Source organism: Pipistrellus kuhlii, unplaced genomic scaffold (assembly GCF_014108245.1).
Source record: "Pipistrellus kuhlii isolate mPipKuh1 unplaced genomic scaffold, mPipKuh1.p scaffold_m20_p_1, whole genome shotgun sequence".
NCBI lineage: Eukaryota > Metazoa > Chordata > Mammalia > Chiroptera > Vespertilionidae > Pipistrellus > Pipistrellus kuhlii.
The window spans coordinates 49367554-49438988 of record NW_023425404.1 but is presented as its reverse complement, the minus strand read 5'-3'; the positions used below and the strand labels follow the sequence as shown (position 1 = coordinate 49438988).

Sequence of the window (71435 nt, the reverse complement as noted above, 5' to 3'; positions counted from 1 at the left end):
GGTAAACTTGTGTTTTAGCTGGAAAAGGGGAGGTAAATTTGATAGTAACTTAGCTGTATATGAATGTGAATTTTATTTATTGTAAGATTTAGAAGTATAACTTTACACATTGCTAATGGAAAAGGAACTTTCTTCTGTGTGTGTGTGTGTGTGTGTGTCTCCGTCTCCGTCTCCGTGTCTCCTCTATCCCTTTTTAAATTTATTTCTTGTTAAAGCAGATTTTTTTCAATAATCATAGTAATTGAAACTGTTTCCTTGAGGAAGGGATTTCCTTGGTTATAATGAAGTTAAAATGACCTTTAGAAGTTCCCTTCCTCCCTTCTGAATCTTCCCCAGATAGAAGTTGATGTCAATAAATTAATAATCCCTAATAGATCATTTTTCTTGTGTTTTATTCTTTTCTTATTAATACTTATTTTCTGTTTTTAAAACTGTTCCATGGAAAGAGAGCCACTTACAGCTCCTTAGGCCATATGCCACTAGAATTCAAAGGGACCAATAAAGTATTCTCATCAGATTTCATAATGCATGAATTGTTGTATAGTGTCTTATAGGTGTTTATCCAACCTCAGCTAAATACTTGCAGATACAGGGAACTCATTGCTTTGGAAAAATCACATTAGTGTTGAACTACTCTGATTATTCAGTTCAACACATAATTTTGCGTGCTTAGTGTGTAAGGCCACGGCCTGGCTGCTTTTAGGTATTTATCTGTATCCAAGATTTATATACTTGAAGCATAGGTTGCCATATTTCTGCCTCTGGAAAGAAAATTAAAAAGTAAAGTAAATCTCCCTCTTTAAGGATGAGAACCGAGGCGCTTTCATAGCCACATATCTCCATATGTTTGTCATATGCTTCTGTCTTTTGAAGTCATCTATTTAAATATAAACATTCGCTGATGCACAGGTGTCCTCAGATACCAGGTAGATGTTTTCTGCTATGAAGATTTTTCATGCAGAGGTGTTCCTTCATGGTTGGCCACCCCTTCCTCATGGGTACAAGTAGCCCTTGGATTAATCATTTGTTTCTGGGTTATTGAGAAGGTAGTCTGGATAGAAGGTATAAGCATCCCAGTTTATACCTTGATTATTGAGAAGGTAGTCTGGATAGAAGATATAAGCATTCCAATTCCAAGAAAAATATATCGCTATTTAAGAACAAATTTGTAATTTAAAAAAATACATTGAATAATTAACAACTTGTTAACATTATTCCTTGTTGTGTTTCTTCAGGTAGAATTTGAAGAAATTTTTAATCGAAACGTCATGATTGTTGCGGCAACAAATAGACCTGATGTGTTAGATGATGCCTTGTTACGGCCTGGAAGGTTAGATAAGATGATTTATATTCCACCTCCAGATGAAAAGGTAATCATTGTACACACTTGCTCTGTGGGAACATTCTTTTTTTTTATTATTATTAATTTATTTATTGATTATGGTCTCACATAATTGTCCTTATCCCCCTATTCCCATCCCAAACCCCTCCCTACATATGTGCCCAACCCCTTGTTGACCATGGCCACTAGTTAGGCCCATATGCATGCACACAAGTCCTTTGGTTGATCTGTGGGAACATTCTTAACACATCAGTATCTGAATCCTGAGATTGACAGAACTGAATCCCAAACAGGATGTGGGTGTACATGGTATGTGTTGTACACTGGATTCTGCATTCTTCCTGCCTGGTAGCCCCTCATAAATTGTCCTTTCAATCTGCTTTTTTTTGTGGGGGCTGGGGGGGGGGTGGAATTCCGGTGCTATTTTCAGAGAAATATAAACCTAAAAGTAAGGTAGTTACTTCGGTGAGTTTGGTGAGTCTACTTACCATTATTTTGCACCTAGAAAGGAGGAACCCTAAAGTGTTACAAGGATTTTGGAGCTTATATGGGTCAGCATCATTGTTTTACAGTGGAGAAATCAGATTTTGAGATTACATAGTGTATCCACTGCCAAAGAATGAGTGAGTTCTTAACATCCAAGGCTACTGGCAGGGAGTGGTGAAAGACACGGAGAAGGAATTTTTTTCCTTCCTTGGGCCTTTATCAAGTTTTGAAGGGATGAAAAAGTTAAAAAAAAAATGTTTGAAGTCTTATGTTTATAAATTGTGTCTGACAGGTCATGTGTTTACTTTTAAACATATCTGATGGCACTGCTTATACCCAAAAGAGAGATTCATCACGCCTCTTAAAGAGATATGCCTATGGTTGGCTATTTTAAAAATCTATAAAAATACTAAAATTTTATCATATTATTTTTACCATTGTCATATGAGCCATCGATAAGTTAATCGTTTTTACCTCTTCAGAAGTGATTCTTATTGTTTGATTCATACACACACACACACACAAACACACACACACGGTGTGTATGTATAAATAAGGAAACTATAACTTGAAATGTCTTAATATAGTATCTTTCAAACATAAATGTTATAAGTTTACAAGCATATTATATTTTGTTCCAGGGCAGGCTTTCTATTTTGAAAGTCTGTACAAAAAACATGCCAGTGGGGCCTGATGTTTCTTTAGAAAACTTAGCAGCAGAAACCTGTTTTTTCTCTGGAGCTGATCTTGGAAACCTCTGCAAAGAAGTAAGTTAATTAGTGAAGAAATCTATGGTTCAGAACATGTCTTCCTTTATTCAGGTGTTCATTCACTCAGTATTTACTAAAAAACGTCTCTGTGGCAGGCACTGGGCAAGGTGAAACAGACAGATGCAGCCCCTTTCCTTATAGAACTTATGGACTGAGGAGGAGTAAGCAGAGGCAAACTATAATTTTAATTGGCAATTGAAAATATGTAGTGAGTTGGGGGAATTTAGGATGCCATGGAAACATCTAGGAAGAACACTAACCCAGATTGGGTGTCATAGAAGGCTTTCTGAGAGAGGGTATGTGTAAACTGAAATTGGGAGGATGATGAGGGAGTAGCAGGCTAAGGAGGGAAGGGCAGAGGGAATAAAATATGCAGATGATCAGAGATCAGTAATGACATTAAAGAGGTGGACAGTGGCTGGATCACTCAGGTCCTTATAAGCCACATTAAGGCATTTAGACTTTATTTTGAGGGCAAAAGAAGCCATTGTCCAGTGTTCCCTTTCCATGAATATTGTTGTTAATGTTTTAATATTTTAATTTTATTGTTCAACTACAGTTTGCATTTGATATTACTAGTATTTTGTATTAGTTCCAGGTTAGACAATTATACTTTACAAAGTGGTCTTTTCAATATTTCCAGGGCACACCTGGCACCATACATAGTTATTATAATATCATTAACTATATTTTTTGTGCTGTACTTTACATCCTATGACTAATTTGTAACTCTCAATTTGTACTGCTCAATCCCTTCACCTTTTCACCCAGTCCCCCAAAGCCCCTCCCCTCTGGCAACCCTCAGTATGTTCTCTGTATCTGTGAGTCTATTTCAATTTTGTTCATTTATTTTGTTCTTTAGTCTGCATATAAGTGAAATCATATGGTATTTAATCTTTCTCTGCCTGATTTACTTCACTTAATATAATACCCTCTAGGTCCATCCATGTTGTCACAAATAGTAGGATTCTTTTTTATGATTGAGTAATATTCCGCTCTATATGTACACTGCAGCTTTTTATCTACTTGTTTTCTAGATGGGCACTTGGATTGTTCCTTACCTTGGCTATCTGTATCTATAAAAGGCTAATATGCTGTGTCCGACTGGTCGCTGTGACACGCATTGACCACCAGGGGCAGATGATCAGTGCAGGAGCTGTCGTGACACCTGCATTGGCCACTTACAGAGAAATGGCACTGTGGACCCACAAAGCAACCCTCAGCTTCCCCAAAGTGGGACATAGGCCACCACCCTAGAGCCTTCCCACCAAATTGCAGCCTACATTGCCAAGACCCCATGGCGCAAAATGGGCCCACAGCCCCGCCCGGAAACAATGGCTGTGGGTGCTGGGTAATGACATCATGTAACAATGCCTGCCTTCCTCTCCCTAGCTATTAGCCTCCTTGCAATTTCTTCAGCCCAGGAACATGACTTGCTTTACAGCCAGGTGGAAACATTTTACAGTTTTAACCAAATGTCTGTGAAGTGTTTTCCCATGCCTAATGGCATTTGATCCTCACAGAAGTCTTGGAGTAGGTAGATAGGAGAATCCTATTTTCTTTTCACTAGCCAGAAAACAGAGATTTAGAAAGTTTAAAAACTTAACCCGACTGAAAAGAAGAAATGGTGGAACTTGAAGATCACTTCAGGTTTCTCATGGCGCAGAATATAATCAAACACTGTTGTAGTTAAATATTTTACCCTTAGTTCTCCCTGTGTGATCTACAATAATAATCTGCTTCATGTTCATATTTACTGCTGACAATTACCTGAAAGAGAAGTTGGGATGCCTCACTAGGCTGGAAAAAGTTTAGCTAAATCAGAAAGCAAATGTAATTAAACAAGTTTATTCTATATTTATAAAAGGCTGAGTTGACTCGTGCATGCACGATATATAGAAAGCTCATGCTGGCACCAATCACTGTGTGTTTCGATCTGTCATTGTTGATTGTGAATTTGGATGACACTTCTGTTATAGAGAAAAGGCAAATAGCAACATTAAAATATTTCTTCTAATTAATTTCCTTTCATTGTGCACAAATTCGCGCATCGGCCACTAGTTATAAATAACGTTACAAGGGACATAGGGGTGCATATATTCTTTCCATAAACTTCTATAGAAGATGCACAGACCATAAGGATACAGTTCATTGAATTAACATAAAGTGAACACACTTGTATATCCACCAGTATTATTAAGAAATAATATTACCCACTTCCCAGAAACCTTTCGTGGGCCACCCCACTCTCTATCTCTAAGGAAATCACTCCTGAACATTTAGGTTAATGCTATTTTGCTATTGTTGCTATGAACAATCTTGAACATGTCTATTGGTATATATGTGTGTGTATGTGTGTTTCATGTATATATATATCTACAAAGAGGATTGTTGGGCCATGAAGTATGTATTTATCTGTTCCTTTATGGTTAGTGCTGTGTCCTGTTTAGAAACACCTAGTCTGAGGTCAGGAGGGTAGTCTTTCATCTTTATGTATATGGACTCATAATGTATATGTTATTCTGCAACTTTTTTTCTTTTCTTCTTCTTTAAGGCCAGAGTTTAATGTAGAAGAAAAGTTCTAAGAGGACTTTCAATCATTAACTTTTTAGTTTAAGGTTCTTATTGTCATGAATACAGGAATTCTATGAAATACGACAGATTTTTGCATTTAGACTTTATATATTTTAAAACAAAAACGAAGCAAATCATCTCTTATTGTCTCTCATAGGCTGCCTTGCTGGCTCTGCAAGAAGATGGACTAGATGCAACCACAGTGAAACAGGAGCACTTTCTAAAATCACTTAAGACTGTAAAACCATCCTTAACTCACAAGGATTTGACTTTATATAAAAACTTATTTCAGAAACAAGGATTTTCTAACTTAGAGGATATTTAAAAATTACATACCTGCTCAAGGATTAATTGAAATGTGAACTTGCACTATAGTTTGCATCTTCACTTTTAGGGTTTGTATATATGGTATTTCCTGTAAATAAAAAAACCAAACTATCTTTTGCTAGATAAGCTAAGATTCATCTTAGTTCTAAAAGGTATATTAAAATACCATAATTTGGAAAGAAAGTATATGTATTGTGTTGATTTTGTAGTGGGGTGGTTGTTTTTGTTTGTGTTTAGGTTGATTGCTTTTTTAACTTTATTTTGAAATAATTTCATACAGAAAAGTTGTAAGAATAGCACAAACAACTCATATTCTTAATCCATATTCACCATTTTTTAACATTTTGCTATATGCTGAACAGACATATCTCATTTTTATTGCACCTCACTTCATTATGCTCCCAAGATGATGCATTATTTACAAGTTGAAGGCAAGACCCTCCACCAGGAAAAAGATTTACAATTCGTTTTATTAAGATATTGCAGTGGTCTGGAACCGAATCTGAAGTGTATCTGAGGTATGCCTGTATTTAAGAATACATATTATACCTAATACCCCTTCACCCCCTTAATAACTCAGTGCATATTTCTTATAAATAAAGTCTTTTCTTATATGACCACAGTGCATTTATCAAATTCAGGAAATTGAACATTGATACTATATATTAATCTATTGACCCATGACTTTCCTCCATTGTGCCAAGTAGCCATTTTTTCCCATTAAAGGATCCAGTCTAGGACCTATACTCCACTTAGTCATCCTCTCTCTTTACTCTTTTTTTCATACACACACACACACACACACACACACACACATACACACACACACACACACACTCACACACACACACATACACACACACACACACACACTCACACACACATACACACACACATACTCACACACACACTCACACACACACACACTCACACACACACACACACACACACATATTATTGATTTCAGAGATGAAGGGAAAGGGACAGAGAGACATCAATGATGAGAGAGAATCAGTGATGGGCTACATCCTCCACACCCCTACTGCGGATGGAGCCTGCAGCCCAGGTGCCATGACCAGGAATCAAACCAGCAACCTCCTGGTTCATAAGTAGATGCTCAACCATTGAGCCATGTCCGCTGGGCTGTTTCTTTACTCTTTACTCTTTAGCCTCTCTTAATCTGAAACAGTTCCTCAGTCTTTCTTGACCTTGGAGGAGTTTTTCGAAGAGTACAAATTATTTTATAGAACAGTGCTTCCTGATCTGTATTTGTCTGATATGGCACCATGATAGATTTAGGCTCCGCCTTACCAGTGAGCAGTATGTAAGTGCTGTGTCCTCAGAGATCACGTTAATTTTGACTGCTTTTTTATGGAATTGTTCATTTTCTCCACTGTATAGCTATTGTGTTTTCTTTTAAAAATATTTTTAAGGAGGTAAATAACATATACATCTTTATTTTCCATTATTATGAAAGCAGTTAGAATGCTAGAAAATACAGATGCACACACTTGGTATTTAACCTTCTAGTTCCTTATGCGTGCATAGATAAGACATGGTTTACTATGTAACTTGTTTTTCTCATCTAACAGTATCAGGTAAGCATCTCACTGAGCCTTTCTTCACAAGTATATGCAAATGAGACAGACATGGCACTGATAGGGCAGCTGGGAGCATGGGTCTCAGGCAAGTCATGCAGGAAATTACAAACAACCAAAAGGAGATAAGGGTCTGATCAGAGCGAAGTGCATGAAATATATGAAGTCATAAATGTTAAGTTGGAAAATTTTCTACTTTTGACTGAAGCCAGGACACACTGACTAAGATAAACGTCACTATTTGGGGAATAATTATTTATAGGTATATAATTCATCTAAGTTATTCTAACAACATGACCCCTCACTTTAGAGTAGTAGGGGGGGAAATAGCTAGGAAACTTGGAATTCTGACAGCTTTCAATCATATTCTCCATCAGTATTGGTTTTATAGGACAAGGCAGCCTTGAGCCTTCGCATCCCTGGCTGAGCACCCTGGCTGGAATCCCTCCTCAGGCTCTGGCTGGAGGCTCCTTGTTTTTTTCTTCCTAGGAAAGGTTTCTAGTTGTCACTCTGGAAGTCTAGTTCCCATACTTTGGTTCGAAGCTGAATCTTGATGTGAAAACGTTTCATCAGAACTTTGGAAGCCCCTGAGGACAAAAGCCATGTGTTTTCTCATTAAAATACTTAAGCCGAAACCTGTAGACTGAAAGGTCTCAGGTTCAATTCCAGTCAAGGGCATGTACCTTGGTTGCGGGCACATCCCCAGTAAGAGGTGTGCAGGAGGCAGCTGGTTGATGTTTCTAACTCTATCCCTCTCCCTTCCTCCTGTAAAAAGGTCAATAAAATATATATTTTAAAAAATCTATTACCTATTAAAAAATAAAATAAATGATAATGTCAGATCAAGGATTTCTTTGACTCTGTTTTCCCCCCAAGTTTAATGGGGTAATATTGGTTAGTAACATAAATTTCAAGTGTACACCTTTATAAAACATCTGTATTGTGTGCTCACCACAGAAGTCCAGTCTCCTGCCACCATATATTTACCCTCTTCATCCTCCCCACCTCACTTTCCCATTGGTTACCACCACCCATCTGTTGGCTTTGACTCTTTTAATCTGATGTGAGAGTGGCTCTGGACAGCTTCCAAAAGTTGTTCTTAATTGGTGAGAAAATTAAAATACTTGTTTCTAAGCACCTGGGAAGTATCATTAGCTTTCGCTGTGCATTGAGCAAAAACTCCTTTCTGAGCCACATTAATAGCCTCAGGAAAAGGTACACCCCCAGACCTGCCAAAATTGAGCAAATCCAATATTTGCTAAACCTGGTAATTAGGTATGCACTGATGGGTAGGCAGAATTAATTTTAACAAGAAGTATTTAATAAAGAATATTTTTCTTACAAAGCCTGAGCTGGGCTGACTACAACCTAATTCCTGGCATGTGGGAACCAAGCAGTCACAGTTCCACGTCCCTGAAAGCCTGAGTTGCAGCAGCCGGAGTAGGTACTAGAAGTTTCTGGTGGGGAGGGGAAGCTCCCCTGAGGGGATGACGGGCTTTGGGCAGCCACAGAGGATGAAGTGTCCTGAGTGGGTTCCTTTGGGGTTTGAAAGGTGGGAGCTGTACCTGCTAGTGTCATCCAGGGGAAGACCAAATCCCGTACTGACCTTGCCTCTCCCACAAGTTCATGCATCTGGGCATTCACTGAAGGGGGAAATGTGGCTTTCTGGGTGTAATTCTAATTTAGCTGCCTCTGGCTCTGCAGCTCCTCTTCCGGACCCCTTTTTAGAGCGCCGGTTTTCTCCCAGGCCCTGGCCAGCAGCGGTCCCCTGGTTCTCCGTTCCACCCGCTGGGCGCCCGGAGCGCCAACACCCAGCCAAGGCGGGCGCGGACGGCGGGTAACGATCGCGACGAACGGCAGGGGGCGCCCGCGCCCGCATTCGGCCGCGCAGGGTCTGCGCGCGCGGCGTCCTGCAGGGGGCGCCCTCGCGCCGGGCGCCGAGTGGGGAAAGCGAGTCAGGTCCCGCACGTCCCCGACCCGCCCCGTGACCAGGACGCCGCGCGCGGCCCTTCCGGGCGGCCGTGGTCAGCTTATAAGGAGCGCGGCCGCCGGGAGGTCATTGGCCGTCAGCATCCTCCGCGCGCCCCGCCGCCCCGCCCGCAGGTGAGCCCCCGGCGGAGGCGCTGCCCCGGCGAGTCCGTTGGGTCCGTTGGCGCCCGCAGTTTGGTCCCAGGGGCTGAAATTTGATCAACATCTTGGATTTTTTATTTTCTTTCTTTACTTACTCTAGATTTGGCATTCTACACCGCGGTCATCATGAGCTTTTTCCGAATCCTGATGAAAAAGAAGGAAGTGAGTATTTAAAGCAACTGAAAAATCTTGACTGAAATGTTTGATTTCTAAAGACGAAGCGTCGGGATTTACCCTGAACTTAATTCATTCAATGTTCTCTGTTAGCTCATTCCTTTGGCGCTGATCATGACGGTGGCAGCGAGCGGGGCGTCATCCTTTGCTTTGTATTCCCTGAACCAAAAGACCGATGTGATGTAAGTAGACATCATTCATAGAAACGTTTTTAGAAATGTTAGGATGGCCTTCCGTTTATGAAATGTATGATATCAGTCCCCCCGCAAAACAGTCCTGCGGAGAAGGTGGTCAGGGCTGGAAAGCATCCTGGTATCAGAAGACTTTAAATTATGGTATTTATAAAACTAGTTTGTTCCTTAATTCTAAGTGTCCTTTTATCCACTGGCATGCCCACTTCTCCTGCAGCAAAGTTTGATTTTTTTAAAACTTAAGTTTTGACATTTAAATGGTCTTTTGGGATATCAAAGTTAGGTCATTTTAAATGAAATTTTAAAAATGTCCAGTTTACTAAAAACAATAAAATAAAATTTCAGCGTACTAGAAAGATCTCTCCTAACGCAGTAAAGTTTGTAGACTTAGTTGTTTGCAATGGCCCTAATCTCAGCTGAGGACATAATAAGGTAAAACACCATGCGACCTGGAATATGAGGAAGAGAGAAACTTGAAGCTGAGCTCGTAGGGCGAGAAAGGGCGGCTCTGGAAGAGGGACTGGGAGCCCGCAGTTCTCCGCCTGCAGAGGTCAAACCCAGCCCTTCGGTTGGTCCTGGGGGCAAGGACATGTGTGCGTCCTCTTAGCCCGACGTCCACCCCTAGTGCTATTCTGCTTGGGAGAGCTTTCTCCAATCGAGCCCAGTAAATGCCATCCAGACCACCTGACCTGCAGACAATCCCTCATGTCTGAGCCAAACTGCGAAGCCCCTCTAAGGGATCTCCCATCAAGTGCAGTGAACATATGAAAGCCTTAGCATGCAACCTGGATCCGTCCCTAGCATGTGTATAGACCCGATATCAGAGTTGTTTAAATTCACCTACGTTAACATTTAATGAGCTGTCTTTTGTGTGTAGCATTGATCGAAAGAGAAATCCAGAACCTTGGGAAGCTGTGGATCCCACTGTGCCTAGAAAGGTATTGCTGAATTAAAAGTGATTTACGTTTAGTCAAGCCTTAGCATCATTGTCAGCAAAATAGATTTATACCTTTCTTTTAGGGTGCCATTTGGTGTGTGTAGTGTTAAAGAGAGTGTTACAGAGTTGTAGAGATCTAGTTCAGACCCTTGCTCATGATTCACAGGCAATTTTATTTTTAAATATATATATATTTCAGAAAGCAGAAGGGAGAGGGAGATAGGAACATCAATGATTACCCTTCACACCCCCTACTATGGGGGGAGCCCACAATCCAGGCATAGTCCCTGACTGGGAATCAAACCATAACCTCCTGGTTTATGGGTCGCCGCTCAACCACTGAGTCACACCAGCTGAGCTCCACAGGTGATTTAGACAACTTGGCCTCTCTGAGGCTCTCAATCTACAATATAAAATGGGTACAATAACAGGGTTAAGAGAGTTAAAGAAGATAAAATATAGGGAGTCCTTTAGCACCATGCCTGGCCTCAAATATTAATATCTCATTTTTCCCATTATTTATCTACAGTTAATATAAGGTCTATTATAGCTCATTACAGGAGTCCTGAAAATAGAAGTTGCATTTTAAGCAAAAGGAGCTAATATTCACCTTTTTGAGACTATTGCAAATGCTTTTTACATTTTAAATATTTTGGAAATGAGAAACATTTAGTCTGTTAGATTGAAACTATTTCAGTCTGTTGGGAAAGCTATTTTATTTTTAAACAAAACTTTCAAATAACTCAGTTTGACCTGGTGAGGACAGTTAGGATCTTTTAAAACTACCGACATCGCCTCAGTCCTGAGGTAATAGAAAAAGTGAGGGTAAATGAGAATCTCTGAATGTGAGTCCTTTAACTTAGTAATTACAGTGAGGAAACTGCCACACCCTGTGCTGGGAGCATTACATCCACACACAGGGAGCAGATTACTCCGCACACTCATAAAACCATGGGGGATTTAAAAATCTAGATCCCAAATGGAAGGGGCCGGAGGGATAAGACCTTTCTCTCTGATCCTGTAACACTCAGGAACCCAAGGGCTTTTGGTGGTTTAGTGTGATAGAAACCAGCCCATGTTACTGTTTTGTCTATGCTTTAGAGATGGGAAAAGGAGGTGATTGTTTGGCTACAAATGCTAAGATGATGCTTTTTCTAAAGAGGAGTGTGGACAAATCCCAAAGGAGGGTGTAGGATGAAGGACAGAACCTAACAAAATGCTTTATTTTGCTTTTTTTATTTAAGCTTATAACAATCAACCAACAATGGAAACCCATTGAAGAGTTGCAGAAGGTCCGAAGGGCAACCCGATGACCAGTCCTGCCTCCCTCTGCCATAGAGTGCTCCGTGAATCTAGCAGAAACACTTACGCACAAGTGAGATTATGAATCCAGCGTGCAGACATGCTTCTGCTACGTTTCTAGGGCTTGCCTACATTTTTGGGCTCTGAATAAGGAATTATAAAGTTGGTGCAGCAATAACCACAGTCTAAAAAAATAAATTTCTTGTTGTAAATTTGAATTTTGAAATATTTATGTTTATGATGCTTGAATGTTTTAACATGTATAAAGATTCATAAATTTTATTATCTATAATAAAATACCATTTGTATAAGATTTCTTAAAGGTTAAATACCTATTTAAATAGAGAGAAAAAGTCTTATGGGAGAAAGAAACATTTTAAAGCATAAATTCATATTTAATTAATATGCAGCACACATTTCTGTGTAAACTTTTATTCATCCATTAGAAATTTATTACACACCTGCTGTTAGCTGGGCACCTTTTAGATACAGGTGAGATAAGGCAATGAACAAAACCAAATACTGAACGGAGATGAATAGAAGATGGTGACTAGAGTGAGGGACAGTGAGGAAGAGATGGGGTGTGAGACACACACAAAGACTCTCCTGGGATTCTGCGGGGGAGTGGTAATGGGGGGTGTGCTGGGACTGGCCCTGGGGTGACCCTGTAAGTGTGGGAGGAGGGTGCACAGCACCCTGCAGAGCCTGGGGCCCCTTTACTCCGGCCAGTAGTGACTTAGAGACCAAAGGAGCCATCAAACCCAGCGTGCCCTTGTTCCCCTTTGAGTGTTCCATAAAATTGCTTTATGTTAACTTTTTAGAAATACAATTAAGATATAATTCACATACCATAGTATTCATCCATCTAAAGTCACAATTCAGTGTTCTTTAATATATTCACAAAGTTTTACCCCCACCTCCACCATTTAATTCCAGAATATTTTTATCACCCCCAGAAGAACCCTCTGCTCATTAGCAACAATTCCCTATTCCTGACCCCTCCGTCCCTAGCCCAGGCAAACACTAATACACTCTCTATTCCCATCTTTTTATGTGAATGGAATTACACATTAGGTGGCCTTTGTGTCTGGTTTCTTTAACTGAGCATAATACTTTCATCTGTGTTGTGTCGTGTATCAGTATTTAATTCCTTTCTAAGACTGTTTATCAGTTGATAGATAAACAACTGTTTATCAGTTTATGGACATTGGTTTTTTGCTTTTTGGTTGTTATAAATAATGCTGCTGTGAATAGCCATGTACAAGATTTTGTGTAGCCATGTTTTCTGTTTTTGTTTGTTTGTTTTTTATTTTTTTATTTGTTTTTGTAGCCATATATTTTCAATTCTCTTGGGTACATTAGACTATAATAAAATAGATTCATTAATTATTTTTTAACATTTTTGTTGATTTCAGAGAGGAAGGAAGAGGGAGAGAGAGATGGAAACATCAATGATGAGAGAGAACCATTGATTGGCTGCCTTCTGTATGCCTGCTCCTGGGGATCGATTCCATAATCCAGCATGTATCCTGACTGGGAATTAAACCATGTTCTCAATGCTCAGCCACTGAGCTACATCTGCTGAGCAATCATTAACTATATTAAATAAAGATGATAAATTATTTTTTTCTTAACTTCCCTTTGAATATAATAGAAATTTAAGAGAAGGGCTAAATTTTTATCAACTTCACAGCAAAATTAACTAGCTCTTGTTAGAGACTTGGCAATTCTGAAAGGACTAAAGCAAAACTACTTCCATCAACCCTTCTTGCTTTCTTATCACTGAAAACTTTCCCAGATGAAAATCTCCAATGATTGATCTCAAGGAATTACAATTACCAATTAGGAAGCACACTTTTATTTGCTTAAGCTTCTCAAGTGTGATATGATACCATTTAGGCAAATAAAAACCAACAGTTGTGATGGTTGGTCAACTAGAAGAGCAAATTTGTGAGGGATGACTGTGCCTTTCAGATTTCAAAAGATTTACTTTAATTTTGGTTGTGTTCTTAGCATTTTCCCTGAATGTCTTATTTGGAAAAATTTTCAAATATGCAGAATTGAACAATTGATACAAAGAATACTCTCTCTCTCTTTCTCTCTCTCTCTTTTTATCAGTTAACATTTTCCCACATTTTATGTATCTCTGTATATTATGCTCTTTTATTTGCTTATTTTTAATTGATTTCAGAGAGGGAAAAGGAGAGAAAGAGAAACATCAATGATGAGAGAGAATCATTGATAGGCTGCCTCTTGCATGCCCCCTACTGGGGATTGAGCTTGCAATCCAGGCATGTACCCTTGACTCGAATTGCACCTGGGACCCTTCAGTCCGCAGGCCAACACTCCATCCACTGAGCCAAACCCACTAGGGCTATATTATGTTCTTTAAAAATGAATTATTTGAAAGTAAGTTACAGACATCATAAACTGCAGGGGTCCTCAAACTTTTTAAAGTGGGGGCCAGATCACAGTCCCTCAGAGAGCTGGAGGGCCGGACTATATGAACTATTGTACTAATTCCTACTGTAACACCTCGGCTGCGCTCACTGCCCAAAAAACCTGGTGGGCCTGATCAGACTCCTCTGCGGGCCGCATGTTGCCCACGGGCCGTAGTTTGAAGACGCCTGTAAGCTTTTTATGTCTAAAAGAAAGGACATCTTGGCTGACTAATGCCATTATCATTTCTAAGAAACTGAACACTATTTCAATAATATCACCTAACCTATAACCCATTTCCGTTTTCTCGAATTGCAATGTCTTTTGTGACTGTACTCTTCAGTCTGTAATCCAACTCGGGGTTCAGTTGCCTCATTTGGTTGTTAGGTGGTTGTACTGAATACGCACGCAATAAACACATGGTCACAAAAATGACTTCAAAGAATCTTGTGTTGAACTGCTCTCTTCCGAGTTTCATCTGGATAAGATTCTCTTGGATTGTGGACTTTGAACTTTACAAATTTTCATGTAATTTAAATAAGTACAATTATTGAGCATTCACTATGGGGCAGGCCTTGTGCTGGCCTCGAGGATCTGGCATAGGAAAGGGAGACACCTACAAGCAAAGCTATGCAGTGACCGTGAAGCAAAGATAGAAGTGAGCACAGGGCGGAAAGGGAAGCTTCTCGAGAAAGATGGACCCTCAGGACCAGCAAGTCTAGTTTCTTGGAAAGGCAATAATTAGAAGTCAGCAAGGCAATGGTGAGCAAGACACTGGCAGAAGGAGAAGATGAAAAAAGGATGCATTTGAGAGCAACTGATGAGAAGACTTCCAGGCTTCCTGGATCTGTCTGGGGGAAGTCCAACATGACTCCGAGATTTCTCACCTGATTCGTTGGGCAGGTGGTGGTGCCAAGACAAAGAATACAGGAGGAAGAAGGAACGGAATGCTTAGGGAAGGGTGGACCAGGAAGAAAATGAACGAGACTCTGGAATAGTTATGTCAGAGAGCTCAGCGAGCTATCTAGGCAAATTACTTCTGGAGAACTGCAGAGGTGTGAGCTGCAGGTGGTTTGAGTGGTGGTGAAGCCAAGGGCATACAAGAGATCGCCGACGGAGGGAGAGAGCATCTGAAGTGAAGTCTGAACAGAGAGGAGCGTCGTCAGAGGAAGAGGATCTGGGCCCTGATGGGAGTCGAGAGAGACGGTTAGGGAAGGAGCCCAGAGAGGAAGGGCTCTTCCCTGTCAGTGGACTGTTCGTTCGCAATTAAACCCATTCAGCTCGATGGCTTTGAGCCTTGGGCAGACATCTCTAAGTCTCTCTCACGTAAGATGAGAAGTAAGCTTTCTGAATAAAAAAAAGTTAAAATCATATTACATATCACTAAAAACTGGAGTGAGGTCTACTTACTTATTCATCACACTTTAGTTGAGAATGAAATTACAGGCTCTGAAATCAGACCTCTGTCACCCATGCTCTTTCTACCTAGGTTGCTTTGGACAAGGCTCAGATTCCTCACCTGTAAAATTGATTTAGTCTGGCCCCAGCTGGTTTGGTTCAGTGGATAGAGCGTTGGCCTGCGAACTGAAGGGTTCCAGGTTCAATTCCAGTCAAGGGCATATGCCCAGTTGTGTGCTCAATCCCCAGTAGGGGGCGTGCAGGAGGCAGCCAATCAGATTCTCTCTTATCATTGATGTTTCTATCTCTCCCTCTCCCTCTTCCTTACTCTCTGAAATAAATAAAAATATATTTTAAAAAATTAAAATTGGGTTAGTTTGTACCTGCATGGGTGAGTTGTGAAGACTACCCTATATAATAAAAGCCCAGCGACTGAACGGCCGAACGACCAGAACAACCAGGCAACCAGTCACTATGAAGCACACTGACCACCAGGGGCAAATGCTCAACGCAGGAGTCAGTGCACTCCCACAGAGGGAGCACTGCTCGGCTGACCGGGATGAGCAGCTGCTCCTGTGCAAACCCCGAGCCCATGGGCAGGAACCTGGGCCGCGACCATTGTCTCCTTGCCCCAGGCTCCTTCTCACTCCCTGCCATCTCCTCCAGATGCCCGCAGGCCACACAACACCGCCGCCAGGCTCACAGAGCTGACCCTGGAGGCTGGGAGGCAGGTTCATGGCCACCGTGAGACTGAGGCCCACTCCGCTGCCTCTCAGTGCAATTATCCCTGGGACCGGCCTCGACCGGGTCCCCTGGAGAGGCGAGTGCTCCGGCTCCACAGAAGATGCTGGACCAGGGAGCAGCTGCTCAGAGGGCGGGACAGCAGCCACTGGGCTGACCTGGCTGAGCGGTGCTCCCACAGCGGGCTGATCCCTGCAGGCCACGCCCCCCACCAGTGCACGGATCCCATGCCCAGGCCTCTGGTGTAAGATAATGGGAATAAAATACCTCACGTGGTACTTAACAGGTACTAGATCAATATGAGTTCCCTTCTCTCTTTTTAGGAAATTATTATCATTATAAAGTAAAAGCTCTTAGAGTGTTTAAAATTATGTTCTTCCATGAGTGGGAACAGTGCCTGCTTGAAATTCACACCTACCTATTTGCGGTGACTGGCTCACCTTTGGTTCACAACACCCCTGGTAAACCTTTGCAAGAGCACAAACACACCCACAGATAAGTGCATCTTGCATTCACTCTCGCTAAAGGCAAGAACTCCTACACATATGCCCACATAGATGATCTCACTCCAGAAAAGATATAATAATTACACATATGATAAGTAATATAAAAATAATCTGTAGTTTAGAAATCTATTCACACAAGCACATTACATATAATCTCACATTCAAAAGTGAAGGTATGTGGTTTGAATAAGAAAGGAGGGTGAAGATTGTACCTAAGATTGTGAGAGGAGTGGAATTAGTTTTTCTGCTGATTGTCCCGTATAATGCTTTTTCCCCCCTGCTTAGAAAGCTGCCTCAGGGAACTATAGAATCGCAAGAAACCAAGGCTTTTTGTTTTGGTCGTGGTTTACAGTGTCATTTGCCTGTGTGCAAATGCTACTTTAACACGAAAATTAGAATAAAAACAAGGAAAACTGCAAATTTTATAACTACAGCTCAATCACCTGCTGTGACTTATATAACACATATCTAATAAAATATTACTTGTTTGAACAGTGGGCATACTGTTCAGAAACTCAAACTCCACATTTTTGCATTCACTTCAAGTGATGGATGTGGGTTTTCCTCAGGTATGTGTTATGGTGACGTTCGTAGTATTCCCGTGTCCGTGCAGACCACCTGCCTCAGACAGGCGACCCTGCTGTATTCCTGCACGATGCCCGTGCTTATATGAATGCTCTCTATTGACATAAATGAGCAGTGAGCTCAGATCATAAGGCAAAGGGACCTATTATTTCCTGGTTATTTTAAAAAAATACATATTTTATTGATTTTTTACAGAGAGGAAGGGAGAGAGATAGCTAGAAATGTCGATGAGAGAGTATCACCTCTCTTGCACGCCCCCTACTGGGGATGTGCCCGCAACCAAGGTACATGCCCTTGACCGGAATCGAATCCGGGACCCTTCAGTCCGCAGACCGACGCTCTACCACTGAGCCAAACCGGTTTTGGCTCTGGTTATTTTTTTTAGATAAGGTCACAGACTCAGCCACTGCACATTTCTCAAACATTAATTGTTTCAGATTTCATTGAAGTGGCACCATTTAACTTTTAAATTATGTTTAACCGAGGTATAGTTTATATGCTACAATAAAATGAGCAGGTCTTGATTTCTCAGTTGGAAGAGTTTTGATAATTGCTGTGTGTACGCGTTAAGCCGTCCTGCAAAAGAAGCTACTGCGCCTCTCTAGCACCCCCAAAGTCCTCTCGTGGTACCACTTACTTTTTGAATTACCGTATTTTTCGGACCATAAGACGCTCCGGACCATAAGACGCACCAGTTTTTAGAGAAGGGAAATGAAGAAAAAAAGATTCTGAAACAAATAGTGTCCTAAAATATTTTATGTGCATTAAAACCCAACATCACAGTCATAAACACATGTAATCAACCTTGTAAAGTAAACAGCAGCATTTAGAACCATTTTAGAGCCGGGCAAGCACACAGAGACCACACAGAGCTGGGCAAGTAAAAAAACTTTTTTTTAAAAGTATATGTGTAGGCTATATTTGGACCATAAGACGCAGGGACTTTTCCCCCCCACTTCTGGGGGGAAAAAAGTGTGTCTTATGGTCCGAAAAATACGGTAAAAACCATGATCTGTATGCTTAGAGGGGGCACATTTTATGGCATGTGAATTGTATTGCAAAAAGGGAGAAAAGCATCTGCTCCACGTTTACCTATCTCAAGAAATGACAGGCTGGTGTAATTTTCCCATTTGATTTGATTATTTCCCCCAAATAATGGGAAGTTACTGAAGATGGTAAGAAGCACAGTAACAAGACCGGCTGGGCCAGGGCTGCTAGTCCGCCTGTCCGTGTGGGGACAAGTCGATTTGTTGTGAAGAGAACAGGTGCAGAATCCAGATGCTGGGTTTACCTGGTGTCCCAGTGATGCCACCCACGGAGGAAGGCAGAGTACAGAGTTACCATAGCAACAAGATTATCCCTGCAATAAATCCTCCCCAGGGCAAGAGGGAACGCCTCTCCTGGCCAGGCTGCCCGCTGCCGGTTCAGTCACGCTGCCCGAGGAGCGGGGGATTACCAGGTGTGGGTATATCCGACGCTTTGTGAGCACCTTCATTCCTCTCAGAGATGACAGTCTCCATCCATGCCAGGTCAGGTGGCTGCGGTCTTGCCTGTAACCCATCAGACATTACATTAATCAGCTTCCCAGCCGACACGGTGGGCAGGGAGCAAGTGGATGGCTCAGCACCTGACTCCAGTCAGAGCTGGGGGACCTGGGCAAGTTTCCTAACTTCCCAGAACCTTGTTTTGCAAAGGGGCGGGGGTGGGGGGTGGGGGGGAGGTGTATCTCAGGGATAAACCTGTGAGGTAGGTTACTATTTAGAAGTATTTTCTCAGAGATATTTCATTTCTGCATTATTTCCTCACTGCTCTTCTTCCCGCTAGCTTTGGGCCGGGAGCATTCCCTGCCTCGGGGTGAGGCCTGAGATGCAAGGACCATCCTATCTCAGTGCAGGTGGGAGGACTGGCAGCAGCAGCAGCACCTGGGAGTGATGTGAATTCTGGAACCGCACCCCAGATCTGAATGGGGGGGGGGGGGGAGGGGGCTCATAGGATTCTGGTTTTTATTTATTTATTTAATAAATCTTTATTGTTCAGGGTATTACAATAGTTTCTCCTCTTCCCCCCCCCCCCAATAGCTCCCTTCCACCAAGTTCCCATCCCACCCTCTGCCCTTACCTCCCCCCACTGTCCTCATCCCTAGGTGTACAATTTGTGTCCAATTCCTTCCTGCACCCCCCTCCCCCATACCCATTCTCCCCTGAGAATTATTAGTGCACTTCCTTTCTATGCCCCAGATTCTATTATTTTCTCCAGTTCATACTGTTCCTCAGATTTTTAATTCACTTGATTTTGGGGTTCACTTGTTCATAGATATGTATTTGTTGTTCATAATTTTTATCTTTTCTTTTTTCTTCTTCTTCCTCTTCTTAAAGAATCCCTTTCAGCATTTCATATAATACTGGTTTGGTGGTGATGAACTCCTTTAGCTTTTTCTTACCCGTGAAGTTCTTTATCTGACCTTCCATTATGAATGATAACTTTGCTGGGTAGAGTAATGTTGGTTGTAGGTTCTTGCTATTTATCACTTTGAATATTTCTTGTCACTCCCATCTGGCCTGCATAGTTTCTGTTAAGAAATCAGCTGACAATTGTATGGGTGCTCCCTTGTAGCTCTTGCTGCTTTTAATATTCTCTCTTTGTCTTTTTTAAAAAAATATATATTTTATTGATTTTTTTACAGAGAGGAAGAGAGAGGGATAGAGAGTCAGAAACATTGATGAGAGAAAATCATCGATCAGCTGCCTCTTGCACCACCCCAACTGGGGATGTGCCCGCAACCAAGGTACATGCCCTTGACCGGAATCGAACCCGGGACCTTTCAGTCCGCAAGCCCTCGCTCTATCCACTGAGCCAACCAGTCTCGGCAATATTCTCTTTTTGTCTTTTGCTCTTGGTATTTTAATTATGATGTGTCTTGGTGTGGTCCTCTTTGGATTTCTTTTGTTTGGGGTTCTGTGCACTTCTTGGATTTGTAAGTGTATTTCTTTCACCAGGTGGGGGAAGTTTTTGGTCATTATTTCTTCAAATAGGTTTTCAGTATCTTGCCCTCTCTCTTCTTCTGGCACCCCCATAATTCTGATGTTGGTACACTTGAAGTTGTCCCAGAGGCTTCTTCTACTATCTTTAACTTTTTGGATTCTTTTTTCTTTTTTCCAGTTGAGTTTTTTCTTTTTTTCTTTGTATTTCAAATCTTTGACTTGATTCTTGCAAAACTTTAATCTGTTGTTGGGTCTCTATATAATATTTTTTATTTTAGTCAGTGTACGCTTAATTTCTAGATGGTCCTTTTTCATATCCTTGATGGTCTGGTTAAATTTATCAGCCTTTTTAAGAAAATTATTGAAAAACCTTATAACCATGGTTTTGAATTCTATATCTAGTCGTTTGTTTTCCTCCATTTCTTTTGTTTGTGATCTGTTACTTTGTCTTCACATTTTCACTGCTTCCCTGAGTAGTTACTGAGGAAATAGAGATGGAAAGAAGGCATTCAGAAGAGAGAGAGAGAAGAGAGCAGAGCTGAAAGAAGACGTGAGGGAAACGGCTCAAGTCGAGGGCCAGGGGATTATGATGAGCTAAGAGCCCTGATAAGAGCTGAGGGCAGCTGACAGGCAAGGCCTCAAGGGACCAGTCCCCACCCATTTCCTCATTGTCGACAGCTTTGTGTGCACCTCTGGCTGCCTAAGGTCCCTCCTCACTGCCTGCCCCTGACCTTGCCCTGCACTGACCCCAGGGAACGTTCTCTCTAGGGTTGTCCCCAGGGGACCTTTGACCACAGAAGCTAGCACTGAGGAGGGCATCCCCTCAGGCCCACGGTCAGGCAGGGAAGGTCCGGGGAGGTGCCTGGGCTGCAGGGCCCTGGTGTTGAGCAATCTGGGTGTGTCTGTCCCTGCCATTCCCGGAGAGCTGGCTCCCTCCTGCCTCCCCTCCCTGAAAACCCGGTGAGACGCCCAGGGAGAGGTCAGTGTCAGTTTAAGCAGCTTTGTATAAAAAAACACAAAATTTTTCCTTCCTGTTGACCAGAGAACTCACACCTAAACTTTTGTTGAGCTGGGTGGGCAGTCAGGAGAGGCCGGTTTGCCCCTTGCTCTGCAGGACCAAATTACAAGCAGCCAACAGTGCCCTGGCTCCTTGCTAAGCAAACTTGTTGGAAATGGGAGACGGACCGTGGTGGGGGATGGATGTGCACTCTCTCCCTCAGAGAGGCCTTCCCCTCCCCTGCAGGCCCTCCGGCCTGCACTCGCACCGCCCTGGGGCCCCTCCTCATGGCCTCATCAGAGTCCGTTTATGAGCATCTGGGAAATGAACTCCTCCTCCCACACAGTTGGCTCCTCGAGGAGCTCTGCTCTTGCTCATGGTTGGCACCCCAGCAGCTGGTACGTGTCTGGTCTACATGCACTTGTTGAGTTAATGAAAACTTAAAAACCTTGAGACTAGCCGAAACTGGTTTGGCTCAGTGGACAGAGCGTCGGCCTGCGGACTGAAAGGTCCCAGGTTCGATTCCAGTCAAGGGCATATACTTTGGTTGTGGGTACATCCCCAGTAGGGGGTGTGCAAGAGGCAGCTGGTCGATGTTTCTAGCTCTCTGTCCCTCCACCTTCCTCTCTGTAAAAAAATCAATAAAATATATATTTTTTAAAAAACAACAAAAAACAAACAAACAAACAAAACCTTGAGACTAAGTTTGCCCGCAGACAGCTACGGCATGAGTGCTTGCAAAGGACTGGTCACTGGGTTTTATTCAGACAACATTTAAGGATCATCGGCCGCATGCCGTGTAGGTAATAAGGGGAAGGGGCTTATATGAAGGTCAAGAAAGAGGGTCTTCGCCCTTCAAAACGACCCCTGGCTGGCCAGGCCCGGCCCCCGAGGCAGCTCTGCAACGCAGGCTGCTCTCCCCCGAGGCTGCGGAAGCCCTAGGACTGGTCCTGGCCCTCAGTGCCGGCTCCCGACGCTCAGTTTGTGAATTGTCTCTTCTCAGACCTGAGAGGCAGAAGTTTCGGCCCTGGGAGAGATCCGGGAGATGGCCCTGCAAGTCCCTTCATGCTGGACACCTCCTCTGCGGGCCTCGGGGCTGAGTGCTCTGCATCTGACGAGCTGGGAGGGTCCAGGGAAATGGTACAACCCCTCTGTGAGCAGAGGGACGCCCAGGGCACCCGAAAGTGAGGGAAGTGTCCTGCATGTGCACCCCCTCACTGCCAACCTCCCTCCTGAGAGGTCGTGCCCCCCAGTGGGCAAGAGAGCCGAGGTCACCGCTGTCAGCGCCGAAGGGGAAACCCAGCCTTGCAGGCTGCAGCCACTATGTCCCGCAAGGGGGCGGGGAAGGTATCTTTGGCAACTGCAAGGCCACAGGAAGTTCATGGCTGGTAGGATGCCGAGAGAATTAGAGGGAGGAGGTGCAGTCCTGCCCACACTGCCCGCAGCACCTCCCAAGGGGACAGGAAAGCACCTCGTCTCCCCGAACAGGACCCTGAGCCAGCCAGGGAGCGTGTGGGCTGTGGGTGGGTCCCACCTCTCACACTGGACACCAGACCCCCCCCCCATGTGGAGTAGGGGTCTCAGGCCTGGCTGCACAGGAGACCCCCGGTGCTCAGGCTGCACCCAGACCCACTGCATCGGAATCTCAGGTGGGACCAGCGTGGGCATCAGAGGTTTTTTGTTTGTTTGTTTGTTTGTTTTGTTTGTTTTTCCAGAGAGGGGAGAAAGAGAAACATCAATGATGAAAAAGATTTGTTGATAGGCTGCTTCCTGCATACCCCTACTGGGAACCAAGCCCACAACCTAGGCATGTGCGTTTGACCAGAATCAAACCCAGGATCCTTCAGTCTACAGGCCGACGCTCTATCCACTGAGCCAAACCAGCTAGGGCGGCATCAGAGATTTTTAAAAGTTCTCCATGTGTTTGCAGACAATGTTGAGGCCACTAATCTATACATATAAAAGCCTAAGTGATGAAAGACCCACCAGCCTACTGGTCGGTATGATGTGCACTGACCACCAGGGGCAGACGCTTCATGCAGGAGCGCTCCCACAGCGGGAGTGCCGCTCACTGACCGCCCTGTCCCGGTGGCCCACCAGCCCGGAGGCAGCCACTCCCTCCCTCAGAAGTCCTGTAGGTCCAATCTCCGGAGAACGGGCCAGGGACTGTCAGACCAGCACCACCAACCCAGCCCCGAATCTGGCTTTCTGCACACTTGCGTTTACATTCCACACCTTGTACGACAGCAACTTTGCAGAGTGCCCTCTTTCACTCCAGGACCCCTCGGGGGACGTCAGAGATCCAGTTTCGGCCCCATCCCCGAAGGCCAGGCCGAGGACCTCACCTTCCGGAGGAACCTGGCTCACTCTGCAGACGCTGGGGAGGGACTGTGGGAGGCTGGCTTCAGGGCGTGTCTGGCCCATCTCTCCCAGTCCCACCCCACCGGCCACCTTCTAATTAATTTATTTTCAATGTGCATGAATCCATGCACAGGGTCCCCAGGTAAGAAAATGAAACCCTTACACAGGCATACCCCATGTTGCGGGTTGGGTTCTAGACCCCCCACAATACAGCAAGTATCACAATAAAGCAAACTGCAACCTTTCTGCTGGTAGGTGGTCTTGCCTTCAATTTGTGAAAAAGTGTGAATCACCGTAAAAGGAAGTATGCCTGGAGCCAATCTTTCTGTTTGGGCAAATGGGGCGGGGGTGGGGGGGGGGGGGGGGGGGGGGCAGGTAAGGGGGAGGCAGCCTGGGTTCAAGTCCTGCCTCTGTGACTAGTTGTGCCATCACAAGTCTGTCCTCTTCTAAAAGCCTCAGTCTCCTTACCTGTGAAGTGGGAACATCAGTGAAAGCGCCTGCCTTGTAGGGCCCAGGCAGGAGCAAATGCAGCGATCTGCCTCTCACAGCTGTGGTCAGCCAGTGCTGGCCATTCCCTTAGAACTCCCCACTGCCTTCTCTGTGCCTCCAAACACAGGCCGCTGGTGTCTGCCCCAGCTCTGCATGCCCAGGACTCTGCGTCCCCAGGACTCTGTGTACCGAGCTTGCACAGAGCAACAATCAATATTTGTCGAGTAAATGAGCTGGAAGGGGATCCTTGTGTAATGTTAAGACTTGCTCCTAATTTAGCTCTAGAATAAACCCAGAGTCCATATGTTGATTTCACGTGGCAACTCGTTCCTTTTTTATTTTTGATTGTCCATGAAGTGCTGGGCTCTGAGAATTTGAAGATGAAGACTCAGTTGCTGTCATTGAGGAGCTGAGGGTGTGGTGGGGACACAGACCCGTCCGTGACGTGGTATTTTCTTTCCGATGCAGTAAAGCTGGCACAGGAGCACTCGGGGCACACCGGGGAAAGGAAGGGGAGGGAGGAAGGGGACGAAGCGAAGGAAACGTTCCCACGGATGGACGATGACCTTGAGAATGACCTCAGCAGTGAGGAGGCGCCTGTCCTGTGGAGAAGCAGGGAAGGGCGTTGGAGACAGAGGGAAGAGCGCCTGCAAAGCGGGAGAGGCCCGGAGGTATGTGTGTGGTGCAGCCTGAGGAGGGGGCGGTGTGGGGTCCGAGTGGAGGGCGGCCGGTTGTGGCCAGAATGGGAGAGGCTCCAGGGCTGAGCTGAGGCTGGGGCGTTAAGCTGTCAGGAGGCCCAGCCTGTGGGTGAGCAGGCAAACAGAGCACACCTGCGCTCTCCTTCCTGCGGGCGCCGGCAGACGCCTTACCAGGTGAGTGCTGCTCCGGGTTCCAGCCGGGGAGGGCCCTCAGGATGGGTCCCGCTGCTGTGTCCCCCCCTTCTGGGTCAGAAGGGCAGGTGCCCCGGAGTGGGGTGGAGGGATGTGGGAGGGGTGTGGAGGGGGTGGCAGTGGCTCCTGTGAGTTTCATTTGTTGGAGGCACAGCTTTCCGGTTTAAACCAGCTGGAACCGTCGGGGCAGCTGAGGAAAAAACAGGGGCGTAGCAGAGAGGCCTTGGCTGACTCAGAGTCAGGAGACCGGCCGTCTCTGTTTGTTTAAAGCCTGACTGGCCCCTGCGCGTCACTTCCCTGTCAGCAGCCCCGTGTCCCCAGCTGTGAAATGAAGGGGTGACCAGGTGACCCTCCAACTCTCCGGCTCCACGGAAGCAGGAAGCTCCGGGCAGGTGGATAAGAAGCTGAGGGTCGCCGAAACCGGTTTGACTCAGTGGTAGAGCGTCGGCCTGTGGACTGAAGGGTCCCAGGTTCGATTCCAGTCAAGGGCATGTACCTTGGTTGCAGGCGCATTTCCAGTTGGGGGGTGTTCGGGAGGCAGCTGATTGATGTTTCTCTCTCATCGATGTTTCTAACTCTCTATCCCTCTCTCTTCCTCTCTGTAAAAACTCAATAAAATCTATAAAAAAAAAAAAAGAAGAAGAAGCTGAGGGTGGGGTCTCCCAGACAGACAGACAAACAGAGCCTCTTCTAGACGGGACAGGAGGCTGTCAGAGGAGGTGGGTGACAGGGCTGCCTCCCAACTGCTGCTCCTGACTGGCCTCAGCCACAGGCCCAGGCACCCACCCACCCGCTCCCCCGTGAGGACTGTGCCCTGGGGGGGGGGAGTGGGGTTCCCCCAGACCCAGCAATGTGCGCCCCAGGAGTCCAGTCCAGAGGCGGGTACCAGGCTCCAATGGGTGGTGTGTGTGTGTGAGTGTGTGTTTGTGTGTGTGAATGTGTGTGTGTGTGTGTGTGAGTGAGTGTGTGTGTGTGAGTTTGTGTGTGTGAGTGTGTGAGTGTGTGTGTGAGTGTGTGAGTTTGTGTGTGTGTTAATGTGTGTGTGTGTGAGTGTGAGTGTGTGTGTCTGAGTGTGTGTGTGTGTGTGAATGTGTGTGTGTGTGAGTGTGTGAGTGTGTGTGTGTGAGTTTGTGTGTGTGAGTGTGTGAGTGTGTGTGTGAGTGTGTGTTTGTGTGTGTGTTAATGTGTGTGTGTGTGAGTGTGAGTGTGTGTGTGTGTGAATGTGTATGTGTGAGTGTGAGTGTGTGTGTGTGTGTGAATGTGTGTGTGAATATGTGTGTGTGTGAGTGTGTGTGTGTGTGTGTGAGTGTGTGTGTGTGAGTGAGTGTGTGTTTGTGTGTGTGAATGTGTGTGTGTGTGAGTGTGTGTTTGTGTGTGTGAATGTGTGTGTGTGTGTGTGAGTGAGTGTGTGTTTGTGTGTGTGTGAGTGTGTGTGTCTGAGTGTGTGTGTGTGTGAATGTGTGTGTGTGTGTGAGTGTGTGAGTGTGTGTGTGTGAGTTTGTGTGTGTGAGTGTGTGAGTGTGTGTGTGAGTGTGTGAGTTTGTGTGTGTGTTAATGTGTGTGTGTGTGAGTGTGAGTGTGTGTGTGTGTGAATGTGTATGTGTGAGTGTGTGTGTGTGTGTGAATGTGTGTGTGAATATGTGTGTGTGTGTGTGTGTGTGTGTGTGTGTGTGAGTGTATGTGAGTGTGTGTGAGTGAATGTGTGTGTGTGAGTGTGTGTGTGTGAGTGTGTGTGTGAGTGTGTGTGTGTGTGAGTGTGTGAGTGTGTGTGTGTGTGTGTGTGTGTGTGTGTGTGTGTGTGTGTGTAAGATGATGTCCCCACAAACATGGGGTGGGGCGGGGCCGGGTCCACCTCGCCTGGGCAGCCGCACCACACCCAGCCGCCCGGACACCAGCTTGCCACACACTCCAGTCACCATCGCCCCAAAGCCCTCCGGTCCACAGCATCCGTGTTTGAGGACATGCTTCTCAGCGCCAGCCTTTCCTGAATATGTGAAGTCGATGTAAACAATTTTATAATTAATTTTTTTTTCAAATGCAAATGCTCACACGTGGATTCAGAGGACCTGACAGTCATTCACACAACAAACATTTCCCGAAGGTAGGCAGCTCGACTCCTGCCCGGGCCTGGAGGACACGGGCCTGTCAGTGCTCTCCCCGTGGGAGCCGCATCCGCGGAGAGCCTGGTGGGAGCGAGAGCCTGGGAGGCGGGGAGCAGAGGGAACAGCCTGGCAGGGCCAGGGGCAGGTGCTGGGACAGGGGGTTGTGGTGGAAGCAGGGGGTTGACAAGGAACGGTTCCTTTTGCATTCATCAAACAATCATTTGCATAAGCACCATTTCATACTCTATCCCCTGGCAGGCCATGGGCTCTGAGAGAGAGAACCATGCGCATTGTTCTCTGCAGGACTCCAGTGCCCGCCCAGTGCTAGCACATGGTAAGTGTTCAGCTACAATGGCGGTAAGCAGACCAGCGAAGGAGCGATGATTCTTGTGCTGATGTGAGTTTGATCAGGAAGGGCTGGGAGCCGTGCTAACAGGCTTGCGTATTCTCACAAGGACCATAGAAAACCACTGAGGGTTTCAAGTAAGGGAATGGCTCGGTCCGCTTTGTGCCCTGGGAACCCTTTTTGGCTTGGGTGAGGCGAATGGCTGGAGTCGGAGAGTCCCTGTAGCAGGGCTGGGGACCTGCAGTCAGGGAGCTGAGGGGGCTGCGCAGACGGGGAGCGTAAGGGGAGGTGCTCCTGGAGTCCGGGGAGTGAGCAGACAGGAGAGGGAGACCGAGGCACAGAGGGTGTGGAGTCTTCGGGTTCGGCAGGTTTACCTCCAAGGTCTTGTGGGACCACGTGCACGTTCCACGGTGGCCCTGACCGTGGGGTGTGGTTAGGATTCACTCTCTCTCCATGTGACTGTCCCCTGGTCGGCGGGATCCCTGAGGGCCAGGGCGGAACCCTAGTCCCCTTTGCATCCCCAGGCACAGCACAGTGCCCACAGGCACGTAGCACTGCTCAGCACGAGTTTAATGGATGAAATTCTGATTGGAAATGGTATACAAAACTTTAAGGGTGGCTGATATGATTATTTAATACATGCCATGTTTGGGGAGAAAAAGAAATCATTTCAGCTTGAGAAGCAGTGGTCATAGACCTGGGAGGTGAGGTGCAGGGCGGGGGGGCCCTGCACTGAGGGCTGCTGTACGAAGGGGGCCTCTGGGGGCCTCTCCCAGAGGTGGGAGCCCGAGGGTGGCAGCAGCAGGTTGGGAGGACCCGGCGATAAGCTTGGGTCCCTGTGGGGCACCCAGCCCCAGGGAGAAATCGGTGTGTCACCAGCAACAGAAGATCTGGAGCCTTAGGTGTGGTGAGCGGACGCAGGGCCAGTGTGGGGCGTGGAGAGGAGGGCAGAGGCGGGGAGCACTGAGATCCCTCCGGGCTGTGAGGTTCCTCCCTCCTCTCCTCCCTCTCCCCTGGCCTTGTCAGGGAGAAGCACTGGCCCGGGAGCCTGCACAGACGCCCAGGCTTCAGAGGGTTCCGCTGTGCGGGCTGGCACTTCCCTTCTGTGGTCACAGACGCAACACCCTGTGGTTTCCCTGTGTTCTCACAGGCCGGCCTCCTGGGCTGCGGTGCTTTCTCCTCAGCTCAGTCACTGTTTCCTTTCCGAGTATCACCCTGGCCCCCTCCACACCCTGGCCTCTCCCCTGAATGCCTCCTCCCGCGGTGAGCCAGGCTCTTCCTACTGTGTGTGTGTGAGGGGTGGGGGTGAGGGGGGGGTGTCAAGGGTATCGGCCAGCTCCCTTCCACCTCCTCCCTGCTTACCTTGCCTCTAACCCTCCGGTCCGGCCCAGAAAAGGGCCCAGGGCTGGCAGCTGCAGGTGGGACCCCTGGCAGGCTGTCCTCAGACATTGCACGCCCATGCCCACAGTGAACAGGCACCTGGCCGTAAAGCCCTGGTTGGTAGCCCACTGATCTCTGTGGGGGGAGCATTCCCACCTGCCACTCGCAGGCGGCCGCCGGGAGTCACTGAGCTGGAACTGGGCAGAGCTGTGTGCAGCGGGCTGTGCGTGTCCTCCACACGGACACAGGAGCGCTGCAGCCTGGAGACCGGGTGCAATCACAAAATGGAGTAAAAAAATAAGGAAGTGATGAGCTTTGAGTATTTATTACTCTTTAAAAATATAACCTATTTTCTTGGAAGATTTAACAATTTACATTTTAAAACAATGGCTGTTCAACAGCTGATTTGCGAAGTTCCTGAAAACGTCACAATTAGCTCTTCCAAACTGTATGAGAGCTGGCTCCAGCAAACCTCCTGGGCCGGGAGGAGAGGGGGAGACACCACACCCCAAGTTTAGGGGACGAGGTTTCCATTGGTGCGCACTCTCACCGGCACCCTTTTTCCTCCCCAGGCTCGAGGGGCAGGGGACAGGCAGCAGGCCTCCGCATCCCCACTGTAGTCAGCCCCAGGGGGGGGGGGGGGGGGGGGAAGCAGAGCCAGCCTGGCACCCCTCCCACTCCACAGGCATGCCCTTTCCCCGCGCCTGCCCAGGCCCCAGCCCAAGGGCATCTCCCCGCACCCCCCAGGCCAGGAAGCTGGGTGATGCAATGCCTTCCGCCTTGAAGGTGTGAAATCGGGTGCGGGCTGGAACTTCCACATTGCTCAGGGAGTGGGTTCACCAGTCACCCCAATGAGGAAGGCAAGAGAACAAGCCTCTTTCTGAGCCTTTATTTCCATGGGCTACAAGGGGTGGGAGCTTCAAGGGTACAACGCAACCCGGGCCATTTCTGAGCAGTAAGCATGACATGAAAAGCACCAGCCGGTTCACTGGACACGTTCTACACGAGCCCGTCTTGGTGCCGGATCTACATATCTGAGGTGGTGACCCGCAGCAATGACACTCCAGCTTCATGCCCCTGCTGATGACCGTGGTGAAGTTCATCTTCCCCACTCCCTATCCCCTCACCGTCCGCACCCCAAATATGTCTCAGGCCCTGGTTTGTCTTCCCTTCAATTAAAGGACGCCTTGCCTTGCTCACAATCACAGCTGATCACAAGCGAACCCGTCATCCCAGGCCCCTCCCAGCTCCCGCTTGGAGTTGCTACCTCTACCTATAGTACATCTGGATTCTCCCTTGGGGTCTTCCTTTGAGTGTGGGGTTTATGTGCTCTGATTTCTAAGCTTAGGAAGGCTAGCACCCTGCCACTTATTCATTCATTTATTCATTCATTCATTCATCCATCCATCCGTCCATCCATCCATCCACTCACTCATCCATTCACTCACTCATCCATTCACTCACTCATCCATTCACTCACTCAGTGGGGAGGAGGCTGGGGAAGAGGAAGGAGGATGAAACATCTTAGTGGGGGCCAGCTCAGGGAGCATTCACCGAGTCTGTTACAGAACAGAAAGAGTTCACCACCTGGCACCAACAGAGCCGAACATTAGATATCGAGAAATGCAGTGGAGAAATATTGGCTAATTTATTATGAATGGCACCGTCCAGGAGAAGGGGAACCTAATACTCAAACGCCCATCTCCCCCATGGCATGTAGGTTACAGGTTGTATAGGGCAAAATCACAAGACACCATCGGTTAGGGGTCAGGGTTGTGCCGGGAGCTGACTGGTCGGAGTTGAGGGAAGGTTAATGAATCATTTCTTCAGGTCTTGAGACCAGCTCTGAGGGCTGTTCTGGTGTCCCTCTGTCTGGTTTCATGGCAATTATCTGGGAGTTATTTCACTGTAGGACTCACAAACTGAAACATAACTTAGGTCAGTACATGGCCTTTAGCTGCCAGAGGTTCAGACCATGTGACCATGAGTCAGGGCCAGCTACAGCCTGCTGCCTCAGGGGCTGTTGATTATCAGGGTAAAGACGAGGTTGGGGGTGGGGAAAGAGGGAGAGGTATGATTTGTAGAGGTAGGCCTTAAAACTGAATTTAACTGAAGTCATAAGGACCCTTGGTTTCAGTTCTTCCCTTTCTTTTGGTCATTCCTCAGTTGAAGGGGAAAAGGGCAAGGGCCACTCTGACTGCTTCCTGCTGAAAAGGGTGGAGTATGGGATTAGAGGAATGAAGCTCTTACATTCAATGGAAAACATTCTTTAGTTCCCCGTTTACCATGAATACTCTGCACTGCTTGCCTGGCTGGTTGAGTGTTGACCTATTAACCAGGAAGTCATGGTTCAATTCCCAGTCAGGGCACATGCCTTGGTTGGCGACATGCAGGCAGCCTATCATGATTAATGTTTCCATCTCTTTCTCCCTCTCTCTTCCTCTCTGAAATCAATTAAAATAAATAAATAAACATTCTGCACTACCATAATGTTTGCTTTTCCCCAAGGGATCCCTGCTTTTAGTCCTAAAGATGATATATTTACTCAAAAATATACAGCCTCTAACAGTTAGAAAACACAATATGGTAAGGATTATCAATGTAATGACCCTGGAATAACCCACGAAATAGATCTCCCGTTCCAGAAGGTAGCCAAGAAAAGAGATTGTCTGTGGGTCTTTCTCCTTCTCTGAGTCTCAAATTCCCAAAACCGAAGTGTAGGTGCAGCATGTTCTCTCAGCTACTTGCACAGACTCCTCCCTCCTGGTTTTGTCAGCTAGTAATGGAAGGCCGTCCTATTGGCTGAGGGCCCACGTGCTGCAGACTCTAAGGTGGTCTGTTGGAGCGTGAACAGTAGAATGGGCCAAATGGCAGGCCATCCAGGTTAAGTTCCATAACGTCAGGTATTTCATGAGAGAGGTCTGTGAAAACAAAAGAACAACACAAGCTAATGGTCAGAGTAAGTTATAACCCAGCTTCCGGGAGTGTGAGGCTGTCAGTTGATGGAAAGCCTGTAGCTGGAAATGTCTCCGAAGATATTATCAGGTCCTCGAGGGAACTCTCTGTGTGGCTCACACAGAGACAGTCCCCGAGATTGTTGAAGCATCAGCTGTTGTGGCAATTTTCTGGAAAAAAAAATATATTTTTTTATCAAGTTGTCCATCTTTAGCTCGCATGATTTGGGAGAAGGCAGTTTTAGTTCTCAATGATTCATGGTCAAAGAATACAAGAAAAATTCGAAATGTGTGGAGAGTCATAGGCAGATGATGGAGGAAACTGGAAGAATTCAGGATCCAATCTAGTTTACAAGCAGAGAACAAAACAAAACCCAAAAGACAAAGGAATCTATTATCTACAAAGATATATTATAGTTTCTAATGAAACAATTTTTTTCTCTCTCTAGAAGCAGCCCTATTTTTAACAAAGATAGGCAAATTAAGACTCATTTCTTGGCAAAATAAATTAATTTTAATAAACTTGCCTGGATTATTTGTATAAGTCCAGCAAGAATGTTAATTAACCATATTGGCATTTTAACTCTGTGTTGCTGGAATCTTCCATAAGGAATTTCCAGGTTAAACTTAAAAGGCCTCTCAAGGCAAGAAAAGCCACGGTAAGGACTTACCATCAGACATTGGATGCAATGCCTATGGGTTTTGCCTCTTGAAGTCTCCAAAATATCTCCAGTTGCCCGCACATGCCAAAAAGTGGCTCTCTTTACTCACATAGTAAGGAAGGTATCTGGCCAATGGGTCCAAGGCTTTCGCATGTCAATCTTAATTACGTAAAGCTGTGTGGTCATATCCAAGCCTATGCATTTCTCTCAAACATGACATTCCAGTCAAAAGTTTGATAATAACAACCAGTTTTCAATTATATCCTATTATAAAGGGAATATGTTCTAGGAATGCAGATTGTTGCAGCCATTGTAGAAAACAGTATGGCGATTCCTAAAAAAATTAAATATGGATCTGCCATTTGACCCAGTGATCCCACTTCTAGGGATATATCTTAAGAAACCTGAAACACCAACCAGAAAGAATGTATGCACCCCTATTTTTACAGAAGCACAATTTACAATAGCTAAGATCTGGACAGCCCAAGTGCCCATCAGCAGATGAGTGGATAAAAAAGCTGTGGTACATTTACACCATGAAATTCTATGCAGTGGTAAAAAAGAAGGATCTCTTACCCTTTGAGACAGCATGGAGGGACCTGGAAAGTATTATGTGAAGTGAAATAAGCCCGTCAGAGAAAGACAAGTATCACATGATCTCACTCATATGTGGAATCTAATGAACAAAATAAACTGATGAATAAAATAGACCCAGAGACATAGAAACAGAACAGACTGCTGAATCTGAGGGAAGGTGAGAGTGGGTGGGTGGGTTGGAAAGATCAACCAGAGAACTTGTATGCATATATGCATCACCCATGGACACAGACAATAGGGGGTAAAGGTCTGGGGAGGGGGCAGGAGTGGACTAGAAGGGGTCAGTGAGCAGAAAAGGGGACATATGTAATAAATATTAAAAATCTTTAAAAAGAAAATATATTCTTATTGAACCTTTGCAAATAGTCGTATTGCCATGAAAGTAAAAATACTCTTAAGAGCTTCTGAATTCTGCTTGTATGTGGAGTCTAAATAAAATAAATGAACAAACAAAATAAAATAGACTTATAGATACAGAGAATAGACTGATGGAGGAAAGAATGAAAAAATATGAAGGGCTTAAGAAATACTAAGTGGTAGTTACAAAATAGTCATAGGGATGTAAGTAAGATAAAGCATAGGGAATGTAGTCAATAATCTCTATATATAAAAGGCTAAGTGACCATCCAACCGGTGGGTATGACACACACCGACCACCAGGGGGCAGATGCTCAACGCAGGAGCTGCCGAGCTACCAAGACTTGGCAGCTGGGTTCTCGGATGAAGCAACCCTGGGACCAGAGAGGAGGGAGCCCGATTTTGGGGTGTGTCACCCGAGAACGCCCTCTTGCAATCCGGGACCCCAGGGGGATGTCAGAGAGCCAGTTTCAGCCCAATCCCCACAGGCCAGGCTGAGGGACTCCACCAGTGCATGAATCTGTCACCGGCCTCACTGGAATAACTCAAAGCCATTTCCAGGTTAAATTAAGTCTTCTTTTACATTTTGAACCCTGAGAAGTTTGTCAAACATGCTTGACCAAAGGATTATGTATCCTTTTAAAACAATATGAAATGCTCCCTTTTCCCAAAGTGAAAGTAAGAGATGTCAGACACAAATACAGGTTACCTATTAACTCAAAACCTGAGTTCTTAGGATTGAGAAGATTCTTGAGAAATCAAGTAGCTGATTAAGACACTATGAGAGAAAAACCTCATCTCATAAAATATAGAATATTTTCTTTCTAGGTAGAAAACATAATATTTTATCTAGCACAGAACAATATAGAAAAATTTTGTTCCTTTGACAGTGTGAAAGAGAACCAAAGTCCAATTCTGTATTAACTTATTTTAGGTACTTAAATTAACTTACTCTATTAAATTTATCTTAATCTTACTCAGCTTGACCATACAGAAAATTCCTTTCTCAGAATTCCTTTTCTACAAACCTTTTACAGCTTTCCTAGGCCTTCTTAGTTTGTCTCTTCTCACTCATTCAGAAATAGCCAAGCTTATTTTAGGACAAACCACTTTCTCTGAATTCCTTCAGAAATGTATTTCCTACTCTATACACTTCTGCACTGAGAACACACCCATTTCCTTCCATATTAGTTATAATTAATAACCCTGAGAATCTTAATTTTTACTGACAACTAAAATGCAAATAATCACGCTGGTTGGTGTGGTTCAGTGGTTGGAACATAGTCCCAAACACCAAAACCTCACGGGTTTGATTAGCAGTCGGGACACATACCCAGATCGGGGGTGCTGTCCTGAAGAAGAGGCAACCAATCCATGTTCCTCCCTCTCCCTTCCTCATTCCTTAGATTCATCAGCCAGCATTCTTTAGTTAGTAAATTTATGAACTCATTCATACCTTTATTTTTTTTATTTATTTTTTTTCATTTCGTAACTTTAGAAACATGTTTTTTTCCTGGCAAAGCACAACATTTTTTTGTTAACTGAAGTAAATTTATCTTCAAACTACGGCCCTCGGGCCACATGTGGCCCGCAGAGGAGTCTGATCCGGCCCGCCAGGTTTTTTGGGCAGTGAGCGCAGCCGAGGTGTTACAGTAGGAATTAGTAGTTCATATAGTCCGGCCCTCCAGCTCTCTGAGGGACCGTGATCTGGCCCCCACTTTAAAAAGTTTGGGACCCCTGTTTTAGTGCTTCTGTAATAAGAGGTCAAAAGTAAGCAAATTTAGACTTACCTAGCAATTAGTGTATCAGTATTTCAGGTTATTTGGAAATATCTAGATATTCAATATTTTTTATCTTTTAGTAAAATTCTAAAGTTTCAAGTTACCAAAGAGAGTTAGAAAATCATTTAAGTACACATACAATATAATTATTGCTAAAGAATTAACCTAAAACCTTTATAATCCCATTTATACTTGCTCCTAACAATTATGTTTAGATTACTTGTGAAACTTTTACCATGCCAAGGTATCTTTCTTGCTGACAAATTTTGCAACAGAGATAACATGAACTTATCTGACTGATAAACACAGGTAAAATAAAAGCATTATTTAGTGCTGTTGATTTCAAAGATATGCCCATTTAACCAAACCAAACTCAGAACCAGCTTTAATAATAAAATATTTTCCCAAATCATGTGATTCTGAAAAGCACATGGTTTAGTCTGTTCTATTTTTGAGAATTTTTATATAAGCGCCTGCTTGTTTAACCCAGTGGTCGGCAAACTTCAGCTCATGAGCCACATGCAGCTCTTTGGCCCCTTGAGTGTGGCTCTTCCACAAAATACCACATGCAGGTGCACACGTACAGTGCTATTGAAACTTCGTGGTCCATGTGCAGAAGTTGGTTTTTGGCCTGGGCGAGTCTATTTTGAAGAAGTGACTTTAGAACACTCAAGGAGAAAAGGGCCACATGTGCCTCTCGAGACGCGGTTTGCCAGCCACTGGTTTAACCCAATTTAGCATCACAAATTAGCAATACCATTCAGAGGTAGAAATATGCTATATCTGGATCATACATACAAAGACATACAGGTCAACACAAACGAAGATCTCATAGCCTTCGTTTTAAATCTCTGGCTTTTGTGTCCCAGTACAATTCAAAACGCAAAGGAGAAACTGGATTCAGATTATGTCTCTGGCCGACGAACTAATTTAAGATTTTGCCAAGAGGACTGACCAAAGCTTTGCAGGCTGCAAAACAAATAACATGGACAAAACAGCAGCTCACTCAGTCACATTCCTACATTCCGCCCCCAACACACAATACTTTCAAATTTAATTTGCCAGGTCTAGACCAAACTCAACACTGAATTCAAGTTAAAAACAAAATCTCACTGTTGGACTGAGATACAGACTCCACAGGTAACAGATACAATGCTCGTGGCTAATGGTAACCTCTCAGGGTGCTTTCCCTACTCCAGCCAACAGGGGGAGCCCCAGACAAAGTCCAACGAGTTTCTCCAGGACCCAACCACAAGTCATGCCGGGGTGCCTCTGGGGTTGTCACCCCCCAGGTTACTCCCTGTAGCGTTTCTGGAACCCAGGACCCCCTATCTCCCACTGATAAATGGGAGCACCGTGATCACCACGCTGTCCACCGTGAGCACTGAGGGTCTGGCCCTGGACCAGTCCGTCCAGGCCACCGCTGGGACAGAATCCGGACCGGCTCGCGCCTGGGGCTGCTGAACAGGCTGGAAAGTCCTCTCAGGGCTGAGTCCCTCTGTAGCTGCCGGTTTTGTTACAGAACAAAGTTTTTGTCCGCCCAGCGCCAGCAGCGCCGAGCACGGGGAGTGGCAGGGGAGAAAGCACTGGTTATTTTGCAAAGGGCACCACCAGGAGAATGGGAAGCTGGTGTCCAACAACCCCCCTCCCCTCCCCTCGGTGGTGTGCAGGTTCCCGAGGATCAGGGGGCATCACAAGACCCTAGGGGCTGGGATAGCGCTGGGAGCTGATGGGTGGAGGTGAGGCAATGGTAGTGCATCCCTTCTTGGGGCCTTGAGGACAGTTCTGGTCCCTCTGTCTGGTCTGCTGGAAAGGGAGCCAAAGGGGAGTTCTGCCTGAGGGAGCAGGAACGGACACATAACTTAGACCAAGCGTGGGCGAGAGGAGAGGCAGAGAGAGGCAGGCTGCTGGCCACCTCCGGGGCCTCAGGATTCAAGCATGTCCACCTGCAAACACCATCTTCCCATCCCAGCAAGGGAGGCTGGCTTCCCACCAGGATTCTGGGGCTCACCAAGTCAGTTTTAAGCAACCACAAAATATAATGGATGAAAACAAAATAAAAAGGAGGAATAAGGGAAAGGAGGTGGAAAAAGACTTGCACCCGCAGACCAAACCCGTTCTTCTGCGCTCCTTGCAGACCCTGTGCTAGGGGGTGCCTGCCTTTGGTCCAAATGTATGTCAGTTACTCTCTTCTTCCATCAGCCTGCAAGTTACTCTCAGAGGGAATTCCCATGGATCCAGCGTGGTTGGTGCCCCGCCCACCTTCCCACAGCCTCCTGCCTTGAGGTAAGGACCTTTCTGAGCTAAAAAGAGTAATGTGTTGTTCCTTCCAAGAACCCAGGTATATTTGTAGTCCATATATGTCTAATGGTTTAAAATGTGTTTTCTCACTCTTTAACATTGCTCATTTGCAAAATATTTGGGGAGATTTAGGGGAAATTTAAGAAAAACCCGTGTTGCGGCTCAGGAGCAAGGCTAGGACGCCATCTGCTGGTCACTTCTGGTTATGACAAAACTGAACTTGGCATTGAGCCTCCTGTTTGTACAGGTAAAAATGAATTGATTTAGAAGTTAAATGTGGGAAAGGTATGTGCAACAACACATGTAACTAGCAGAGAGTTTGTGTCAAAACTGAAAGAAGTTTTACAAGTTAATATAAAAACTCAATGGAAACGTGAGCAAGGAGACTTAAAGGACACTGCACAATAGAGAATATACCATGGGCAATAAGTTTATGAAGATGGTCAAATTTTTATTCTTGTGGACTCGGGAGGAAAAGAGGAGGTGGTGGAAGACTATATGCTGTGGAAAAAAAAATCTCTCAGGTAATTCAGATCTTACCACTAGAGGGAGGGCTTTCGCTTCACTTTAATTTGCATAAGAAAAATGCAGGAGGTAGGACCGTATACTACTGGCCAGAATGGTTAAAATTAAAAGACTGACAATGCCAACCAAGTTGGCAAAAATGTGGGGCGATCAGTACTCTCACATACTGCTGGTGAGAGCACACGTTGGTACAACACTGAAAAATTGTTGAGCATTATCTGTAGGCAGAGATGAGACCTGCCATGAGAAGGCCTTCCGGGGCTGGACATGCTATATTTCTTGATCCGGGGTGCTTATGTTCACTTTTGATAACTTATCTCTAATCTGAGCGCTTAAAGTCCACATAACACTTCAGTTGTAAAGTAAAAAGTAAAAAAAAGATTAAAGGTGAAAGGTATCCTAACCAGGAGAATAGAGGCAAAAGTCTGGAAAGAAGATAGAAACTCAGGAAAGGTGAAAAGCAGGTATGGGCTGCAAAATATCCTGCACATTTCAGACTCTTCCCCGGAGGCGTCTGCCTCTCCTTCTTCACTCTGAGAATTCTTGCCCTATACAAACATTTGTTTGGACTCACTCTCCCCCCCCCCCCCCCCTCCTTTCTGGAATAACCACTTAAAGGGCTAAAACATGTCCAGGGGCTTTTAGAAGAGCACCATGTCCTTAGGGGAGGTAGTCTGGTCACGTGGAGGCAGTGAAATGTAATTGGATAACGTCAAGTGCTCCTAAACGTTTACACTTCCATTGCTTTTATACATCTATTATCTAAAACTTGGTTGTGATTTTATTTATTTAAAATATATTTCTATTGATTTCAGAGAAGAAGGGAGAGATAGAAATATCAATGATGAGAATCATTGATGAGCTGCCTCCTGCACACCTTTCACTGGGGATCCAGCCCACAACCAGAGCATGAGCCCTGACTGGGAATCAAACTGTGACCCCCTGGTTCACAGGTTAACCTTCAACCTGAGCCATGCTGGCTGGGCTAAAGGTTAGTTGTGACTTTAACTATATTAGTCTACATCGGATCCCTTTTGTATTAACATGTTTACCTGTTTTACTATATTTAAGAGTTTTCTGTGACCTTCTATTCCTCAGTACCACTCTACCTGTATGACTTTGGGCAAGTCACTTAACTTCTCCTGGTCTATTTATTCATTTGCAAAATGAAGATTATAATGTCCTTCAAAGTACCATCATAAGATTGAATAATACATATAAAGTGCACAACACCATGTGTCTGTAATGCAGCAAGGGCTTGATAAGTATTAAAATTAATATTTCCCCTGTAAACTAAAAGTTGGCTGTTGTTTGGTATGGCTGAGCTGTGGGAGGCAGAATCATGGTGGTGGAGAGGATGGATTTGTATATCCTTGCCAAGGTGATGGATTTTATCCTGCAGGCCGCAGTTTCTCTAGCTACCCCTCATGGGAGCATGGTCTTTCTGTAGAGGTCAGGGAGAGCCCAAGATGTTCCCCCAAAACACAAAATTATTTCTTTTCCTGTTTAATTTTAAGCATACATAGGAATTTTATCTTTTATTTCACAACATGTTCAGTGGTTGGATAAAATGAATGGCATTTGGAGCAGTCTCCATCCTGTTAGAAATGCTCCCAACAATGTCACAGGAATGAGACAAACACTTGCACCTGGACGGGCAGGGCAAACTTACTTCTGTGCAGAAGGTGCTCCTGCCAGCTGGAAATCAGGGCAAAAGCACACGGAAGGGGAAGTCCATTCATTCGTTTTTTTTTTTTATTTATTTCCTGACGCGGGGTCTGCCCTGCCCCTCACTCTGAACTCTGACCTGATTACCAGGGTCCAGAGCTCAGATTTCCATTACTGCGCGATTGGCTGATTCAGAGGAAGGGGAAGGTAAGGCAGAGCCTAGGATGGCAGCCGCCCTGAGAGTCTGATGGTCATTCCGAGATCACAGAACATAAGATGGTGGCCCCTGAAGGATCTGAAGGTCATACCAAAGTGGCGGGACCTGAGATGGTGGCGAGCTCCTGTCTTTGACAGAAAAAATCAGTGGTTCACTCTCACCATCCACTTTAGAGAAAACCACTTTCAATTGTTCAACCAACTTTCTAAGATGTCTGAAATTTGAAGATCATGATATTTTAAAGACAAGGATGACATCCTACCTAATAAAAGAATGGTATGCAAATTAACCATAACTCAGCCACACCCACCAGCCAATCAGAGCCAGTATGCAAATAAACCCAAACCAAGATGGCTATAGCCACAGAGAGCAGGAGGGAGGCTTGGGTTTCCCATACAATGGAAGAAGCCAAGCTTTCCACCTGCCCTTGCCGGCCTAAGCCTCCACTCCAGGCTACAAAGTTTCAATTATAGACTATATATGAACCCCAATAGAAATGGCTACTGGCCAGGGAGCAAGCAGGAGGCGTGGCTCTGCTCTAGGCTACAAAGTTTCAATTGTAGAAGGTAAATAAATTCCAGATACCAGGGCTTCCACTTGAGTTGTCAGGGGGCGTGGCCATTCTGCAAACCACCACAGGCCCCTCACCCAGGCCACCCCATGCCCCAAGGGAACCCCACCCTGATCTGGACACCCTTCAGTGCAAACCAGCTAGCCCCCACTTGTGCACCATGCCTCTATCCTATCTCATAAAAAAGTAATATGCAGATTGACCTTGCTCCAACACACAATATAGCTACCCCCATGTGGTCAAAGATCCTGCCCCTATGTGGACACAAGATGGCCACCACAAGATGGAAGGCAGGGGAGGGCAGTTGGGAGGGACCAGGCCTGCAAGGGAGGGCAGTTGGAGGCAATCAACCCTGCAGGGGAGGGTAGTTAGGGTGACCAGGCTGGTAGAGGAGGGAAATTGGGGGCAAACAGGCTGGCAGGGGAGCAATTAGACATCAATCAGGCTGGCATGGGAGTGGTTAGGAGGTGATCAGGCTGGCAGGCAGAAGCGGTTAGGGGGCATCAGGAAGGCAGGCAGGTAAGCAGTTGGGAGCCAGCAGTCCTGGATTGTGAGAGGGATGTCCAATTGCCACTGGGATTGGGTCGAAACAGGCAGTTGGACATCCTTCGAGGGGTCCCAGATTGGAGAGTACACAGGCTGAGCCTCCCCCCCCCCCCCCTGGTGCATAAATTTTGTGCACTGGGTCTATATATATACACTAGATGCCTGTTGCAGGAAGATTCCTGCAATAGGGCTTTCTGCAGCAGTCTCCACCACCCTGCCTGCTTCCATCCCTTCTCCCCTGCCCCGCTTGCTTGCTTCTCTGCACCTTTACTCCCTTCAGCAGCGCTTGGCTTCCTTTTACGCTGTCTTCAGTCTTTGCTCTGAGTCTGGATATGCAAATTAGCCACCATGTTGGTTGGGTTAGTTTGCATACTTACTCCTGATTGTCTGTTTGGCGTGGCTTGTGGGCATAGCAGAGGTACGGTCAATTTGCATGATCCTCTTTTATTAGATAAGATATTCAATGGTTAACCTTGTAAATTTTGTAATATTTTTTTCATAGTGGCTTAAAACAATCCTGGGCTTTGGAAACATTCTTACACAAAAAAGCAAGTGGGAGTCTGTGTTTGTTTCTCAATAAATTTCCACCTTTACCACACACACACACACACACACACACACACACACACACAAGCAGTGAGGATGGAATAGGTTTATACTGATGATTCTGAAACTCCAGTCAAACTTAACTGGCCAGGAGGCTTTGCCCTGCAGCATTCACAGGTGCATGTGGTACTTTACGAATGGAGGGGCAGGAAACACTCGTCTCTTCGTCTTCACGCTATGACAGGTCTCGCATGCACTGTAATCACTGTTCAGAGACAAACATCCCCATAGCCGTTTGCCTGCTGCCGGTTTCCTCTGGAAGGGGAGTGGGGGAGTGGGCAAAGATGATGGAGGAGGGTGCGGTCAGATATGCCGTCCCAGGCCAGTCAAGGGGACAGAGGTGTTTGCTTGTCTAGGACTGGCCTTGCTTTCATGAGGTCTCTAAAAACTTCCTACTTAAAAAACAGCAACACTCTCTTACCAAGAAGTAGCTCAATATATTTTGGGAGAAAAAAAAAATCACAATTTCCCCCCCCATGGTGTCAGATTTTGGTAAAGTGACCAAAAGTATTAACAAACAAACAAACAAAAACCAAACCATAAACCAATATGCAGAAATTGGCAAGTGAAACACAGACAATAGGAATTTGAAAGTCTAATAGAACAAGTTTTTGAAAAGCCGAGGACAGGAGACATGAGAGCTCTTTGGTAACTTATAGAGTATAATCTTCAGGAATATTGGGTAATACTCAGGCTAAACTTTATAGTTTTTTTTTCAAAGTCACATGAGGGCCTTAGACCAGAATGCTGCTTTAAAATGATATCTTTGGTAATATTTCATTGAGGATGGATTTTTAAGCCTTCAAATCTTAAACACATGATTAGAGGAAATAGTCATAAGGCTTCATAAATCCTACTTATACTTTGTCTAGTCTATTTTATAGCTTATAGCAATTATAATAGATAATAGTTGGAACTAAATTATAATCAAAAACATAATCCTATTAATATCTTATCTAATAAAAGAATAATAGGCAAATTGACTGCCACTCCCACACACAAGATGACTGCCCCCGCATGGACACAGATAGCCGCCAAAAGATGGCCAGCTGGGGAGGAGATTTGGGAGGGACCAGGCCAGCAGAGGAGGGAAGCTGGGGGTGACTGGGCCTGCAGGGAAGGACAGTTGGGGGCAACTAGGCCTGCAGGGGAGAGCAGTTGGGAGGGACCAGGCCTGCAGGGGAGGGCAGTTAGGGGCAAACAGACTGGCAGGGGAGCAGTTAGGCATTAATCAGACAGGCAAGGGAGTGGTTAGGGGTGATCAGGCTGGCAGGCAGAAGTGGTTAGGACAATCAGGAAGGCAGGCAGGCAAGCAGTTGGGAGCCAGCAGTCCTGGATTGTGAGAAGGATGTCCGACTACCTAAATGGGCAGTCGGACATTACCTTAAGGGGTCCCAGATTGGAGAGGGTGCAGGCTGTGCTGAGGGACCCCCCCCCCCCCCATGTACAAATTTCGTGCAACGGGCCTTTAGTATTAAATAAAACTGAAAGTTTAACATAAACAAGAGCTTGCAAGGCTGTTGCCCCACATTAGAATTTATTTTAGCATCTGATATGGACAAAAAAAAAGGACACATCAAAACAAATATAGCTAAGTATATAAGTAGATAAACAAAATGCAACATCTCTTTATTTACTAGAATAATTTAAAACTTTATTTTATTACTATTTTCAAAAATAGTTGTCTTTTCCTAGGTAACTGGAAAATTTTAAAGAACACTTTTAAAAACCTCACAAATATCTTATTTAGCAGATAAAGTGTTATTTTTCATTTGTGAGCTTTCATTTGGCACAAACTACATAAAGGTACTCATCATACATACATTTTTATTTCCTTTATTTTTGTCATAACTTTAGTAAAAAAAATTTAAAAATCAAGTGAATAAAGGTTTATGATGAAAATTATTATTAGATGATTCTGGTGATCATGTTCTGGGTAGAAAACTGTTTTGCTAGTGAACATTAGATACAGCATATGGTGCATAGGTGACATCTGAAACTTGCTACTCTTTTCCTGTATTTCTGCCCAAACTCCAAGGGGATAAAGACAAGAAAAGAGGCGAAGGGAAGAAAAGAGCTTTCAGTGGCCCCTGAGGGACCAGACTCAGCAGCTTCTAAGTGGGCTCTCAAAGGGCTCGCTGCATCCACATATGCTGCCAGGCCTCGAAGAACACAACAGGGACTTCCGCCAGGGGCTGGCAAAGTTCTCCTCTAAAGGGAGACGCTTTATATTGTAACTACTTAACTCTGCTCCTGCGGCATGCAAGCGGTCAGACTACACATAACTGAATGTGTGTTTGTGTTTACCATTTTATTTACAGACACTGACATTTTTTTTAGGGTGACCTTATCATTTATTATCATAAACTGGCCATTTTGAGAATAAAAGGAGATGCTATTAATAATTATGCCAGGACAACGGGCATAACTGAGTGGTCACAGACAAACTGGGATTTCAGCATTGAAATGTAAAGTTCATAGAATTTTCACATCACAAAATATAATTATTCTGATTTTTAAGAACCATTTTAAAATGTAAAATTCATTCTCGGTTCTTTGGGCCACACAGAACAGGCTGCAGGCTGGCGCAGCCCGTGAGGTGAGGTGAGGTGTGCTGACCCCATCTACGTTCTTGGAGACACGAGGCTTCACTCTCGGACTGCACCGTGTCTTCACCAGCCTTACTCCCTCCGGGGCTGCTTTCTGTCCTCTCTGCCGCTGCTGCTGGGCTGGGGGGACATTAAAAATGACTGATATAACATACAAAGATGAAAGTTTTTTAATGTCTGTTTATCCTATCTGGAAGATTTTTTTCAGGCTTATTTCTTAAACATCTAAGAGGACAGACATTACAGTCTGAGATTATGAAACTAGATAGGTTACCATCTATTTTCCATTGCTTTAAAAAAAAAAAATTTTATTGATTTTTTACAGAGAGGAAGGGAGAGAAACATCGATGAGAGAGAGTCATTGATCAGCTGCCTCTTGCACATCCCCCACCGGGGATGAGCCCGCAATCAAGGTACATGCCCTTGACTGGAATCCACAGGCCGACGCTCTATCCACTTAGCCAAACCGGTCTCGGCTATTTTCCATTGCTTTTTAAGAAGATATTGGGAGGGCCAATGGTAAGATATGTACACATATAATACCTTAATAAAAAAATGAAAAAAATAAATTACATAGACAAAAAAAGAAGAAGATATGTCTTAAGTCCTACTACTATGACTTACTCAATAAAAACACAGGCATTTAATTTAAGGAACTGCACATTTTCATTTTTAATAAACCACATGGCAAAACAATACTTTATTCAATAAAGGTATAGGAAATTACAATTAGAAAATTGTAAATACAGTACATATACTATACTTTGATTTTAAATTATATGAAGAAACACCAGCTTCCAAATCTTTCTAGAATCAATCATATGCCAAATATTGGTTTCTGAAGGGCTATAAAGTACATACAACTTGTTAAACTGCGATATGGCTTACTCAGCAACATCTACTTAGAAAAGCACAAACTTTCCGGGTGTACAGTACCTCCCATGTGCAAAGCGGACACAATGGCACATCCCAGTTTTCTGTTGTGGTTATTTCAGAAAATATGTAATTGCAGTAAATTGACACTGCCAGAAAAAGTCCCCATGAAGCTTCTCCCACCTTACTGAAGCTGTTGGTCCTCACAGTGTAACTGGAAGAAGAGGTAAACCCCTTTACAGCCAGAACTCAGTGACAGGCTGCCCGGATGCTCGCGCGCGCACACACACAATTGAATCCTGAGGAGCTCCCACAAGTTACCCCCTCCGACTTCTGTGCTCCCAGCACCTCCTCCAATGATGTCCCTGCCTGGCAACCTCTGACACAAGTCTGAAGCCCTGCCTGGAGATTCACATAACGGATCTGCCTGCGGTTGGGCATTTGGGTTAGAAACATATGAAATTTAATCAGTTACTTGGAGATCAGACTTGCCTCCCCTCAACACAGCATAGTGAAAAGTCACTTCCTTTGTGACTAATACCCAAATGGCTCAGGAACCAAATGAACTGATCTTATACTTAGGAAGATATTCTGTAACTTTTAAGTTTACTGTATGAAAAGTAGTCAACAGAAAAATTGCCTAAAACCTTGTATTACAGAGGCTCAGTTTCTGTAAGAACACCTTATTCCTTAAGACGAAACAATGAACATAATTGCATAAGAAGAAAATTAATTTAGTGGATTGTCGTGTTTGAGAAGGGAATGATCTCCCTTCCACAGGAGTGGGGGTGGGAGTTCAAGAAGCACAGCCCAGCGTCTCATTAGCCGTGACCTTCACTCACGTCTGCGGTGCGGTCTGTTTCTCCCGCCTGCATTCTGTGTCAGATTCTGAATCAGAACCATCCGCTGCTGGAGAAACGGTTTTTCCCACCCAGAAGCATCTTTAAAGTGGTGCTTTGTTTCTGAAAGATGTCCCCCACCCCCCTCACATTAAAATGAAAGGGAAGCTGATGTCTATGTCTATTCTGGGAAAATTCTATCAAAGATAAACACTGTCAGTGAGGACCTCTGGGCTCGACAGACAGACCCAGAACACTGAGACTCCTGAGAGCAGGAAACTTCGGCTCAGAAATGGAAATATGGCATCCGGAGTTGAAAAAGAAACAAAGATACCCAGTGAGCTGGCACGTAATACTGATGGGAGCCGCAGGTTGTGAAAACCTGGGCTCCCGCCCCACAGGCAGAGCTAATGGGAAATGAATGCGAATGACTTCACTTCGGGTCTGCCTTTCACAGCTGAAATATGTCCTATTCCCCACAGTGTATTTCTAAGGCAGCACAGTCATTGACGAAACAATAGGCCTTTTCCTAAGATAAGTCAGAAGGCTGGTCTGGCCAAACTTGTGAAACACAGGTTTATGAACAAAACTAACTTTGATTATTTGCAAATGTTAATGAAAACACATTGCACTGAAGAACTGCCTGGTTTTTGTTATGATGTTTTCCCAGCGAACAATTGTAGGTGTTTATCCAGGCTCAGCTGTGCTTTTCACAGGACAATGGGCGGCTCTTTCTCTGAGCCTGGCTGCGCTGTGTGGCTGGTGGCTGCAGCTGGGGTGTGTGTGTGTGTGTGTGTGTGTGTGTGTGTAAGGAAGCGGGGGTGGGGGGGGGGGGGGAAGCACAGACCCCACGCTCTGTGTCTCTGTGTCAGGCACCGTGCAGCCCTTGCTCCCATCTGCTAAGTTCACATCCTTCTCTATAGGTTTGTCAAGTTACAAAGAGTTAAATCTATCAATTATCAAATCTCACAGACCCAGTAAAATACAAGTATAAAATCTGTAGTTGCTGGAAAAAAAAGAAAAGAAAAGAAAAAAAGCCACACAACCAACCAAGCACAGAAAACTTCATGTGTACCTAATTTTAAACAGAACTTAATTAAGATTTACAAAAGTTGTCAGTGTTTCTCCATTTCACAAAAGGATCCTTTTCAATCCTCAAATGGATTTCAGACTGTTTTACTCAATAACTTTTCAAGGAACAGGTTGATGTGAAAAGTCAGATAAACCTTTTTAAGGTAAAAGAAAGTTACAAGAAACGAACTCAGTAGATATGGGAACAGCTGCAAATATGGAGAAACCTATTCACACACAGGCACCTTCTCTTCCTTTCGCTGCTACGTGTCCAAAGTTCGTAAGTGCCCAGATGTGCACTGACATGCCTCTCGTTTATTCTCACTTGCATTCTACATTTAAGATTATTTTTTGAAATACAGGACATTATACAATAAAAAAAGAGTATTTTTTTATAAGTTCCTAAAATTTTTTAAAAATTAAAATCATTATTTTAAATGGATTCACAATAAGAATCCCATAACATTTTCAATTCAATTCAATAAATTCTGGGCCTTATTAGGTACCGTTAACATTCACCAAACCTTTTGTTGGACACCATCAACTCTTAATACTCTTTTAGGTGAATCCAGGTTTTATCTTAGGTTTACTTAAGAGTAACACGGTCCTTGGCAGAAACATGAAATCTGTTTCTTATTCTTCACTTCCATTTTAAGTCACCGACCTGCCTATCTAAGGATTTTATCTCACAGCCTGTCTGGTACATGTTACTTATCCCGATTCTCTGCTGAAATGGACTCCTCACGTGCACTAAATATAATCCCCAAGCCAACAGTTGACATGAATATTCACAGTTGCCTCTTTAATACAACTGTTACCAGTTAGGTTGCCTTCTGTTTGGAAACGTTTATGCTTAACTTCCCTACCACACAGATCTAATGTCCATCCTATTCCAGTGCTTTCACACACACACACACACACTCCAAAACCCTTAAAATTTTTGTCTTCTCAAAATCATGTCTTCCCCAGTCCTTTTCAGTATTTCTGCTATGGTATTATTGGAAAACCTCAAAATTATACCTTGGGGTTTCTGGAGCCTGTGGAGGATTCCTAATTCATATCATCATGCAGAAATTCTCTCTGGAGAAATGTAGTTAATCTGCATGAGAGGGAGGGTATTGAAACTGAACCCTGGCCCTCTACAGCTCTACCCTGAAAGGCACGCAATGACCTGGTACGGAGGCAGGAAGCAAGGTACCCAGAAAACTTTCTGTTCAAACGTAAGGCAGTTTCTGAAAGGACAAAGCATCATTGTTTACATTTTGTGTAACTTGCTGTTCATAAGCAAAGATAAACCCATGGACAATACAAGTGACTTCAGAAAGACTTAAACCTGAAACCCCACACCCCATTCTTGCTCCTATATTTTGTTCAAATTATCATAGAGTGATTTCATTTTAAGATTAACTTCTGCCATTCAGAATACTGAAAATATTTCCATAAGCAATTTAATGACAGTGACCACAATATGTAAAGATTTTGTTCTGATAAAATTACAAATAACCAAAAATTTGAGATTCAAAACCCTGTAATATCTGGAAAATTTTGTTTATAAAGTATAATAATACCATTAAGACTTACTTGTGAAATAAAACATTTCTGAAACATTTAGGAATACATGCTTATTCCACTCTGGATAATTACTAGTACTTTCTGAAATCTGTTGAGAAATACTTTCTGTAAAAAGAGAGAGCTGGTTGTCAAATTCCAGAAGCTGGGTATCAAGATTACATTAAAAAAATCAGTTTTCCAGCTCTGGTTTGATAGAAGTGGGCTTTAAAAAGGATTTTTAAATGCAAATACAGAACTCTTGATGCTTCCTTTATGACACATACTCTGTTGTGATTGTGAAGTATGGTCTTCGATTGTCTTCTCTGAGGTATCTGTAGAGTCAGTCTCATTCTGTAAACAGTGTTTTGGAAACATCTTCATCTAAAAACCAGGGAGAAGTCTCACTTTACCATTCCACAGGAACTAGCACTCTCAGGCTGATGCGAGGCCAGTGCATGGGCGCGGCTGTCAGGAATTCCATTCTCCCATTCACGAGTCATTTATTGCTCTCAAGTCTGTGACTGCAGGGTAGATAAGGCAGTAGTCCCCCAGACATTTTCAAATAGAACTGGCGTTCTGACAGTTTGCACAAGTTCTGTCCATGTCTTGCCTGTAACTCTGAAGCTGAATAGTACATTTATACATGCCAAATGTGTTCAACAACAAATGCCTGGCTTTGGACTGTACCTCCTCCCATTTAGATGAACTTCCAGGAACTGCAATGCCAAGAACATATCATTACTATTCATTGTACATTACACATTAGTGAGTAAGACCCATGGAGAAAACAATCTTAGTATACTCTGAACATGTTTTTACTAGTTCGATTTCTACCCTCCTGAAGCTATTGTTAGAGAAGTGTCAGTTTGCCAAGCCAGATCAGCTTCTCGTTATCCCTACCTATCTCTCAGGTCCACTCTTGAGTAGAGAAAGGGATCTAGACATCAATTACTAGTCTTTCATCTTTTGTACTTTTAAAAATAAAACTCATGTATGTGCTATTTTGATAAAAAAAATCAAATAAAAAGTATCGATCTATCAAATGATTTAAAGAAATAAAAACACAGGTTCTAGCTCTTATGTAGAAAAAGCATGGTAAATACACCTAGTGCATTTAATCTGAAGACAAAAATCTCTGTGTTACATCTCATCTCAAAGGGATAAAAAATTATTGCTCTGCTATAAACGACGACCTGCAACTCATCTTTTGAAAAGCCCACACCTTCCCTTAAAACAAATCTGTCCAGAAGTCTTCCTACTTAATTTAAGCACAGCTGTTTAATTCCAAAGAGAAGTCCACCAACCCCAGTGTTTACCATCAGCAACATACTTAGCTGTATGTGTGCGATGGCCATGGGCTTTCCTGAAGTGAGAGACCAGACGTTTAAATCTTCCACTGAATAGACATCTTCTATTTTCATCAAGGCTTCTTTGATATAGTCAACAGGCAAATGCCTTGGCACACCTATTAGTTCAGAATATATCATTTATAAGTAAAATTTACTTTAGGGGAAAAATTTATCTTAGGGGGGACTTCCCTTCAAAAAACAAACAAACAACTGGCTTTGCTAAATTCATTTAAAAATGAACACTTTCCAATATATTAGTATTTTAAGATAAACCATGCACACATATAATAGGATATACACAAAAATGTTCATTCTCACTAAAAAGGAATATTAAGCAGCCCAGGTTACTTCATTTAACAAATAAGCTAGGATAATAAAAAATAAGAAGAAAGGAACATCCAATGATGGCTAAGCTAGTGTTGAGAACTTATATTTACATGCTTATATGTAATATTGGTAAGGCAGGAATGCTGAAAATATAACAAAGCAGCAAGTTAAATTGAAACTAATAAATTAATAAATCACTAAACATACTTGCATCAAGAATCAAAGAGTTGCATTCTTGTCCTAGCTCTGTATTTGGGTAACAGCATGGCCTTAATCAACTTATGCTACCCCTCTGAACCTCAATTTTCTTTTTTTTTTCTTCTTTTTTTTATTGTATATTTTATTGATTTTTTACAGAGGAAGGGAGAGAGATAGAGAGCTAGAAACGTCGATGAGAGAGAAACATCGACCAGCTGCCTCTTGCACACCCCCTACCGGAGATGTGCCTGCAACCAATGTACATGCCCCTGACCGGAATCGAACCTGGGACCCTTCAGTCCGCAGATCGACGCTCTACCACTGAGCCAAACCGGTTTCAGCTGAACCTTAATTTTCTCATTGGAAAATGGGAATAATAATGTCTGTCTTACCTACTTTTCTTAGCTATTATAAGGATCAAATAGGTAACATATGGGAGAGTGCATGGATTCCTATACATCCTATACATGTAAGGTGGTGTTACTGTAGCCTAGTATCAGTAAAAACAAGAAAAGACATGGCTCCTACCCCAGGATCTTCCCTGACCCCCAATCTGACTTAGGAATACGTCTACAATGGGATATTAATGAGATCTTACCTTCTAGTATTATAACTACTGTGTCCCATATAATGCGAAACGTTGTAAAAGCCACAAGTAATGAAAATACATATGTACAGATGGGATCAGCAATCTTGTATTCTGGCTGTGAGGTGACAGATAAAAATTGTGATTAAATATTGATAGACATATAATAGACTGTAACGCAAACTAAGGAATACTCTGTCCCCTGTCCTCTAGCAGGACTGCACAATACCTCTGAAACCGGGATGTTGCATCTGAGAAACTCTTTCCTGGATTGTTTAAATGCCTTTCCTTGTGGGACCTATTTTCAGCCGTTTAATGGTTTGTTCTATTCTTTTCCTCTGTGCCTTCTTTAAATCGTCCACCCAGAACCACAGAGCGTCAGAGCTAGAAGGAGTGTTAGCAGTCATCAGTTGGATTTAAGCCCCTCATATTAAAGGGGAGGGAACTCAAATTTTGAGTTGAGGGATTTGCTCAAGGGGAAAGCATTAGTGACAGAGCCAATACTAGAACCCAGATCTCTGGACTTCACTACATGCACATTCTAGTACCTGGCAGTTACAGATCAGTTACTTCGTGACGTGATACCATGGTGTTCAGTGCTAACAAAAGAGCTGTATAGACTGGTGGTCAATTAGGTTTGCGTAAGTCCAAAATGAATAGGAGTGACACTGGTGTCCAGTATACTGATGAAAGTTTTAGGTTTTTTTTTTTTTTTAATTAATCCATACCTGACTAATCAATTTTTTCCATTGATTTTTAGATAGAAGGGAGAGAAGGATTCAGTGAGGCGGGAGAAAGAGAAACATTGATATGAGAGACACATTGACTGGCTGCCTCCTCCACATGCTCTCACCAGGCAGGGTATCGAACCTGCAACCCTTTGGTGCTCTATCTGACGCTCTAACCAGGGTCGATCCGTTTTAGTTTTAATGTTGAAATTAAATATATTTTAAAATAAAAAAACCAGCAATCACAGTACCTTGAATCGTATGATGTAGGCAGCTATTAGCACACCGACACTTTGTACCAAATCCCCCAAAGCGTGTACAAATGCAGCTCTCACTGCTAAGCTGTCCTGCCTGTGGTTGTGCCCATACCCAGGACCTGTGGTAGGAGAATTTGAAGGCAGGGAGTGGGAATGGGCATGATGGTGTCCAGACTGGTTCAACAGAAACCCCATTCTGTTAAAAAAAAAAAAAAGGAAAATATTATTATTCTTCCTAATGCTACTGATAAAAATATTTATGACTAATCAGACATGAATGAGGCAACATAGAACTAAATATTTACTAAATATGTGAGTGCCTTTTATGTATCAGGTACTATTTTATATGCTGGGTCAAAAGGGTTATAACTGAGACAGATCCCTATCTGCTTAGAGCTTATGTTCTAGTATGGAAGGCAGAGAAGTTAGCAAATAAATACCTAATGTACTGCTAGACAATGGGAAGGCATTGAAGAAAAGTAAAGCATTGCTGAGGCATGGAGAGTGATGGGGAGAGTGGTCAGAGCAGGCCTCCCTTAGATTCCATCAGAGCAGAGACTTGAATGAAGCCAGGAAGCAAGTTATGGTGGAAGAGTGTTCTAGCAGGAGGAATACCAGGGTAAAGGCCCTGAGATGCAAAGGTGCTCTGTGTGCTTAAAAAAAGGCAAGGCAGCCACTGTGGCTAGAATAAAGTCAGCAAGAGTTTGATGTAGACAGCTATTAGCACACCGACACTTTGTACCAAATCCCCTAGGACATGAGTTGGAGTGGTACACAGGATATTAACTTGGGGTGCTTATGTGTCAGTGTAGGTTCACCAACTGTAACAACGTAACACTCTAGTGAGGGATGCTGGTAATGGGGGAAGCCATGCACGTGTGGGGGCAGAGGGTTTGTGGGAAATCTTTGTACATTCCCCTCAATTTGCTGTGAACCTAAAACCGCTCTACAGAGTAAAGCCTGTTAAATTAAAAAAAAAAAAAATAGAGCTTACATTACGTTGACTGCAACTCCAACAGCTGCGGTAATGAGCATTACATCTCCATTTATTTCATAATTCATATGGATAGTTCTTTGGACAGCTTCATACAGGAGAAATGCCATAAGTATATATACCAACAACACACTAATCATAGCTGACAAAACCTCTGGAGGGAAAATATAAAAAACAAATGTATTTGCAGCATGGTTATTATACCTCATACAAACTAAATATTGTACAATCTTTTATTTATTTAGATCTCTTTTCCTCTAAGAAGATAAAAGCACTATATCATTTGTCATGTTTTTCTTTAAAATGATTTTAAATAGCTTGATATTCAACATTTTTTTAAAATTAAGGTAAAGCTGACATTAATAATTTATTAGTTTCAGATATACTATGTATATTTTTACTTAAAAAGGGTTTAGTACAGCCGGGACCGGTTTAGCTCAATGGATAGAGCGTCGGCTTGGGGACTGAAGGGACCCGGGTTCGATTCCGGTCAAGGGCATGTACCTTGGTTGCTGGCATATCCCCGGTAGGGGGTGTGCAAGAGGCAACTGATCGATGACTCTCTCTCATCGATGTTTCTAACTCTCTGTCTCTCTCCCTTCCTCTCTGTACAAAAATCAATAAAATATATTAAAAAAAAAAAAAAAAAAAAAAAAAGGGTTTAGTACAATAGTTTGATCTGAATGCCCCACTAACTCATTCCTACCACTTATGTATTTAAATGCTACTTCCCCCTTATCTCTTTAGGGTCAAATTATGTGTGTTTATAGACCAAACACATGGCAAAAAAATGAAAACCTGAGAAAAAATATTTCTAATGTATATGACTGCAGACTAATTTCCCAGTAGGCAAGTACACGTACAAATCATAACAAAGTGAACAACTCATCAGAAAAATGGGTGAAAAGCATAAATAGTAATATACAGAAAATAAACAGAAATGGCCAATTTATCAAAATCAATCAAAATTCAAAAATTCAGTAGGATTCCTTATTGGCCCTTACTAAATTAGCAATGATTAAAAATTTTGATACTAGACAGTGTCAGCAAGAATATACTGATGGAAAGATCAAATAAATCTATCTGGAGAGCAGTTACCAAAATTAATAAAAATTTAAAATGCATGTATTCCTTGATCCTAAGAATCTATCTGATATCTATAAGATTTTTCACTGCGGCTTTGTTGGTAGTATCAAGAAAGATCTGGAGACATCCTAAATGTTCCCCAATAAGTAACATAATGGATAAATGGTGGCATATTCATATAATGGGATACCATACAACCATTATGTGTAAAAAAGAAAAAATAGGCACATTGGTAACTATAGGAAAGATAGACAAGAAAGTGTTACATCTGGGAAGTGGGAGGAGGAGCTTGGAGAATTTATTTTTAACTTTATTTTTTTTTTTGGTAATGTTTAAAATGTCTAATTTAACCACAAACGTGTATTACCTTTAGACTAAATAAAAACACATTTTTATGCATTCAAGTATTCATGAATGTACTCTGATCCAGGAATTCCTCTTCTAGGAAGGACATACACAGTCATGCCAATTGAGTTGCACATGTGTAAAATGTGATATTTTATGAAGCTATTCATCAAGCACTGTATAAATAGCAAGTAATTGTAAACAATAAAAACATTATTAGTAGAAGCCTTATAACATGGAATGCTGGGCAGCTGTAAAAAAAGAGTAAGGCTCTTTATGTACTGACAAGGAATAAGTTCCAAAATACAAAGTAAAAAAGCAAAGAACACAATTATATATGGTGTTACCATTGTGTGAAAAGAAAAAAGAATATCCTATCTAATAAAAGAGTAACATGCTAATTAGACCGGATGGCAGAATGACCTTCCAAATGACCAGTGGGTGGGGGGTGGGGCTTCGAGGGCCTACTCTTGAATGAATTTTGTGCATTGGGCCTCTAGTATATAAATAATGATCTGTAAATGCAGATCTGGAAGGATGTACAAAATACTGATAAAAAACTGGTTATGAGGAGAATAGGTGAGGAGACATGGATGCTTTGTTCTATATATGCTTTCATACCAGATAAATTTTCTACCATATGAGTATAAAGTACAGATAATTTTATATATTTTCAAAATAACAAAAAATAGGCAATGTAAAATATATATTAAATAAATAAATAAATAACATTGTTATATAAAACAAATGTTGACATTCAAAACAAGAAAATATATATTTTTTAAATATATTTTATTGATTTTTACAGAGAAGGGAGAGAGACAGAGAGCTAGAAACGTCGATGAGAGAGAAACATTGACCAGCTGCCCCTTACACACCTCCTACTGGGGATGTGCCCACAAGCAATGTACATGCCCCTGACCCGAATCGAACCCGGGACCTTTCAGTCCGAAGACCGACGCTCTACCACTGAGCCAAACCGGTTTCGGCAAGAAAATACTTTTAAAGAAAAATTTTCCTTTAGAGACACCAGACATTAATCCTGTTAAGTGTTAAAAGGTTAAGGAATCTGGAAAACTGTTATCTGGGTCGACTCATTGCTCAAAGGTTCCAGGTAGTTCAAGTATATTGGACTTTGATACATTTTTATTCCAACCTTTAACTTACAATACAGAAAAATTATCTAGAAGTTAGAAACTATTTCCTGAAGACATTTCATTAATTTAGGTGTAATTCCAATAAAAGTTTGTACATGGACAGAACTAATGTTGGAATAAGACAAATAAACACAATTACTACTCAAAACCATAGTACACTGTTAGTCACTCAATAGCCCAATCAGTTATGAGATCAGTTTTGAGAGAGAGAGAGATCAACCACATTCATATAACTTTTATTATAGTATATTGTTACAATTTTTCTACTTTATTATTGTTGTTAATCTTTTTACTGGGCCTAATCTAGAAATTAAACTTTATCATAGATATAGGTATAAAAAAATAGTACAGTATATGTAAGGTTAGATACTATCCACAGTTTTAGGCATCCACTGGGGTCTTGGGATATATCCTCTATGAATAAAGGTTATTTATTAAATAACCCCCAAAGAAAAAATAAATAGGTTAAAATAATTTAGCCAAATATAAGACATAAAACACATGAATTTATTGTCTAAAGTTATAGCTGCTGATGGTAAAATACACACATAAATAACAAAGAAAAAAATAAATAATTAAAATACTTTAAACTGCCGTAACTGGTTTGGCTCAGTGGATAGAGCGTCAGCCTGTAGACTGAAAGGTCCCGGGTTTGATTCCCGGCAAGGGCATGTACCTGGGTTGCGGGCACATCCCCAGTAGGGGGTGTACAAGAGGCAGTTGATCAATGATTCTTTCTCATCGATGTTTCTAACTCTCTATCCCTCTCCTTCCCTCTCTGTAAAAAAATCAATAAAATGTATTTAAAAAAAATATTTTAAACTGTAAAATTTTATGTACTGATGATAGCCTCATTTTACTCACCAAAAAAAGAACTTTCTCTTTAAAATTGGTATTTAAAAAATATTAATCCAAAAAAAGTTACCAACCCTATTCAAATTCTTCCTTAAAAAGACAATGTCAAGGTTGTACCAGCAATTAGGCCACCATAGCAATAACATTTTTAAATGAGCAATTATAAAGCAATATAACTTATATTTAAATACACAAAGATGTAATTGCTTATAAAAATCTATAATCAACAATTTAAAATACTTTCAAAACCTCCTACTATTGGCTTGACCATACTTTCCAGTTTTCCAGTTTTCCCAGGATAGTTCCAATTTATGCCTTTGTTCTGGCATAATTATTAAAGAGTGTTCCATTTCACTCTCAAAAGTGTCCTGATTTGAATGATAAGTTCTATAGTTACTCTAGTTATGCAAGTTAAATTTGCATTTAGTTAAAAAACAAATGCAATATTAATATAACTATGTGCCATGCAATATTTCAGATACATTGGATATCATATAATATTTCAGAGGAAGAGGGAATGTGTGGCATGCATGAGCTAAATCTGGTAAGCTCACATCCCAGTAATAATTTAGCTAAACACTTAAAATTACCTTTTTGTGAATTCTCAGATATGGCAAAACCACCTTCAGAATAATGTAAAATGAAAGTCAAACTATAGGATAAACAGAGTTCTTTGTTTGGCAAGGAAGATTCCCAGCCCACTAGGAGCTGAAAATGCAGTTTTTCACAATATATTATAGTTTTCACCCAGAGAGTAGTCTAAAAGGGATCCCAATGACTTCCCACAGTTAAGAGTAATGGAATTCAGCGGATTCCTAGAAATTCCTAAATGACATATTAAGATACTGTCATCAATGATATCCCTTTTCCAGCAATTCATAAGGAATGTGCCTCACATCTAGTTCCCTTGGTGAAAAACAGAGACATCCACTTGTCAGTTTTTATTCTAATTGACGGTAAAAATGTCTTCTAGCTAGAAAACTGATAAATGCAAAAGAAAAACACACACAGAATTTTAAATAAAATTTTAGGACTGAGATTTATAATTGAGAAGTTTAAGGCATATATAATTCTACATAGCTAAAAATCCTAACAATAGTAATATGACCATTTTGTTCTGATAAAATGAACAAAAAGTTCTTTCATTGTGAATGAAACTTTGGTGAAATATGAATAGTACTAATTAGTGTTTAACATTTTTGCCTAGTATTTTTAACATGATGGAATGCAGATAAATAGAGGCACGGTGCTTTTTCCTCCAACAACGTTTAACAGAGGGAAGTTATCATTCAACAATGAAATTATGACTTGCTCCAATCTTCTCATTCTTGCTCTGGGTTGGTCTGGTCACATAATGTATAATAAAGTTTTTCAAGACAAAGGAGTGCATAACATATACAGACTATTCACTTTCTAAAGGAGACCCAGGAACTTTCACAACTAAAACCCTAGATTTCTGTGAAAGTTACTACCCCATTAGCTTCGGAAAACTTGACTGAACGGAAATTTAACCAAAGTAAAAAACTCTCAAAAGGTAATTTTTGTGAAAATTCTTGAAAACCTATTATTAAGTAGCTCTAACATATTTTACTACTTTATGCACAAATAATTAAATCACTACACTCAGCTGAACTAGTATTGAAGTAGTGTGAATAAACAGTTTTGGTTTGAATGGCCAATAAATTGGTGAAAGAAAAAATTAATTGGGAGAAAACACAGATGATTAATCAGTTTTGCTAGTACCATAAAATACAAAAGATGTTTATGTACATTTTAACACATCTATAAATTGCCAAAACTAGAGGTTTTCAATGTTCATATGAAAAATATTGAGTTCTTTTCCAACCTTTGTTATTCTCCATCATAGTACCTTATTCTTTTCTTTGTAGCATTTAATACAATTTATGAGTATGTTGTGCTTATGGTACATATTTACTGCCTGTCTCCTCACACTGTACTATTATTCATTCACTGAACAAGTAACTATTGAGTGCCTACTCAGTGAATGAGTAACAATCTGTTTCAACTATGTAAAACCACACTGAGTGCCAGCACATTTATACATTTATTTTTGTGTGAGTGCTGTCTAGATGTACTGGCCTATGTTAACTGTTAACTTTACTAACACTGTGATGACAATAATGAATACATTTCCCTTAAATTATATAATGTTGTCTTTCTTTTTGCTTTTTTTAAATTGATTTTTTAAAGAGAGAAAGAGAGAGGGATAGAGAGTTAGAAACATTGATGAGAGAGAATCATCGATCAGCTGCCTCTTGCCCACCCCCTACTGGGGATGTGCCTGCAACCAAGGTACATGCCCTTGACGGGAATTGAACCCGGGACCTTTCAGTCCGCAGGCTGACCCTCTATCCACTGAGCCAAACCGGTTTCGGCATAATGTTGTCTTTCTATTGCCTCAAGGAACTACACATAGCACATCTAAAAACCGATTTCAGAGGTCTATAGAAATCAATAGGAAAGGAAAGTGGAGCTATATCTCTCTCCCACTTCCTTTTATGCTATTTCTCTTTTCTACCTTCATCCAATAGAAGATAGGAAGGAAAGAGGAGAAAAATCAGTGAGCTATATTCGATCTGCCTAGGACTAATCTAATCTTTGTATTTCAACGCAGCCATAGATAACCCAACAACACTCAGGCTAAAGACATCATATAGGATTTCCAGTGGCCCACTTCTGCCACCAGAATGTCAAGCTAAACTGCAAAGTCGGTCTTTGGATCCTCTCACCTCCTATTCTAAGTAATCTCCTATTTTCTACCTTCTTACTGTTTTCTCTATTCATACTCAAGATACTCCAGTTGACTTTTGACTAGCCAACATTGACTACCTCACTCATGTCTTCTGCCTCAATAAAAATTCTGAATTCTAGGAAGTACCTATTCTTTACCTAGAGATGTACATGTGATATGAATTAATTCTCACTAAGATGTGAATAATGAGTAGGCATAACTCATCTCAGAGGGGGAGGAAGTTATTAAAATGAATCACTAGAGAGAAGTGTTTTTTTTGGGGGGGCTGCATATTTGGGGGAAAACAATTTTTAGCTGAATACTTTCTGCTAAATACTTTAGCATCAGGGAATAAATAACTAGGTAGAATTAGCATTATTATCATATACCTATCCCAAAACAACAGTCATCTAGTCGGATCATCCAAGGCTTTTGCTTAGTAGAACTACATACTATTATACAAAAGACTCCCACACTATCACTTTGCCACTAACCTAGGCTGATGAGCTGCATTACCAAACTGTAGATCTTGCTTTTTATTTCAAATGCAGACAACTCTGCCTACTACATCTTATCACATGACCGTTATCTTTATCTAATCCATCCAGCCTCTTCAGCCCCAGTAATGAAAGAATAAAGTCAATTATACTCATAATCCTCAGAGAAGGAATAAAGCAAGCAAGCAAGGGGATGTTCTCTTTAGAATAGCATGTCCCCGTGGTCTGGGAGACAGTGCCATTCTGCCTAAGGGTTTGTGGAATTTCTCCCCACAGTGTGGTTTCATTAAGTTTTAAATTTTATTAACTTCTAGGATGAGAGGGCAAACAACCCAGTCAAATATATTTAGGCACTTAAAAATAACTCACATGTAGTTTTTAACCTCCTCTCCCTCTTCCCATAAAAGAGCTGCCACCATAGTTTACTGAAAGGAATAAAGAAAGAAAAAAAAAGAAAAAGAAAGAAAGTCCTGAATGACTTTACACAATCTATGAGTTCACACGAAGGAAAGGAAAAGACTGATTCCTTGGGTTTACCCTTCAAACCTATACTACCTTTCTTTCACCACGATGGCATGATTTTTGCTAAAATATTGTTGCATTGCCAAAAATGTTACCAAAGACCCAAGTCAAAAAGCACATCTTTTAAATTTGTTAATCATCAGATTGAATCATCTGACTTTTCTCCTACCTAGCTGAGACAGTTATGCTGAGAGAATAAGAATTTTGATATGGAAACAAGAGAAGGCAGGCAATTTAGAAGCATGGGTCATTTTGAGAGATATAAAGTCTAGTAGAAGAAGGAAGGAAAATATAACTGAAACTAACATTTATTGGAAATTTACTCTGTGCCAGGTATCCTGTTAGGCTTACCACCTTACCTTATGTATTTTTCACAATTCTGCAATGTAAGTATTATCATTCATATTTTATAGAAGAAATTCATACTTAGAAGAATTAAAAATTATTTTCCATAAGGTCATATAGTCATTCAATTAATTTCCTTTTCAGCCCCAATTCTCACTTCTGATGCTCTGCTCTGAGCCTTCTTTGGAGATCTGTTGGGCTGATCCAGTTTCTAGCGTGTTGTACTCTAGGCTGCAGCTTCTTGGCTTGTTTCTCCTTCAACCTACACCCATCTACTTTCTTTCAGAGATTTCTGGAAATTTCTTGTTTATTGGTGACCCAGTATTGACTTCCCTTTGTTGTTTTGATACTTTTTATTTCAATGGACTCTCTGGAGAGACAGGAGTCAAATGCTGATATCTAGTCCACCATCCTGAACTTAGTATTTGTAGGGAAGGGAAATACCTGGCAGTCTGTAGGAATTTTCAGAGATACAATAGGACCAGTCAGTTCTAGTTTCTCTCATCTTTTTATAGTGCTAATAAACTATGAAGAAACAAAGTGACCATCTAGGTAAATATAATACTATATAGTTTGCACTCACTAGAGAGCCCAAGTACTTCTTTGATATTTAATAGAATTTTCATGATTATTGGCTTTTAACTTATTATATGTAGGACTTCCTATGTTGTATTACTGCATATTTCTGGGATACAGTGCCACTGACTTCATTAAATGAAATGTATTTTCTCAAATAGTGCTAGAGGGCAAAAATCCCTATTCTAACATACTATGTTTTAGATCTTAAATTGGGGGGGGCTGAGGGAGAGAAGGGAGGGGGAAGGAGAGAGGGAGGGAGGGAAGAAAAGAGGGAGGGAGGGAGGAAGGACAGAAAGGAGCATTGATTGGCTGCCTCTCGTACATGCATGCCCTGACCAGGGATCTAACCTGCAACCTAGCTATGTGCCCTGACTGGGAATCGAACCCACAGCCTTTTGGTATATGAAACCACACTCCAACCAAGCCATCAGGTCAGGGCAATTTTAAAGTTGTAAAAAACCCTCAAGTCAATAAATTAACAAATGAATGCTATGTTGGAAAGTAGTGGGTTTCTTTTAGGGACACATCCAAATGTATTATGTAGTGGCTTAAAAAATAACAGAAAAACCTCACTCAAGGCTTTAGTTCTCTTGTATAGCAGTTGAGAGTGCTGAAGAGTGGAGATGCCAGGTAGTTTCCCAGCCTGATGTCAGCTATTCAGCTAAAATGTCATGTTATATACTAGAAGACCCAGTGATTACCTTTTAGAAGACCTAGATACTGAGTTAGTATTAGGTCAAAAAGTAACATAGAAGGGGAGGAAATGATTGAAATATTAGCCAAGAGTCTACACAAAATAAAAAACAATATACTAATTCTGGTTCTTTAAAACAGGTTTTACTGAAGCTACCTAAATGTCACCTTTTGGGTTCTGAGCAAATGACATGAGGTCATATGGCACTTCACATAATAGTAAAGGCAATTATTTTATATGTATTTTTTAAATAAGCAAAAAATTAAAAAATATTAATAGTAACATAGCAAGAAGCAGTTGTATTTGACTATATATGATTTTAACCTTAATTAAATATTAATTTGTTTAAAATAGTAAAATAAAATGTGTTCATTGTTAATGAAAAAAATGCATGACACTTGTTACAACATGGTAAAGAACACTTTATTCAAGAGGAGAAGCTACTGAGACAGGCATAGGGACCACTGCAATGGTATTTAGCAGTGGGGGAGAGTTTGGGCTCAACTCTGAATACTGTATGGACAAGTGGGAATTTATAGCCAAGAAGCAGGTTGGGAATCTGTGGGTGAAAAATTACTGAGGAAACATCAGGAGTGAGGGGGATTCTGATAAAACTGACAGAACAGAAGTCTTGTGAAGACAGGCTGTGGTGGCAAGACATCACTTGAAGGATAACTGGTAAGATATTGAGAGTGGGAGGCTTGGGAGAAGGTTCAGGAGACTGACTAAAATGTGATTAAGCAAAGAATCTTTGCCAGCATTTTCAGAATTGTGTTGATACAGTGGCCTCAATGAAGGTCAGCCACACAGTATCTGTTATACGTATTACAGTGATACTTAAAATCTTGGCCACAGTAGCCTTGGTTGAAAAAACCTGAAGTAAAAGAAAGAAGCTAATGCTCATTAATGAATTACACTTACATAGTTTTGCTTGATTCAATAAACTGAAGATAAACTTCTTGTATGATAACATCATTAGGACATAGGGAAATCATTTACAAATTACTGATTATCATATAATTTTATATGTGTAAACTGTTCAGCTGACTGGGCTGAAGTTCAGTACATGGGAAGAAATGTATCTGAGTAAATCCTGTTCACCCATTTTAATTCGCTTTGTTCATCTATTTCAACAGGCTTATCACAAAAAAGATTTCAGCTAATCAAAGGTTATAGTCCGTTATTGGTTTAGCATAAAATGTTATAATCTAAAAAACACCTCCCAATTACCTACCTAAGCGATGAAATCCAAAGGTGAATCTTCTGGTTGGTGATTTTGAAGACAGCCACAAAGCAAGCAGGGTCAGTATGATAGCACTTAAGTCAGTTAACATATGAAGGGCATCTGTCATGATTGCTAGGCTATTGGCAATGTATCCACCTTAGAGTAAGGATAAGAGGGAAGAAGGAATATGTTAACTAAAATAAATGTAATAAACCCAAAAATACGTAACATCCTACAAAACATGAACTTCTAACTAAATCTTTATCCTATTATAATGAAATCAAGGTAACTGAAATTTTAAGCAAAACGTTAAATATGCATATATTTTTCTAGTGAGAATGTCCATTTCTATGAATTGATTCTCTGAGGAGTCAACAACCTTAAAGAAGAATCACTAAACAGGGGCTAATACATAAAGAAGAATTTTGTTTTAGCACTGCAGCTTTTACTCAAACAACTGTCCTACTCTTAGTGAAATTAATAACCACAAAATCTACATATTACAATAAAGCTGAAGAAAAGGTAAGTACTTGTTGTTTGGGAGAGTTTGAACATAAAATTAAACTGAAGAAACTCGTAAAATGTACATTAGCTTAAAATAAAAGATACAAATAACGGATTCAATTGGGTACACAACAGCAATGTCTCCTAATAGAGAGATAAAAGGTGGTATTTAAAATACACAATTTTGCCCTAACCGGTTTGGTTCAGTGGATAGAGCATTGGCCTATGGACTGAAGGGTCTCAGGTTCGATTCTGGTCAAGAGCATGTGCCTTGGTTGCGGGCACATCCCCAGCAGGGGGTATGCAGATGGTGGCTGATCCATGTTTCTCTCTCATTGATGTTTCTAACTCTATCCCTCCCTTCCTCTCTGTAAAAAATCAATAATATGTATATTTAATAAAATAAAACACACAATTTTAAATTTTATATTGATTTTCTAGACATTTTATATATATATACACACACATAATTTCACATATATGTCTGTGTGTGTAAATATATGTTGTTCCATTATGGTTATATAATTTTCCTATTACCATCCATTGCGTAAGCTTTTATAATATAATACAGAGCACTCAAACTTTTATGGGTACCAGAATCATTTGGAAGTTTTGTAAAACTGCAGATTGCTTGACCTCTTAGAATCTCTAATTAAGTAGGTCTGGATGGGACCTGAGAATTTACATTTCCAACATGTTCCCAGTGAGGCTGATGCTTCTGGGCTCAGAACCACACTTTGAGAATCACTGTTATGCTATATTAGTGGTTCATGCACATTGAAAGAAAATTAAGAAATATTTCAATATCACTATTTGCTTTATCTCTATAATAGAATGTCAACCAAACTCAGGATTGACAATGACAGATTGAAACACATGCATGCAATTGGCACCAGCAAGAGCTTTATATGTATCAATGTTTATTTTAAATTGCCAGTGCGTGTAATCTGTACTGGCTGGTTGATCAGTTGGATGGTTGGACACTTAGCCTTTTATACATATAGATAGTGGAACTTCATGGTGAGGGTGTCTTGACATACTAGTGTGCTGGGTTGCTGATCTCCCTATTTCTAAGATGACTGTGCAGAGCCAGAAGCAGCAGAACTGGAGGCAGTGATTTTGTAGTCACATCCACGTACTCTAGTGTGTTCTATACAAATATAATTTTTATGTACAGTAGGTCCTCAGGTTACATCAGAGACCCATTTCTAGGGCGAGATGTAACGCAATTTGCTGAAAGTCAGAACCATCTACATAAACACCTATGTCACTCACATGGAGCACATACACAGCAGTAGTGAAATGAAACAGTAAAAAAAATATAAAAGATAACAATTACTGACATTTACTTGTGGTAAATAAATAATAAAAACACAAAGCACATATGTATATATGCTGAAATGATAGAACTTTTTTTCTTTTATAAATACTGTGAACGCGAGATGGCGATGTAACCACGAAATGATGTACATCGAGTCTGATGTAACCTGAGGACTTCCTGTATTCCCTGACATGAAAATGCTGGAAATCACTGAGAAAAAATACAGGTTGGTTGTTAATAACATGGGGCTTTGGAATCTCAGAGATTCTAAGCTAGTTACTTGCTAACATTTTGAGCCTCATTATTATAAAAGGAGGGTATGTTAAAGCCACGTTGTCCAATAGAACTTTCTGAGATGATGGAAATGTCCTCTATACTGTCTACTAGTCATATGTAGCCACTAGTCATATGTGACTTTTGAACATTTAAAATATGGCTAGTGTAACTGAGGAACTGAATTAAATTAATTTAATTTTAATTAACCTAAATTTACAGAGCCACACGTTGGTGATCATCAGCAAAAATAGCAGAGTAGGGACCTCTGAAAATCATCTTCATAAAAGCAATAAGAACATGGACAAATCAGCTTATTTAAAACTCTAGAAATTACCTGAAAACTGTTATAGGTAGCTTTTATTCAAGGGAAATGGCGGAATCTTGGTAAGAATAGTGAGCTCTGTGGCATTTCCCCGTATGTAGCTTTTTGGTAACCTTGAACACCAACAAGTGGCAATCCCAGTGAAAACCTCAGCAGGGCAGCCACTGCAAGGGACAGAATAGGGTTGGAGCTCCTTAAGAGCCCCATTCCCAGAGCAATGTCTTTTATTTGACCTTGTCTCATGGTTCCCAGGAAGACCATACTTGCCAGGCTGTTTTTTCTTTTACTTGACTTGGAGTTCTGCCCTGTGCAAAAACAATCGGAGGCAATAGATAACAATGTGTTCCCCGTGTTCTGAAATTCAAAATAATGTACCCAATCTGCTGGGCTTTTGTTGACTCCTTCAATTTGCAAATGTATACCTTTCAGTTCTGGGGGCATTTTCTAAACTACTGTAATACCCCCTCATCTAAAGGGGATATATTCTAAGACCCCTAGTGGATGCTGGAAACTGTGGCTAGTGTTGAACCCTATATATATTATGTTCCTATACAAATACCTATGATAAAGTTTATGGCTTCTCTTATGGCATAGGTGAGTTGTCAGCATTTTGGGGCCATTATTAAGTAAATAAGGATTATGTGAAGACAAGCACTGTGGACATCATGACAATCAAAAAGGCTACTAAGTGACTATCAGGATGGATAGTGTGGACAAAGGGATAATTCACGTCTTGGGCAGGATGGAGCAGGACAGTGTGAGATTTCCTCATGTTAATCAGAACCAGTGCATATTTGAAAACTTATGAATTGTTTATTTTGGGAATTTTCCATATAATATTTTTGGACTATGGTTGACCACGGGTAACTGAAACTTGTGGAAAGTAAAACCACAGATAAGGGAGGACTACTGTATGTTGCTGATTTCTTTCCTTCTGCTTTCTTTGTTCTTTAAACTCCTATTACTTGATGTTTGGACTAATATACTAATTTTCTTGCATTTTTTTTCTCCTGTTAGCCATTTCTACTTTTTTGCTCTCCTCTTGTCAGAGATTACCTTAGTTCATCTTCCAACTTTTCTGTGGAGTTAAAAATATTTTTTGTGTTTTTATTGTTTAAAAGATTTTTTAAAAAACTTCCCCTAAGGGTATTTTCTCCATTGATTTTTAGACAATGTGGAAGGGAAGGAGGATGGGGGGAGGGAGAGAGAGAAACATTGACATGAGAGACACATGGATTGTTTGCCTCCCACCCAAGGTTGGGGCTGGAAACCCACACCTAAGGGAGGTGCCTTTGACCGCGATTCAAAACCACAACCCTTTGGTCCTACGTTCTAACCACTGAGCAACAGGGCAGGGCTAAACGCTCTCCGCTACCCCCCCCCCCCCCCCCCCCCCCCCCCGCTCCAATTTATTTAGCAAGATCAGCACCTCCTGGGAACTTGTTAGAAATGCAAACTCACAGGCCAGATCCCATAACTACTTAATTAGAAACTCTGGCCCAGCGTTGTGTTTAAGTTCTCTAGGCGTTTCTGATGCATTAGATTGGTTCTTGGCTTTCCCTATTGCTTGCTTAGGAGTTGGCTTCCTTGGATCTATTGTCAGTTTCCTCCTTTATCAGTTTCCTATATAGTTTCCCAAATTTGTGTTGTTATTGTCTCCCTTCCAGTTTTCCACATCTGTGTGGATATACATATCCCTTTATTATAGTTTAAAAGAGGCTTCAGGAGAGAGTACAATTAGATGAATGAGTTCATTTGCCATCTTTATCTGCACTCACTTTTTAAACTTTTTCACTTCAATAAAAATGCAGTTGTTAATCAACAACACTGTTATTAAACTCAAGGATACTTTAGTTCTCATCTTATTGGACCTCTTGCAGCTTCAATTTATTTATTGCCACTTTGAAATACTCCCTTTTCTTGATTCTGAGATACCTGTTTGCTTTCTGCTTGATTTCTAAAGTTGGAGTTCCTCCAGACTTGGCTCTTTAGGTGACTTTTTCCATTCCCACGGCATTACATATCTCTACCTTGACCTCTTTTCTGAACTGAAGACTCATATGCTCACTAGATATATTTACTTGGCTATTTCACGTACATATGAGAACACGTTTAAAACAGCCATAGCTAAATCCTGCTCTATATTTTCTCCCTGCTTCATAAATTACATACATTTCCATACACTCAGCTGCTTAGGTGAGAAACTTCAGAATTATTGCTGACACTGCTCTCCCATCCACCACCACAGCCAAACCACTAGCCAAGTTTGCCAATGTTACCTCTAGAATGTTTCTCAACCAGTAAGTACATTTTTCTCAAGCCACTTTGGTCCAAGCCATAATAATCTCTTGTCTGCATCTCTGCAATAGTTGTTTCCATTTCTGCACCCTCCAATCCATTCTCCATGTAAGAGCCAGAGTAATCTTTTAAAAAGGTAAATCCTAACATGTCACACTCTGCTTAAAAGCCTTCACTGGCTTCCCCTTGTATTTAGAATGAAAAACTACACTCATTTAACACGGTCCACTTAATACAGGACCTACCTGATCTGGTTCCCCTGCCTCTTCCCCTCTTGTTTACTACATTGCAGCCAAACTGTTTATCCTCTAACACACTAAAAATGAACTCAGCAGAAATTTAATGAGTGTCTACTCTGTGCCAATCATTGTTCTAGGTGCTGGGAATTCAGCTTACATTTCAGTGGAGAAAGACAAGATGTTACACAAGTAAATATACTAAAACAAGGAAATATATAAAGAAGATAATCTCAGCTGTAGAGGGCTTTTATAGTTGGGAAGGGAGCAGGGGAGAAGGAAGGTTTAGTTAGAAAGGGCTCTCAGAGGTTTCTTTTGAGATGAGACATAAATGACAAGAAACCTGCCAAGAGAAGATTTGGGAAAAGTCAATCCACATAAAGCAGTATTTTTCAAATTGCAGACCCTGCTGTATTTGCGGACCCATGAAATCAATTTAAGTGGGGTGGAACCACAACTGAAAAAATATTAGAAGACATCACATGAAATAAAACTTTTCAGTTATCCATATGTATTTATACACATGTGTATATGTTCAGTTATACATATGTATTTATACATATGTGTATATGTACACACATACATAGGTATGATGCACACCTACATGAATCACAGTGTTAACTGTATTTCTTACTCTAGTGACCTCAAAATAACCTGTGAAGGCCTGAGGGGCAGCAAAGAGCTTTGTGAGTTATAGGGGAAAGGTGGCCAGCACGGCTGAAGAGAGCGCGGGGGAGGAGTGATAGGAAATGAGGTAGGAAATGTAGGTAGTTTTCCTACACTGAACCATCCAACCAGCACCTCAAACCTGGACTGCCACCTCTCTTCTCACCATGGCTCACCCCGAGGAGACACCGTGGGAGAGTGGCCTCTCTGGGTTAATGTCACTTCGTAAACGGTTATTAAGGCAAGTTAGCAGTTACACTAATATGTTTTATAGTGAGAATGTATTTAAGTAATTAAAAAATGAAAAATAAGCCAAGTTCATAAACCCCGGGGGAGCCATTTTTCTGGTTCCTCTCAGATTCTCCTTATAATGAAAAACTTTCCGGTTAGTTGGTAGTATTTGTTGCAAATCTCTTGGATATAAATCTAACAGGAAGTAGCATAGAGAGAACACCCATGTCATAGATAGAGGGGGGGAAAAAAAGTCAAGAGCCTGGGACTGTAGGTGTGACTCTTCCATTAACCACCTATTTCCTCCCAACTTCCTGACCCCCCTCAGGCCCTCAGATTCCTACGAAAAAAAAGGGGGGGGGGGAGGGACTGAGCCTGCAGGTGTTCAGTGAAGTCCTTTCCTACCGTAACATTTTATGGTTCTAAGTAACTTTAGAATTATTATTATTATTATTATTATTATTATTATTATTATTACTATTTTAAACCTTGCAAGCATTAACCTGGTGTTTTATCACAATTCTTTCAGAAGAAAAGAGGAACTTACAGGATGTACACTGAAGGTAAACAATAAATTTATGTTGTAGATTGACCCGCACTTTGGAACGGTGTGGACTTTTCACACCACAAGAGATGAGTCTCTCTTGCTAGAGAGCAAGCGAGCTTCCCGAAAAGAACGTTTTAAACCTCCCATCCCGTGCACCCAGAGCAGCCGGACACCATGGAAATGGCAAGTGAGTTGGCACCACCGCTCACCTACGAGTTCTCCAACCATGAACAGCAAGTACAGCACGGCGGCGATGGTCAGCCGGGTCTTCACCTTCCTCTGGGCCAGCCGCTCCCGGCGCCGGCTGCAGCTGTCGCAGGGGTCCGCCTTCAGGCTCAGGCGGCTGCGGGGCAGCGGCAGGTCCTGGTCCAGCAGCGAGTCGTCGTCGGCCTGGAGGGCCGGGTGCGCCCCGTTAGCAGGCCTCTCCGGGGCTTCGGAGCCGTCGTCGGCCACCACCACGCGAAGTTTGTTAAACCGGGAGAGCCCCTCGTCGCCCGCCTCGTCCGAGAAGTCGAAGGCGCTGGTGTCATTCAGAAACAGCGGCGCGTCGTCCTTCCGCAGCAGAGATTTGAGGCGCTTCCACGCGCCGGCCCCGGCCATGGCAGAGGCTGCGCGCCGCGCGCGGAACGGCCCGCGGCTGCAGGGACCGCCGGCCGGCGGGGCGGCCCCTACCTCACCGCCGCGCGTCCCTCCCCATCGCGTGGGACCCGAAGCACGTTCGGCATTAAAGGCGCCCCATCGCAGCCCGCAAGTGGGTGCCGGAGCCCCGGCGGCGGCGGGGGGCGCAGGGCGGGCGCGGAGGAGGCGCCGCGGCTCCGCGAGGGGGCGGCGCGTCGGTGTGGGGCGCCGCCGCGGGGCCGCCGCTCATCTCCCCGCCCCCGCTCGGCTCGGCTCGGCCCGGAGCCGCCGGGGAGCGGGGCTGGTCTCGCCTGCAGCGCCCGCAGCGCCAGGCCGGCTCCGCGGGTCTGACAGGTCCGCGCCCCGGCGCCCGCGGCCACCGCCTCTCCCCGCCCTTCCCGAGCCCGCCCGCCCGCGCGTGCGCGTGCGCCGGAGCGGCCGCGGGCGAGGCGCGCGCGGGAGGGGGCGGCGCGGGGACGCGCGAGCCGGCGCGCAGGGGCGCGCGCTCTGCGTCCCCGGGCCCCTCGCTCGGGTCCCGCCGACCCGGCCCCGCGCGCCCGCCTTTGCCCGAGGGATGCACACAGGCTCGGCCCCAACCCCGCGGGCCCTCCCACGTGCCCTCGTGGGGAGACAGAGGATGGGGCCCCGCTTGGCCTGGGAATTCGCTCTACGGAACCAGGGCCTGGCGGGGGGTGGGGAGCGGGGAAGCGAGGGTGGGACCTTGGTGGGGGAAACCCATTTAGCTCCATTTGTGAGTGGGAAGTCAGGCAGCTCCTCTCTCCCCAGTTCCTGCTTCTCGCTGGCAAATTGGCCAAGGTCAACTCGGAGAGGGCAAGGTGTATAGGATCCTCAGCTGCTCTGCGCCTAATATGTAGTTATTATTTTTAAAAATCAAAGGTGCCTTGTTCTCTTTGTGCTCACACTCCACCTTCCTTTTGCCTCCAAGTACCGGTAGTCACAATATGGACTAAACCCAACCAGAGACAATCTAGTAGAAATATCTCTTCTGGTCCTTAGTTCTGTTTAATAAGAAGTTAAAAATTCATTAAGTTCTGAGAAGGAGGTTCAAATTTAGATATAAATCTTAATGGAATGGAGTTCCCTCCACCACCACCACCACCATCACGGTGATTCCTTGGATGGAAT

General features: G+C 42.9%; 3 protein-coding genes across 13 annotated transcripts in view; 2 read left to right on the top strand and 1 right to left on the bottom strand.

The window, feature by feature from the left end:
* SPATA5L1 (spermatogenesis associated 5 like 1) overlaps positions 1-5682 on the top strand; it is a 17888-nt gene extending 12206 nt beyond the window's left edge. The window contains exons 6-9 of one of the 5 annotated variants that reach the window (XM_036443232.2): positions 1236-1370; positions 2470-2595; positions 5330-5420; positions 5451-5682. In XM_036443232.2, coding sequence (XP_036299125.2) covers positions 1236-1370; positions 2470-2595; positions 5330-5420; positions 5451-5452 — 354 coding nt within the window. In that variant the 3' untranslated portion in view covers positions 5453-5682. Of the gene's footprint in view, positions 1-1235; positions 1371-2469; positions 2596-3536; positions 3576-5329 lie in introns of those variants that run through there. The other 4 variants (XM_036443248.2, XM_036443227.2, XM_036443240.2 and 1 more) reach the window with 4 other exon arrangements.
* A 3279-nt stretch (positions 5683-8961) lies between these two features.
* CUNH15orf48 (chromosome unknown C15orf48 homolog) lies at positions 8962-12049 on the top strand. The gene is made up of 5 exons (XM_045582892.1): positions 8962-9200; positions 9328-9389; positions 9495-9583; positions 10470-10530; positions 11774-12049. The coding sequence occupies exons 2-5, from the start codon at positions 9354-9356 to the stop codon at positions 11840-11842; spliced, it is 255 nt and encodes an 84-aa protein (XP_045438848.1). The 5' UTR covers positions 8962-9200; positions 9328-9353; the 3' UTR covers positions 11843-12049.
* Positions 12050-43435: 31386 nt separating this feature from the next.
* SLC30A4 (solute carrier family 30 member 4) lies at positions 43436-70704 on the bottom strand. 7 transcript variants are annotated; one of them, XM_036443167.2, is made up of 7 exons: positions 69881-70693; positions 63280-63426; positions 53214-53367; positions 52214-52415; positions 51247-51352; positions 50105-50239; positions 48983-49490 (listed from the first exon to the last, which is right to left on the bottom strand). In XM_036443167.2, exons 1-7 carry the CDS (start codon positions 70269-70271, stop codon positions 49333-49335), a joined length of 1293 nt encoding a protein of 430 aa, XP_036299060.1. In that variant the 5' UTR covers positions 70272-70693; the 3' UTR covers positions 48983-49332. The 7 variants fall into 7 exon arrangements, 6 of the variants coding, with proteins under 6 accessions (XP_045438843.1, XP_036299060.1, XP_036299076.1 ...); XR_006741888.1 differs by lacking the exon at positions 51247-51352 and having other exon boundaries at positions 49272-49490; positions 69881-70697; XM_045582887.1 differs by lacking the exons at positions 48983-49490; positions 50105-50239; positions 51247-51352; positions 52214-52415; positions 53214-53367 and adding exons at positions 43436-44738; positions 45030-45053 and having other exon boundaries at positions 69881-70704.
* Between the last annotated feature and the right edge of the window lie 731 nt (positions 70705-71435).

What these genes read in the sequence shown, in the direction of transcription:
- SLC30A4 (XM_036443167.2), bottom strand. Translation starts at nt 70,271, where the DNA reads ATGGCCGGGGCCGGCGCGTGGAAGCGCCTCAAATCTCTGCTGCGGAAG. An exon ending in CATGGTTGGAGAACTCGTAG is followed by an intron (nt 63,427 to 69,880) that starts GTGAGCGGTGGT and finishes CCTTACTCTAAG; the next exon opens with GTGGATACATTGCCAATAGC. An exon ending in GGAGTTGCAGTCAACGTAAT is followed by an intron (nt 52,416 to 53,213) that starts GTAAGCTCTATT and finishes TTTTTTTAACAG; the next exon opens with AATGGGGTTTCTGTTGAACC.
- CUNH15orf48 (XM_045582892.1), top strand. Translation starts at nt 9,354, where the DNA reads ATGAGCTTTTTCCGAATCCTGATGAAAAAGAAGGAA. An exon ending in TCCTGATGAAAAAGAAGGAA is followed by an intron (nt 9,390 to 9,494) that starts GTGAGTATTTAA and finishes GTTCTCTGTTAG; the next exon opens with CTCATTCCTTTGGCGCTGAT. An exon ending in AACCAAAAGACCGATGTGAT is followed by an intron (nt 9,584 to 10,469) that starts GTAAGTAGACAT and finishes TTTTGTGTGTAG; the next exon opens with CATTGATCGAAAGAGAAATC.